The 60,948-nt window shown below is 40.8% G+C and overlaps 2 protein-coding genes across 3 annotated transcripts; one reads left to right on the top strand and one right to left on the bottom strand.

Moving 5' to 3' along the window:
- Positions 1 to 3,375: 3,375 nt before the first annotated feature.
- On the bottom strand, positions 3,376 to 15,569 carry LEPROTL1 (leptin receptor overlapping transcript like 1). Its single transcript, XM_019921485.3, has 4 exons — positions 15,363 to 15,569; positions 9,533 to 9,608; positions 6,544 to 6,730; positions 3,376 to 5,712 (listed from the first exon to the last, which is right to left on the bottom strand). The coding sequence occupies exons 1-4, from the start codon at positions 15,376 to 15,378 to the stop codon at positions 5,596 to 5,598; spliced, it is 396 nt and encodes a 131-aa protein (XP_019777044.1). The 5' UTR covers positions 15,379 to 15,569; the 3' UTR covers positions 3,376 to 5,595.
- A 2,728-nt stretch (positions 15,570 to 18,297) lies between these two features.
- On the top strand, positions 18,298 to 36,249 carry SARAF (store-operated calcium entry associated regulatory factor). Of its 2 annotated transcripts, XM_019921484.3 has the most exons (7): positions 18,298 to 18,626; positions 18,982 to 19,100; positions 26,811 to 26,989; positions 30,163 to 30,580; positions 33,119 to 33,248; positions 33,880 to 34,025; positions 35,411 to 36,249. In XM_019921484.3, exons 2-7 carry the CDS (start codon positions 19,046 to 19,048, stop codon positions 35,434 to 35,436), a joined length of 954 nt encoding a protein of 317 aa, XP_019777043.1. In that variant the 5' UTR covers positions 18,298 to 18,626; positions 18,982 to 19,045; the 3' UTR covers positions 35,437 to 36,249. The 2 variants fall into 2 exon arrangements, with proteins under 2 accessions (XP_019777043.1, XP_019777042.1); XM_019921483.3 differs by lacking the exon at positions 18,982 to 19,100 and having other exon boundaries at positions 18,300 to 18,626.
- Positions 36,250 to 60,948: the final 24,699 nt, after the last annotated feature.

Below are 60,948 nucleotides of genomic sequence, written 5' to 3'. Positions count from 1 at the left end.
ACTGCGGCTGGGAACAAAGAACTTTTCTAGGTACGGAGTATGGCTCAAACCCAGCTTTTCTTTTCTTTTCTTTTGGCTGTGCCATGTGGCTGTGGCTGTGGCACAGCTCCCCGACCAGGGACTGAACTTGAACCTGGGCCTTCGGCAGTGAAACCACTGGACCGCTGGGGAATTCCCAAACCCAGCTTTCCTTAATCCTTGGGAGACTATCACCCTCTTCTTCACTACTATACTCATAACTAGGTTTTAGAGCTGATTCTCACCTATGTTTTGAAGCATGACGAAAATAAATAAAAATCCATCCATCTTAGTCCTATCCTAAGAAATTGTTCAATTGTGAACACTTTTAGAAACAATTTTCAAATGTTCTATGTTAAGTATACCTAGCTTTCAGGAAAACATCTGTCCTATTTTGGAGCGGTTCACAAATCTACACAAGTTCACTGACACTTATTTCACACTATATTTACATAATATTAAACAATAACTGATCTGATAAGAGAAAAAGACACTTCTGATATGAAATGCCAAACTATAAATCAGGATAACTAAATTATAAAGTAGTAATGCTCTTAATGCTCTTATTATAACACATATGGAAATACTCATGTTTGTTCTATAGTATTTTATTCTATTTGATGGTTCCTATGGTTGTAAACTGCAACAAAGTTTCTCTTTCATAGTATTAGCCGTTCTACTGGCTCCTGAAATAAGATTCCTGACTCCCCCTTTTAGTGCTGCCTCTAAATACACAAAAGAAAGCAACTATAATTGAAAAAGGAATGTTTTATGGTCTTAATTTCTTAGCTGTGGAAACACTTTTTGACTCTCTCTGTTTTATTCCTTCCAGCTGGAATTTACAAGATTAAGAGTTAATATCTGAACTGCTGTGACTACAGCATATAGTCCTACAGTCCTAAACCCAGGGGTGAATTCAAATTATCTTCAAGAGACTGGAAGCAAAATATACAGTACGAAGTTTCCTATAAAAATAAACAGCAAAACTGTCTCTATCTAGACTTTCTGCAACTGAAAACAGACGGTGAAGAGAGATGTAAGATCTCAGAAGTCAGACAAAGGTCTGTGAGGAACTTAAGCTCGGAATAACTCCTACATGAAAGCGTGGAAAACTGAACTCTAACGCTTCTGCTCAGCACTGTGCCATCTCCCTATCTGGCGCTCCTCCCACCCCCCTTATCTGTATACAGTTAACAGTGACAGTTTTTTAAAGAGCCATTTCCATCACAAAGCATTTCATTTGTGTAAGAGGTGGGAGACACCCTAGTTAACTCCAGTGATGCTGTATTGTGTACAGAAATGTTATATACTTGATTCAGTAAGCTTGGTTACCTCATTTTTTCCCCCTGACCACATTCCATTCTTACTAACATATTACTGACTAGAAAATTAGAAATAAAAGAAGTTAAGGAGTGTTAGAACACTCAGTTGTAAGAAAAGCTGGCAAAGACACAATTCCAGAAAAATACAAGTCAGGGGCCATTTAAAATAGGGGGAAATAGCACAGGGAATTCTGCTCAATATTATATAACAACCTAAATGGGAAAAGAACTTGAAAAAGAATAGATACATGTATACGTATAACTAAAATCACTTTGCTGTACACCTAAAACTATCACAACATCGTTAATCAAGTATAATCCAATATAAAATAAAAAGTTTAGGGTTTCCCTGGTGGCGCAGTGGTTGAGAGTCCGCCTGCCGATGCAGGGGACACGGGTTCGTGCCCCAGTCCGGGAAGATCCCACATGCCGCAGAGCAGCTGGACCCGTGAGCCATGGCCGCTGAGCCTGTGCGTCCGGAGCCTGTGCTCCGCAACGGGAGAGGCCACAGCAGTGAGAGGCCCACATACCGCCAAAACAAATAAATAAATAAATAAAATAAAATAAATAAAAAGTTAAAAAAAAAGCTACAAGGATATACTGTACAAACAGGGAGTACAGCCGATATTTTATAATAACTATAAATGTATAACCTTTAAAAATTGTGAATCACTATATTGTACGCCTGAAACTTATATGATATTGTACATCAACTATCAATAAACAATTATAAAAATAAAAAACGGGAAAAATAATTTATGATAACTCTAAATTACCAAGGAAAAATCAAAATGTTTTAATATATCCTAAGAAAGTATAAAAGTATATGATCAATTTAATACTTAGGTCAAAATAGTTAAAACAAACATAGTTCTTTTTGAGTTAAGCTTTAGTTGTCTGGAATATTTATTTTACAGGATATGTTCTCTTCCCTGGGACTGCATGAAAATTAGGAGTCCTGCAATAAAACAAGAGCTCCCTAATCTTTTCTGACAGAAAAGATAATACAGGCTTATACAGAAGAAATATGAATTTGAAATTCCCACCAATTTATGCATCAAAAAGCCTCCTGAGATCTAAAATGTACATACCACTTAATAGTAATGTTGCATGGCTGCTTGTTAAATTTGATGTGATTTAAAGTTACCTGACACTTATAAAACTAGTCACATTCAATATAAACATTCTAGAGTTTACTTTTAAAAGTCTGGATTATTTTCACAATGCCCCCAAAATCATATTAAAGCAGACACTAAGAACCTATGATTTGAATTTTTTTTTAAGTATACAATGAGATTATAATTAGGACAACTTGGGACAAGATTCGTGTTTGATAAGAGAACAGTACTTTTCTCTGTTCACATTGTACCACACAGATGAATTTTTTTTTTTTTTTTTTTGCTGTACGTGGGCCTCTCACTGTTGTGGCCTCTCCTGTTTCGGAGCACAGGCTCCGGACGTGCAGGCTCAGCGGCCATGGCTCACGGGCCCAGCCGCTCTGCGGCATGTGGGATCTTCCTGGACCGGTGCACGAACCCGTGTCCCCTGCATCGGCAGGCGGACTCTCAACCACTGCGCCACCAGGGAAGCCCCAGATGAATTTTTTTTACCTTTAACTGTTTGAAATGTCTGCAAAAAGCAAAATGCTCTAATGATGAATAATAATAAATATATAATAAAACGTGCAGTCATAAAAAAAAAGTTCTGAAAATTTAAGAACAAGTACAACCTTGACTTTTGACAGTCAGTAGTCTTTTTATGTCAACAAAACCTTCTATGGCTATTTTTCTAAAAGGTCAGTAAAAATTCTGCTCCCCCAGATTACCAATCCTTTTACTACAGCTCAAAATCATACAGCTTCAGTGTAGTATTTATTACTATGTTTTCACTTTTATTTTGGAAGTGAAACTTCTGCAAGACTAACCTTATAACTAACGTCATCCTTGCTTTATATCACATCGTTAAAATGGATAATGCACTTCAGCAACTGAAGTGTGTTGTATATTTTCATTTCAAAAACACCCACAAACTAAAATAGATATTTAAAATCTTTATTGTTTCATCATCAAAAGTTCTCTTTCCATAGAAGAATGGCAATGCAGGATCAGTGCACATTCTATGGAAAATTCAGACCTCAAGTAACTAGCCTGGAAATCAGAGACAGCACTATGTCAAGCCAGTGTGCAAGGTCAAAGACACAATGCTGCCAGTGCGATTAGTATACAGAAGAAATACGCAGCTCTCAGAAAAAGAGTCTATGGCCAAGTAAATGAAACAGTAGCAGTGCACTGCACTGACATTCTACAACAGAAAATGGATGGGGGAAGACCAGAGAATGTACTTTTGGCAAAAAAAAAAAAAAGAAAAAGAAAAAAAATTGAGTAGATCACAGGCACTGAGTTCCCAACTGTATCACCAGCTGCCTAATCCACGTGTGGCTGCCCCTCCTCCGTCTTTACGCCTACCACATCCTAACACTGCAAGCTGCTTTCAGCCTGTGTGTAAATGCGACAGCCACACGCGCGCATTTTTATTCTGCTTCCCATCTCACGGCTCAAAGTAACAACTTGAGTTGGGCGATAAAGCCCGTGGCCTTGAGGCATCTTTAGTAAAAAGTTGAACAAACCCATAATTTGTTCCCATTTTTTGGAGAAATCAACTTTATAAAACAAGACAGTTGTCATGATTACTCCATTTTTGTCTGAAGGCAGAACAGGTTTTATGTAAGTATACTGAATAAACATATAAACAAATGTCCTTAACAAAATACTGTCAGACCAACTTGAACATTTTCAAAACTAGCTCCTGAAAAAAAGTACTGATAATCGTGAGATGGAATGACCACTACAATTTGATCACGCCTGGTTACTGGGAACGTTTTGGTCAGCTTTGTGTCTGAAGCTGCGATACAGCTGGATTTGGCTACTTCGCATTAATTCACACAATCAAGGCCATTTTTAAAAGGTAACAGCAAATCTATTACGGTGAAATAAAAATCAAAACAGTTGAGAGGTATACAGGAAACTTGCCTTAAATATTTAAAAATTACATATGATATAACCTTAGGGAATAAGAACTACAATTACCGTGGTCTAAATCTTGAGTTGTTAATACATGAATTACCAGCATAACTAACAAGTCACTTGTTAATCACGTCAAGGCCTTGCGGGGCTGGGGCACTCTGAATGTATGGTGGAGCAATCACTCTCCAGGTGTGTTAAAACCTCTAGTTTAACGTGTTATTAAACCATATTGGAAAAGTGATTTTACTTAATATATACAATGTATAAAATAAGTTATAAGGAGGAGGCAGGAAAAGGTTTTCTAGTATGTAGGATGCAAACATACACTTTCCCGTATCAGTAGTAGTTCTGTGTGTGTCCCTTTACCCATGTGAAACATGAAAGTCTGAAAGAAGATTAAAAATTTCACTTATAAATAGAAACAGGATTCAAAAAAATGGAATTTCAATATCGTTTCTTCCCACAATGCAACTCACTCTAATTGTAACATAAATAAAAACCATATCTCAAAAATCTGCTTTTACACTCTTACCTTTAACAATAAGTTCTTCTAACAATTGAGAATAAAAGCACTCCTTTGTAGCAATTCCATAAAATAATTTGCAGTTCACAAAACACCTGCTTTCCAGCAAAACCAGCAATCCTTATGGAGGGCGTGGCATTAATACTTGGCCCCTCTGAGGTATAAATGCAGCTATATTTGCACTGAGTATATCGTCTATAAGGTATGCTAATAGTCTGCATGTTTGCATAAAATTGGGAGTGATGTCATCCTGACTGATTGAAAAACTTATCTTTATAACTTTGTGTAGTAATGGAGGTTAAATAATTTTAAGGAAAAAAAAGTACTTTAGCCCAGTAATAGCCAGCAGAACTCTAGTTCCTAACCAATGCAAATGGTTATTAGATTTAAAAAATATTTAACATTGCATACTGGTTAAAAAAAAAACTGAACAGGGAAAACACATAAATATTTAAATTCAGCAGGACACCACAAAAAGCATACTAGAGATAAGTGTGAAATCAGTCAAGCTTTTCCAAAGGAGAAAATCCTTTTAATCCTTCAGCAAGTCTCTGTGAAAATAGTATGCTTACAATACAAGAGAGAAGGAGCGCCTAGAACACCCCCAAGAGGCTCGCTCCACTGCTCGGCATCACTGCCCCACCTCCTGTGTGCACGGACGGCTGAGAAATGACAAGAAGTCCATCTGACAAGAGTTCAGTAATCCCTTTCACCACTGCTGCCAGCTGAAGTCATCATTGCTGCCAAAGACCAAGAAAAAGCCCAGGATAGTTGCAAAGATGACAGTGTTTCCGGTGAGGACAAGTGCACAAGCTCCCCACTCGATCTACAGAAGAAGACAGAAACGCTCAGTTAACAGACATGAAAAACAATAATGAAACGAAAAGTGAATCAAGGCTCTAGCTGTAGCCAATCACGATCCAAAACAAATACAACTTGTAATAATAACTTTGACGCTGCTGAACATGTAATGCTGTTCTTATGTATCGCTGGTTCCTTTAAAGAGACAGAAAGTCATGGAAGATGATAATTATTCAAAAGCAAGCCTAACTTCCAGGCTATGAGGAGGCAGCACAGAATTCTACAATTTTCTGTTTACAAAGAAGTTTGCTCCAACTCTTCATTTGTGAACCTAAAAATTTTATCTAGAGAGCAGATTAAATTTAAAATATCAGAGATGCAAACAAACTCGTGCACATTCTTTTCAAGAGGTGGGGAGTCATCGCCCTCTCCATGTGGAAGGGCTGCCAGTCCGTCTTCTCTGCCATCTCCACCCGCCCAGAGATGCAGGAGTGAATCTGACTGGTGAGTCTGGGAAGCCTCTTCTACTCTTTGGTACTTTCCCACCTGCAGAGAACACGGATCTCCCCGGGTCTTCCATGTTTAAGCTATACAGGGCAGGCCTGTGGTTGTTCAGCACTGGCCGAGTCCATGTGCCCAATTCTGACAGTGAAGTACTGGCAAGCCAACTGTCGCCGCCAATGCTCTCCAGTATTTCCACCAGTTAACATCGACAAAAGTAAGATTTTTATCTCTTATCCTCTAGGCTCCTATGTCTCTCATCTCTTTTTCATGTCATTTAACAAAAACTTTTTTCCTGAGAAAAACTGAACACAATCTAATGTAAAACCATTAGTAGAAGAATGCTTTCACTTACCAGGTGTGCTCTGGCAAATACAATAGGGAGTCCAAAAGCTGAGACCACGATGCCTGTTGTAAGAAATATGGCCAGTTCCTTACAGGCGTTACTCATAGCATCCGTATCATCCACTAATCTTCTTGCTATGCAGTATGGAATAGGTGAAAGGATGTAAAAAAACAGAACAAAGAGAGGCCAGTATTGGCTAGAAAAAGAAAAATAAGTTAATGTAGTTTTTGCTATTTTTGTCATTTTCCTCACACAAGATCCACTCTTTTTAAAAATAAGGACTGAAACATATTGGAAGGTACAAAATATAACACAGTTTAAAAATAAGCTATAACCTGAACACTGAAAAGAGGGACATTTAGAATCACAGTATTCCTAAAGTTATGATACAATGATTAAATATTTCTCAAATTAAAAGAAAACACTTTATGAATTTTAACAGTTGGAATCAAAGCCCAAAATTAAAAATATATATTTTTTCATTTTAGGTTATAAATAAAAAGGGATTATTGAAAAATGGAATTATTAACAGTAATTTTAAAAATTCAAGATTCATGCCCTTGACTTCTAACATCCTGCCTTAGCATGAAGCTGGAACACTCCCAAACTTTCCACAGGTCACTAGGAACTCCCAAAATACTGAAATGAAAATACAGAAAATGAACTGACAGTAATATTGAAGACTTTCAGTCAGAATATGAACTTTATCACAATAAAAATAGATGGCTTTTAGTCTACAGTCTAGCTATTGTATTGTGCCAATGTCATTTCCTGTTTGTGATCATATAAAACAGTTGTGTAAGTTATTAACACTGGGAGAAGATGTGTGAAGGGTATAAGGGACTTCTCTGTACTACTTTTGCAACTTCTTGAGAGCCCATCGTCATTTCAAAATAAAAAGTTAAAAAGAAATAGATGGCTTTTAAAACTGCCATAAAATAAAACATACATCATAATGGAGATTTGCTTGTACTTAGACACTCATGATAAGCAAAGATTTATCTATATGTTTTTCCTAAAAGATCTTTTCCTAAATATTTTGAGAAAAAAAATTACAAATGGACATAAGTTTAAGGGAAAAAACGTGCAAAAATTATAAAAGCACAAAAAGTGAAAAACCAAGGCTGTCTGTGTCTTCCCCACTCCTACTGATCTGGGTCCTTCCATATTCCCATATAGATAAACTTTAAAGATATGAATGAATCACTGCACTTTTAAATTTAACAATATATCTTTTTTGTTTGTTTGCTTTTTTTTTTTTTGCGGTACACGGGCCTCTCACTGCTGTGGCCTCTCCCGTTGCGGAGCACAGGCTCCGGACGCGCAGGCTCAGCAGCCATGGCTCACGGGCCCAGCTGCTCCGCGGCATGTGGGATCCTCCCGGACCGGGGCACGAACCCGTGTCCCCTGCATTGGCAGGCGGACTCTCAACCACTGCGCCACCAGGGAAGCCCTTAACAATATATGTTATTTTACATATTAGCAATCCAGCTCTTATTCTTTTTAAGACTGCCTAGTATTTTCATTGATGGATGTACTGTAATTTATCATTTGTCTTTTGACAGACCTTTAGGATGCTTCCAGTTTTTTTTTTGTTGCTGTTGTTATTATAAACAAGTCTGCCATGAACATCCATACTCTCCCCCGACTACACATATCTTTGCAAACATCTGTAAGTGGATTTCTATGAGTAATTCTAAGAAGTGGAAAGGCTAGTTCAGAGAATATATACATTTTGAGAGCTACTGGCAAGCTGGCCTCCCAGAGGACTTGGACCTATTTAAACTTCCACCCAGAGTACATAACAATGCTTGTTTGCCATATCTTTTATCTTTGCCAATGGATTTCATTTAATTTTGAGTGAGGTTGAGTATATTTTCATGTTCTTAGTAGCAATCTGCAGTTCTTTTTTCATATTTGTAGTTCATTTTTCTATGGCATTGTCTGTATTTTTTTTTTGATTAAAAAAATTTTATTTATTTTGTTTATTTATTTATTTTTTTCCCTTTTTTTTTTTTGGCGGTACACGAGCCTCTCACTGCTGTGGCCTCTCCCGTTGTGGAGCACAGGCTCCGGACGCGCAGGCTCAGCGGCCATGGCTCATGGGCCCAGCCGCTCCGCGGCATGTGGGATCTTCCCGGACCGGGGCACAAACCCATGTCCCCTGCATCGGCAGGCGGACTCTCAACTACTGCGCCACCAGGGAAGCCCTTGTTTGTTTATTTTTGGCTGTGTTGGGTCTTCGTTGCTGCGTGCGGGCTTTCTGTAGTTATGGTGAGCGGGGGCTACTCTTCATTGAGGTGCGCAGGCTTCTCACTGCGGTGCCTTCTCTTGTTGCGGAGCACGGGCTCTAGGTGTGCAGGCTTCAGTAGTTGTGGTACGCAGGTACAGCATTTGTGGCTCGCAGGCTCTAGAGCGCAGGCTCAGTAGTTGTGGTGCATGGGCTTAGTTGCCCGCAGCATGTGGGATCTTCCCGAACCAGGGCTCGAATCTGTGGCCCCGGCATTGGCAGGCGGATTCTTAACCACTGCACCACCAGGGAAGCCCTGTATTTTTCTTACTAATTTATCCTATTAATTAAAAAAAATTCTCTCTGTCCTAAGGAAAGTAATTGTCAAAAGTCATTTACATGAATTCTTTTGTCAGTTGCTCTTGACTCTGCTTACAGGTTTTTGTTTGTTTTTGCTCAAAAGACATTTTACATTTTCTTGCATTTAATTTAATCAATTGGTTCTCAAAATTAAGCAGTAGTGCTGGGCTACTGTGTTGCTATCCTGCCATTAAAGACTTAGCAGTAGTCAAGGACAGCCAAAGTCTTTTTTGCACGCTGCTGTCCTAAAATCTTTTCAAACACCTTTTAAGTGAAGACTTAAAGTTTGTCCTTGGTAAACGACCATTTCTCAGGATTACTTCTATTGTAGTAAAAAAAATTTTTTTTAATTTTAAAAGTAGAAAAATTTTACACTTAAACACTCAAAAAGACAAAAATTTTACATACTTGTATATTGGAAGGGCACATCCAAGCATCAAAAACATCAGCCCAATTGCTCCTCCAAAGGACAAACTAATCAAAGCTGCAAAGTAAATAATAAAAAAAAAATAGAAATAGTAATTAAATTAAATTAACACTATTTGTATTAATATTACTATTAGCAGTCTGAACATTACCTGTGATCCCAGAGGCAAAAAGCAAACAAAACACACCAAAAAAAGCAAATGTATTAGTGAATCATCTTCAAAAGCTGAAGTTACCTGGTTTCAGAATAAGTCTTTTGTGGCATCTTCAAAGCAAAATACAGTGATACTGATATTCAAAGCCCTGACCTATCGCCAGCACGTCACCACATTCCCAAATTACTGGTTCCATGTCAAATGAGCATCCCAGTCTGCGAGATCAATGCTCCTCCAGGCATTAGTATGATACTCACTCCTCAGATCATTACCATTTTGAAAAGTAGTATGTGAAGAAACTCCGCAGTAACTTTACTGGACTTCAGAAGCCTCATCTATGGGAAACCCTCTCCTGAGCAGTTCCTACTTCCTGCACACACACCCCCAACAGGCACAGGTGAAAAGTGTCCCTGGATATCTGTAGTCAGTAATCTCAGTCAGTTAATTCTGCTACAGATATTTAAATCGTTTGCAAAACAATAGCTGGGTTTCTTTCCCTAAGTTCCTACACATTAGAAAATCTGCAGGATAACAGGTACAATCCTTCGGTGGTATCACTGTTTTAAGACATTATCACAAGCAATAGATGCATTCTATAGCTGAAATATAGTTTCTGAAGTCACACACACACAGTTATACAAAGCATTATGTTTTATAAAGTGTTTTCACATAGATAAGTGAGTAGAAACAACTTCCTTGAATATACATAGTTAACCAATGGCCTAGAATTAAGCAAAGAAACAAATGATCAATTTATTTTGAATTCTATACAACCTATATTTCTGCAACTACAGTGGCTAAGAGAATAACTTACTTTTTTTTTTTAATGATGCAGTCCACTAACCTTAACAAAAACATTAAAATTCAAAAGAGCTGTCGAAGGTCTACAAATTACCAAGACAAAATCCAACATATACAAACCAAAATTAACACAAAGGGTTAAATGCTGCTAAGAACTACTGATATACTTCTCTGAATTAAGATGGTCATAATCAAGGACACCCAATGACATGGGAGCCGGGCAGATTTAGTTTTCATTCAGATCAGTGATGTAGGTCATGTCAACCGTGAACACATTTACTTAGTCCTTAATGCCATTACATTTTCAGTTGCACAAAGAAAAAGACACATTTGCACTTTAATCTGCAGCAAAAGAGGAACTTCACGTTTATAAGGGAATGCCATGTAAGCAGTGAGGAAAATACCAAGTTCACCGTTTGTTTTGTTCAGTTCAAGACAGGTCCTCATAAGCTGACCCCATTTCCTTGCTCGGACACACATCACCCCAGGCTAGCACCCCTTGGTCTTGGCACTGCAGCTGTACCAGCCCCCTTTCCTCTCCTGGAAATCAGCCGGCTCCCTCACCCACAGGGCCTTTGCACATGCTATCCCTTCTACCTCAGATGCTTTTTCATTCACTTATTTCATTCAAGAAATGTCTACATAGAACCAAATACCTAACAGGTGCTGGGGACATGTTAATGAACAGGCAAGGCCATGTCACTCACGGAGCTTGAATTCTTGTCCCAGTCCTTGCCTCTTTCTGCCAAGCGAACTCCTACATTTCCTTCAGGTCACAGCCCAGTTATCTCTTCCTCAGTGAAGTTTTTGCAAAGCCCCTGACTAGACCGATTCCCATTATGTTTATTTATTCACTTATTCCACAAATATCTACTGAGGGCCTACTGTGTGTCACACACTGTTCTTGACACTGGAGACAGCACAATGTAAAGAAATCGAAGCTCTTGCTTTCATGCTTACATTCTGGTGGGAGAATAAAGCAATTTTTTTAAAAAGTAAGCAAATAAATGTCAAATGCTATGGAAAAAAAAATCAAGTAAGGGGGTGGGAGTGCTATTCTAGATGCATCAGCTGGGAAAGCGTCTCTGGTGAGGAGACACTAAGCAGAGATCTATATGAAATGAAGAAGTGAATCAATCTCGTGGCTATCTGGGGGGAACATTCCAGGCTGAGGGACGTGCACGTGCAGAGGTCCTCTTTGCTCTGGATGCCTCCCCTGTGCTCATCTATCACAGCTGCAATGTTATACTGATTTGTATTTGTCTTCCCTTGTAAGCTGTTCACACCACAAGAGCAGGGAAAGAGTTCTTCTGTTGCTGATGCTCAGGCCTCAGCTCTTAACACTCAATAATAAACATGTGTAGAATGAACGAAAAGGAGCAAAGGGGAGAGAGGGAGGGAGATGAAAAAAGAGGAGAGAGCCCAATGCAGCAGAGCAGAAACAGCCGTAACTGAGAGTCAGGAGGCACTGGGTCCCAGCTCCTACCAGCCACTTACTAGCTGACTAAGTCATCTAAATATCAGTTCTTTCTTCTATAAAATAAGGGTTGGACTAGATCTAAAATGCAAATACTTCTCTGAACACTAAAGATAATTGTTATAAGACATGCTGAAGAAGTAAAACACCATCTCTGCTTTGTGAAATATAACTGTCAAACAGCTAAGTTCATCACTATAATAACACCTTATTTATTCGAAAGCCATTTATGCAGCATAGACCTTAGACTCCTAAAGGAAACAGAGACATAACATAGATACCACAAAGCCCATACACTAAAGCTAACATTCTTTTTTTTTTTTTTTTTTTGCGGTATGCGGGCCTCTCACTGCTGTGGCCTCTCCCGTTGCTGAGCACAGGCTCCGGACGTGCAAGCTCAGAGGCCATGGCTCACGGGTCCAGCCGCTCCGCGGCATGTGTGAGCCTCCCAGACCGGGGCACGAACCCGCGTCCCCTGCATGGGCAGGCGGACTCTCAACCACTGCGCCACCAGGGAAGCCCAAAGCTAACATTCTTTATAAGCAGACACTTAGGCACTTATTCAGAAGTTATTTGTTCATTTTTTGTGACAACTGTGTGTGAATTCCAGCGGAATAAAACCTTTTTATTTTAAAGGATCACCTATGCTCACTTATACATATATATTTCAATAGGCAACTCAGGTACCCAGAAAAAAGTTAAGTGAAAAGTAACTTTTCTTTCCTGGATTACTGTTATCTGTATCTTGTGAAGACAAAATTTTGTAAGCTTATTTTGCTTCTTATATTTAAAGAGATGAGAAATAGGAGGGAGAGCTGCATACAAGCAAGAACTGCCCTCTGATTGGGGGGAAGAGACTAAAAAAAAAAAAAAGGTTAAATCAGGCATAAAAATCTCAAAGAGCATACCAGATTTGCGATAGATAATCTTGGCCAAGAGATAAGTAGCCTTAGGACTTGGTTGCTGAAGTTAACCCTGTTCTATGACAGAGAAAAATTACTTAAGTTCCTTTTTTTTTTTTTTTTAAATTTTATTTATTTTTGGCTGCGTTGGGTCTTCGTTGCTGCGCAGGCTTTCTCTAGTTGCGGCGAGTGGGGGCTACTCTCATTGCAGTGCGCGGGCTTCTCATTGCAGTGGCTTCTCTTGTTGCGGAGCACAGGCTCTAGGCGTGTGGGCTTCAGCAGTTGTGGCACATGGGCTCAGTAGTTGTGGCTCGTGGGCTCTAGAGCGCAGGCTCAGTAGTTGTGGCACACGGGCTTAGTTGCTCCGCGGCATGTGGGATCTTCCCAGACCAGGGCTCAAACCCGTGTTCCGTGCATTGGCAGGCAGATTCTTAACCACTGTGCCACCAGGGAAGTCCCTACTTATGTTCTTATCCTCAAAAAAGAGTCTAAAGTCTTTGGGTACACTCTTAAAAAGTTAATGAAGATGATTTCTTAAAAAAAAAAACAACCCAAGGAACTGAAATAAGATTCAGGTATCAAAAAATAATTTTATGTGACATCTCACCTCCCAGTCACGATGGATAAGATAAATGCCAATGGGGTTAAATAAACTGTTCAAAAGTGTTCTCAAAAGTTGTAAAGTTTCTCCAGTCTTATGAAATCAGCAATTAGGCTGATTTATATACAAAACTCCTCATTTGTGTATAAATGGTTATCCTAGATGACACATCAATGAGGCAAAAATTTTATGCTGTAATTGAGTGATTTGACATCCAGAAGGCAAAACTTAGATGAGTCTGGTTTCTACTCCCAAAGTCTCCAGGCTGGGGATGGAACAGCCCGATTTATCTAAACTCTCAAAAGACTGGGTGCTAGTTCGTGATTACGAAGAGACTGCAGTAGGAGAAGGGACCAGTTCCCTAACCTGGGAGTTACCAGAAAAATCCAGTATATAACAAAGTAATAGGCAAATGGCTTAAGAAATTAAATCATAGCAACATAAAGATAGGCCAACAGGAAGAAAACATCCTGAAACAATCATAGCAATCAGAAAATCTTACTGAAACCAAAAGTGTAAGTACAATCCCATCTGAGACACTTTCTGCTGATTAATATTCACCTAAGTCCACAATCACAAAGTTATTTTCTTGAGAGAGAGACTCCTGCATTTATTGACAGTAAAGAAATGGAGAAGAACTGAGAAACTGGCAAAGAACTGAGAAACTGGCAACATCCTAAAAAAAAACAGCATTCTACCATAACTGCCTTTCACACAGGGATTTTAAAAGGTCTGTTAGAGTTCAAAAGGAGACTGGAAAGTAACTCAGCTGGTCAATTGACAAAGTTTTCTATAGGAAATGAAATGTCTTCAGACGTTACAAACAAATAAGAAACAGTAAAAATGTGACTCTGGGGAAGCAGCTCAGCAAAAGCTGCCCTTAAAGCAAATAAGAAACACTGTTATTGAAGTTCTTCACTTCCTGCTTGCCTGCCCCTTCTACAAAGCCTCAGGTCAGGAAATCAATGTAATTCGTTGTCAAGAATTAAGTTGAAAACGTTCGTAATGGTATTTGCTTCTAACCACGCTAACAAAACTACCAAACAGTTGGAAAGCATGCGACATCCCTTATTTCTAAAGGAAACTGACTAATAAACGAGTACTTTTCCATTGAGTTTTAATGAAAAACTCTTTTGCCTTAAAAAAAAACTCAACTAAATAAAAACTTTGAAATGTGAAAAAGCCTCAACGTGCAACTGTGGAGAGGGCAGGGGGAAGGAGCCCTTTGGGGTCGCTCACAGGGTCTATCCTGTCAGACCAACACCGCAAATCAAAATGCATCCGTTTCAGGAGCGTAAAGCTCTGAGTACGGGTCCTGAGCGTGGATGTGATCACCGAGGTTTGGGAAAGAACCATCCCTAAGGCCTTCCAGGGCGTTCCTGGGGGACTCGGTTGGGCTCAGCGCCCGAAGACCGCACTCTTGCCTTTAAATGGGAAATGACACTGATTTACCGTAACTGGCATCTCTAGCGACCCCCTCAAAACCACCCTCTGCCCGCCTGGCTCTCGGACGCAAACTCCTGCAAAACATGTGTGATGGCCCGAGCGGCTGCGGGACTCCGAACACCCCGCGGGCCACTTCGTTCTCCGTACGGGGCGCGACGAGTGGGAGCGAGGCTGCCGAGCTCAGCAGAAAGTGGGGGCTGGCGGACAAGCCGCCGACCCCGCCGTCCTTTCCCCGAGGCCGCCGCGCCCACCTCAGCTCCGAGGGCGCAGGCCGGGGGTTGGGGTCGGGGGTCAGGGCTCTGCCGCCAGCGCAGCGGCCCCGCGGCGCGCGCCCGGCCCCGGGAAGCGGCGTGCGGGGCCTGCGTGGAACCCCTCCCCCTCTCTCGGGGCGGCCGCGCAGCCCTCTTGCCGCCCAGCGCCCCAAGCCCACCTTTGATGCCGGCCATGGCGGTGACGTCGCTCCTGCCTCCGGGACCCGAGGCGACGGCAGCGGCGGCCGGGAGACCGGAGACGCGCGGCGGCGGCGGCGGCGGCCAGACAACACCCGGAAGTGCGCGACGCAGCACTTCCGCCGGCGGCTCGCGCTCGCGCTGGGGCGCTGGGGGCGCGCCGGGCTGGGGGCCTTCGGGCTGACCCCTTCCTCGCCGGCTCTGCTCCCGTGGGATCGCCGACCTGCGAGGCTTCCCGGCCCCGCCCCGGTTCCCGGGCCGTGGAGACTCCAGCTCCCGTGTTCCCTGCAGTGTCCGGGAAACTCCATCCCGCAGACCCCAACGCGCATCCTGCAACCTCCCCATCCTTCGGGAAGGGAGCGCGAGTCGACGCGGTCCTTTGGGAGGACTGGTGTGAAGCCTTTGGGGGATCCTTTTGCGTCCTTCAAAGCGCACCCATTTCTTTCTCCTCCCTATCTTGTAATAAAGGAGCAGTAAGGCCAGTTGGGTGGTCTGCACTAGGCTTCTCGCTTTCCGACACAGAACTAGGGTCTGGTGAGACCCACCTTCAGAGGGAGGAGCGGCGGGACTCAGTAACAAGTGGATTTAATACAAATCCGAGCTCTTGGGAGTCTGTGAGTTTTTTGGTTTTTTTTTTTAGTAACAGGGCTAGGAAAAAAGTAAGCAGAGGTACAAATACATTTAGTTAAGTAATCCTACAAATTGATTGAACATTTATTGATATTATGTGTGGGGAACACTGAGGTGAGCAAAACCAGGTACGGTTTCTGTCCTCAAGGAACTTACTGTTTAGTGAGAGAGACAGACACGAAAAAGCGTAACATTGCAACAATGATAATTGCAAAGAAAGTGGATAGATACTCCTGTGACAGTCTTTGATTTAGATCAGTCAGGTGAGATTTCCTCGAGGGAGGGACAACAGCAGGATGAACAGGTGTGTAACTAGGAGAGAAAAGGGAAAATCCATCATGGGGAAGGGACAGTGTTTACAGGGGTGGGGGAGGTGAAGATCACATTTAGGAAGCCTTTTGGGGCACAAGCCCTGGTGGCTGAGGGAAGTGCTAGTCCCCTAATTTCCTTTCTTTTTTTAAATTAATTTATTTTTGGCTGTGTTGCATCTTCGTTGAAGGCACTTATTATTTATCTGAACTATATTATTTGTTGGCTGTCTCTCCCACTAGAGTGTAAGTTTGTACAACGTTTTATGTTTGTTCACCACTGTCTAGAACTGTACATGGCAACTGATGGGATCTCAAATAACAGAAATTCTCTTTTTAAGGTAATTAGTGAACTCTACCTTTCAAAATCCAAAGGTCACTTTCAGGCTCAGCAGCCATGGCCCACGGGCCCAGCCGCTCTGCGGCATGTGGGATCCTCCCGGACCCGGGCACGAACCCGCGTCCCGTACATCGGCAGGCGGACTCTCAACCACTGCGCCACCAGGGAAGCTCCCCGAAGGTCACTTTTTGATCCAAACTTTCAACAACAATGGACACTGGTGACCATTCTTTCTCTCAACTACCATAACACTGTTCTCCTGTTTGTTTCTTATACCTCATCAGAGATTTCTTTTCAGACTCTTTCTAGGAACTTCTGCTCAGGGTTCAAATGTTAGTGTTCTCTTAATTTGGTCCTGGGCCTCCGTCTTTGCTATATCTAAATTCTCTCCCTATGAATTGTATCTCTTCCTGTGTCATTAAATACTGCCTTCTTTTTGATAGCATAACTACCAAGTTTACCTTGGCTTTGAAATTCAGACTTGTATATCCAAGTGTCTATTTGACATGTCTACCTGGATTCCTAAAAGTCACCTCAAACCTAACATGTGGAGACCAGAATTCTCTATTATCTTTATTCCAGTCCCACTTGGTCCCACTCCAAGCCACCACTGTTATGCCTCCTCTTGTTCCACTCTTCCCCAAACTTACTTTGCTTCAGTTGCCCTGGCTTTGTTTGCCTCTCCCAACCCCTAAGTTTTGTTTTATTCATTGCTGTATCCCCAGTGCCTAGAACAGTGCCTGGCAGGTACCGTTAGGTGCTAAATAGATAAAGGTGTTAATCAAATTAGTGAATGATGTTCCTCAAAACAGAAACTTAGGGCTTTTGCATCTACTGTTCCCCAGGCGGTGAAGGCTCTCCCCCGATCTTTGTATTTTCTCATCATTCAGGTCTCAAAGCTTCAAAATCACTTCCTCAGCAAGGCCTTCCCTGAAGTTGGCTCCTAGTCTCTACTGTATCACCCTGTTTTATTTTCATCAATGCACTTATCACTATTATCTTTGTTTATTAATTTATTATTTAATTTTATCTTAGTTCTCATCAGTGTAAGCTCCATGAGTACAGGGACCTTGTCTGCATACTCCAAGCTGAAAACAGCGCCAGACACATACTAGGCGTTCAACCTATATTTGTTGAATGAATGAATGAAGGAGAGAAATCCAGGACTGTCAGACCTCAAAGATAATGCCTATGCACTCTTAACTGTTTTCCCTGGCTTGTTCTTTATTTAGGTGGTAGTTTCTCCTCCAGATATCTTGTAAATTCCCACGGTCTCCACGTGGAAGGAAATATGTGAATGTTCTGAGCTTCTGAAACCAGACAATATATTTCCGTGCTGCCTCTCTCAAATCCACTCTGTATTTAGCAAACTAATGGAACATAAATCATGCGCCAGACACTATGCTAGTTGCTGAAGACGTGAAGTTGAGTAAGGCACAGTAGCGTCCCTCGGGAAGGTTATTAAGGTTTTGTAAATAACGTGACTACACTTAGATTTTGCGTTGTGATGGTTTCAGTCTTCGCGCTGAATCTTTAGGAGGGTGGCCCTAGGCCCCGCCCACAGCCTCTGCGTCCCGCCCTTGGCTCCGCCCTCAATGGCGGCACCCCGCCCTCGACTCCGCCCGCAGCCGCGCTGGGCTCCGGAGGCGGGGACAGCAGCGACCGCTCCATTCCCCCACGCGCCGCCGCTGTAGTGACGTCAGACTGGCGCACGGACCTTCCCTGCAGCAGGGGTCCTGCGGTAGACCTTCCTTTTTCCGCGGCGGAAGCTGCCGGCGTCGGTGCTTAACGGTGCGCGGCCTTCCGCAGCCAGGGTTCCGACCTGCGAGCTCCCGGCAGCCGCGCGCCATCTTCACCGAGCGCCATGGTTTCGGCCGGCGGGCCGGAAGCGGCTGGACGCTGCGCTCTGTTCAGCCTCCTTTTGCTTCTGTTGATCGCGGGCTCTGCCCGGGGCTGGAACGACCCTGGTGAGTGCTGCCTTCACTCCCCCCTTCCTGCTGCCTTCAAGCAGCGCTAAGAGGCTCCACCATTTCTGTTCGCCGCCCCTTGAGCCCTTCTACCCTAATTCCTCATTTCCATCCTCCTCGCTGTTCATCTGTGCCCTGCCTGGCCTCTTTGCTCTTCCCAGACGTCCTCCTGGACGAGTGTGGACTGTTGGGGAGTGGGCGGGGCGGGACTACTCTAGTGTTGTTAATGTTCCCTTCTCCCTTGCTTGGACTCCCAGAATTTGCCCACCTTCTTCTTTCTCGGGCTACAGCCCTCATCCCCTGGGTCTGGCTGGAAAGCTCGACCCTCACCTGCGCATTTTGCTTTGTTGTCAAGACTGTCTGATGTCATCGTCGCTGACTCTTGTCATGGCTGCCTGTTGCTGTACCTGGCAGTTGCCATGGCACCGGCAGTCCTTGAGTCATACTTCGTGGACAGGGCTGCAAACCTTGGAGGTAGGTTAGCAGAATCGTGGACTGTACTATTTATGTGATCACAACTCACGCTGCTTATTCTGACCATTACAGTGACGTTCATTGCGTTACACCAGCTTTTCCTGTTGAATTAAAAACAATTTTTTTTTGTGATGGTACACGATAAGTGATTTCTAGGAAAAATAGTTCTTTCATATCACTATGTTATTAGAATTGTCTAACGAATTTTTATGGGATCGAGAATATTCCATGTAATTAATACATATGTGTGTGTATATATATGTATACATGCATACATACAGTTTTCCATTTAATAAATGATGCATGCTGTTAAGTTGGAGTGATGTAAAAAATGACTTTCAAACAATGAAAACATCATTTTTGTTTTGGGGAGTAAAGATGTTAAAAGCATGGAAAGTGTACCCATATTGCAGTCGTGATTTGGTGATAGGAAATGCCTGTGTTTTTGAACTTAAGAAACAGATTTATTTCTGAAGCTTCTTATTTTTTATTCTTAAATGCTAAAATGAGAGAGAAGGTGCTATTTGTAAGTACTTGATTTTGAGTACTCCTTTGTTGTGGATGTTTTATTACTAATTAATAAAAAGCCAAGTTGGATTTAAATGTCTGTACATTTTCCTTATGTATTTCTAGAAAGTTTTATATAGATAGAAGACTTTGATCAGAATTACAATTTAAAAACTGGATTAAAACATTAGTTGAACCCTCAATCAATTCTTGAATAAAAAGAGGAGGTTTTAAAAAAAAATGGTTTACAGATGAAGAGTCAGGGGAATAAAAAAACAGAGCCAAATTTAAACTAATGATGAACCTTTTCCTGGTAGCTCTTTGTCTACCTACTCTATAAAACTATTGTTCTGGAACAAAAGGCACAAAAATATTTTGCAGAGTAAACACAATCAAACTACTTGGACTTAAATTTCTTTTGAGGAACTATTTTATGAAGCCATTTTATTGAGTTAGTTTTTTCAAGTAGTTTTATCAAGCAGTAGTCAGTCCCTCGTTTGTCTTTTGTTTGACTTTGGTTGTACTCACTTTGTCTTTAGCTAACATAAAGCAAAAATTTGTCCAGAAAAAAAAAATTGTACCAGTTCTAAAGAAATTACCTAAAAATTTTCACAATTCTTTATTGAGCTACTTTGTATTTGTCACTCTTCTGGGTGTTGGGAATATTGCAGTGAACAAAACAGCGTTTTGCCCTGGAGTTTACACCTATTGAGGAGAAATAGAAAATGAACAAATCAGGTAAATAGCGTGTCATATTGTGAATAGTGGTTTGGACATTGATAAAAACAGGGTAAGGAGGACAGGTGTGCAGGCAGAAGCAGGGATTTTCAAAATATACGTTAGTCAGGGAAGAAGTCACTGTTAAGGTGACATTTGATGAGAACCCTGAAGGGATGGGTCTGCTATGACCTGTATTCTATCCCATTCTATTCTGTTCTATATTTTTTTAATATGATCTGTTTTTTTTTTTTCTTTTTTTTTGCGGTACATGGGCTCCTCACTGTTGTGGCCTCTCCGGTTGCGGAGCACAGGCTCCGGACGCGCAGGCTAAGCGGCCATGGCTCACGGGCTTAGCTGCTCCGCATCATGTGGGATCTTCCCGGACTGGGGCACGAACCCGTGTCCCCTGCATCGGCAGGCGGACTCTCAACCACTGCGCCACCAGGGAAGCCCTAATATGATCTGTATTTTAAAGGCACATTCTGTCTGCTCTGTGGAAAACAGACTGTGGGAGCGAGAGTGGGTGGGGGGAAGCTGGGAGGCCGGTGAAGGGACTGCTTGTACAGTAAGTCCCGAGAGTGGTGATGGTTGGCGGTGGGGGGGGGGGGGGGGGAAGCAGTGCAGTTGGTGAGAGTGGTGGGCTTCTCAGCTGTTCTGAAGGTGGAGATGACATGATACTCTGAGGGATTAGATATAGGGGTTAGAGGAGGAGAGAAGACAAAGATAACTCCAAGGTTTTGGATCTTGAGTGACTAGAAGGATGGAATTACCCTTTTCTGAGATGTGGGATTGTGGGAGAATCAGGCTTGGGGGAGTTTGGTTTTGTTCATCTTAAGTTTGAGACCTGCAAGTGGATTTTGATTTGTGAGTCTGGACTTCAGGGAACTGTGTGTCACCCTTGACTGATGTACTAGTGGAGTAAGGTTGTGAGCATTTTGTTCTTAGACCTTGTCTTAGTTTGAGCTGCTATCACAAAATACCACAGACTGGGTGGTAAGCAGCATTTATTCCTTGCATTCTGAGGCTGGGAAGTCTGAGATCAAGGTGCGAGCATGTTTGGTGTCTGGAGAGGGCCCTCTTCCTGCTCTGCAGATGACTGTCTTCTTGTTATGTTCTCACATAACAAGAGTTGGGGTGGGGCGGGGTGGGGGTAGGTGGGAGTGAGTGGGTGGATGGGGGCCCTGGTCTCTTCCTCTTCCTACAGGGCACTAATCCCATCACTGGCGCTCCATCCTCATGAGCTCATCTAAAACTAATCACTTCCTGAAGGCCCTGCCTCCAAATGCCACCACATTGGGGATTAAGGCTTCAACATATGTATTCTGGTTACAAAACATAGTAACCTTTAGGATCTCTAGGGAGGAAAGATGCTGTAGAGTCATGGTAATGATAACACATAGGTATATGGCTCCTTAAACATTATCAATAATATTTATCATACTTGATCACCTATTATGTGTCGAGTACTCTGCCAGATAATTTTAGTAAATCATATCTAAACTTCACAATTTTAAGGTTGATATCGTTTTAACTTTACAGGTCATTTCTATACAGATAAATTGACTTGGCCAAAGTCATACAGCAAGTTGGTGGTGGGGATTTAGTTCAGTGTTCTTTGCATTATCTCAGCCCTGCTACAACAAATTCAAGTTGTTATTATTCCCATTATTTAGTTTAATAATATTCTGATTTTTTTAAACCATTGAACATTTTCATTGTTATAATTTTTTATTTATTAGGAGGTAGTTTGAGTTTAATATAGCATATTTTATTTTAGTATAGTTCTTGGAAATTTAGATATTTGGATCATGTGGAATTAAATTTTTATGTAGCTTTAGGTGGATTTTATTCTAGCTGTGTAGTCAGTTATGACAAAACCATTTATTAAAGAAGACATCCTTTTTCCACTAAATTGAAAAGCCTGCTTTTGCTGGTTGGAGAAGAGTTTCCTTTCATTTAAGGAGTAGTCTCAGAATCACTATTCTGTACAGTATTACCGAGATCCCACTTGAGGCTACTGCAACTCATTGTAACTCAGACCCAATTTACTCTACTTCTTAAATTACTTGTGGGTTTGAGATGCATCATTTGTCTTTCCTCACACAGGCTAAGCAGGGCAGAAAGAGTTGTGCAGAATATTGAGTTTTGTCAACGGTAAAGGATGCCATTGTGCTTTGTTTTATAAATAAAATATGGTGATGCTTGATAAAAAAATACACCTAGAACACAAAAAACCCACTTTATCTTGTATTGAATTTCCACATATATCTGGATTTATTTCTAGACTTTCTTTTGTTTCACAGTTCACTTGTCTGTTTCTGTTACTATCCCATACTATTTTGATTATTTTAATTTTATAGTAAGCTTTATTATTTGGTAAAACAATGCTTTTTTTTTTTTTTTTTTTTTTTGCGTTACATGGGCCTCTCACTGCCGCGGCCTCTCCCGTTGCGGAGCACAGGCCCTGGACGCGCAGGCCCAGTGGCCATGGCCCACGGGCCCAGCTGCTCCGTGGCACGCAGGATCCTCCCAGACCGAGGCACAAACCCGCGCCCCCTGCATCGGCAGGCGGACTCCCAACCACCGCGCCACCAGGGAAGCCCCATTTTTTTAAAATTGACATATTATTGACTTATAATATTAGTGTCATGTTTACAACATATTAGTTTAATATTTTTATAGATTATACTCCATTTAAAGTTATTACAAAACAATGGCTCTATTTCCTTGTGCTGTACAATATATCCTTTTTGCTTATTTAAGCAATGTATTCTTTTTTTTTTTTCGGTATGCGGGGCTCTCACTGTTGTGGCCTCTCCCGTTGTGGAGCACAGGCTCCGGACGCGCAGGCTCAGTGGCCATGGCTCATGGGCTCAGCCGCTCCGCGGCATGTGGGATCCTCCCGGACCGGGGCACGAACCCGTGTCCCCTGCATTGGCAGGCGGACTCTCAACCACTGCGCCCCCAGGGAAGCCCTTAAATGTTGATATATTTTAATGTAAGTTACAGGCATCATGATAGGCCATAACTAAATCCTTCAGTATAAGCCTTTTTTTAATGAACTTTTCCCCACCTAGTAAAAATAACATTACATCTAACAAAATTGACCCTAATTTCTTAATATCAACTAATTACTCATTCCATAGCCAGATATCACAGTTGTCCCTAAAATGTCTAAACTAGTTTGTTCAAACCAGGGCCCAGTCCGGGACCAGTCATTGCATCTGACTGAATTATCCCTTAAGTCTTTTGAAAATGTAGAATGGTCTCTTTTTTCATGCTCCTGCTTTGCTGAAGGGATTGGGCCAGTTATCCTTTAGAATATCCTACGTTCTGGATTCTGTTTTCTCATGACATTGTTTTAGCATTTTTTTTTCTTCCTTGTATTTCTAGTAAGCTGAATGCTAGGTCCAAAGGATTGATTAGATTCATATTAAATACTTCTGAGGATTACATCATAGGAGATGGTGTAATATCGATCTTTATACCGTTAGCAGTGCTAAGTTTGACTAGTGGATTACAGTGGCTTATTTCTCCCCCGTGAAGTTACATTTTTCCCCTTTTGTGACTAGAGAGCACTCCGTGTAATGTTACTTGGCAGCATACCAATATCCATTCACTTAATGATTTTAAAACTAATTAATCCTTTTCTGAATCTGTTTATTTAGGGGTTGTAAGATGGTGATTTTTCTAATTCTATCACTTCTTCTGCATTTATTGATTGATACTCTTTAGTAAAGTTGAGATTTTCCTTATCAACTGAGGCTATTTCAGATTATGGTTCTGGCTGGAAAGTCAGGATAAACATTTAATTTAAAATCTTTAATTGCTAGTTTTCAAAGTGAGGTAATTGGTAGCCACTTTAAGTATAGACAAGTGAGTTTTTGGTTTTCCCTTTAAGTATTATTATGGATTCTTGGGTTTTCATAGATTGAACATGATTTGCCAAGTATAGTCACTATCTTGCTGGTCAGTCTTGCTTTTGGTGTCTTAAGATCTTTCCCATCCCAGGATCATAAACATATTCTTTCTTTTTGTGTTTTCTTCTAGTACTTTTAATTTGTTGTTCATTTTGTGGTAAGTGTTTAACCATCAGGGATTAAGTTTTATACATTGTGCACATGATCAGTTTTCCTAATCCTGTGTTACTGTTTACATTATTATAGATTTAATTACAGATATGTTTTGATTGCTGTAACCCAATTTTCCTTTCTTTGTTGTTACTGGTTTTCAGCTGTCTTTTTACCATTTTATATGTTATTATATTACTTTATATTATTATATTTCTAGTTTCATTGTATTTTGGTGAGAGAAGGGTGACCAATAAGTCTCAGCTTAGTCAAATTTATTAAACTCTTTTTTTGGTAAATAAATATAAATAAGATCTGTATTTGCTGACGTGAGGGAATATCCTTGATGTCTGATTAAGTGCAAAAGCATTTGAAGAGTAATGTGTACTGTATGATTCAATTTTATAAAAATAAACTAACAAAAATCAAAACAACCCCTGTATATGTATCTGTTTGTGTGAGCAAGAAGAAGGTGCTGACCAGGCTGCTAGTTTTGGTTATCACAGAAATGTGAAATTGGAGGAGGAATGGATTTCTCTTTTTAAAAGGAAAAAGTGTTACTTTTAGATTTAAAAAAATTGTGAAATATGTATATGTATGTATGTGTGTATGTATATATGTGTGTGTATGTATGTGTGTATATATATGTATATGAATGAAAAGAGCTTGGGAGACCATCTAGGGATGTAGCTTCTTCTCAAGCAGCTTTCACCTTGTAGTGCTTACTTTAGTCAGCTCCAATTCAAGAGCTGCCGTTTCCTGTTGCTTTTAGGGATTCTATTATGTGTGTCAGGTTGGTTCTCAGTTTTCCCACTTGCTGGTCTGGCACTTCACTTATATTTAGGACTCTAGTCACCTAACTATTGGTCCATCTGCTTTCACCTTCCAAAATTCTGTTACCATCTCCTTTTCTGTTTTGCCTGACCTTGTTTGTTCACATCGGCAAAACAATTCATTTATTGTACTTTCAGTGGAATTTGAGAGGCAGCAAATTTTGCTAATTTAATAGGGAATTGGGTGCTAACAAAATGGTGGAAAGTGATGTCTGCTACATCTGCAGCAGTGAACACTGGATGGCTCACATCAAGCCTTTTTGCATCCACGACGCTAATTACGGAGCACTGGACAGTGTCAGGAAAACCCTGAGCCCCCATGACTGACTGCTAGCCTGGGCACAGTCTGAGTTTAAGCTCTGATCTCCGGATCTCGCTTAAGTCCCTCCGGTTGACAGAACCGAAATCACTTTTGGGATTTGTAGCTGCAAGAGGTTTTAGGAGTCTTTTAGCTTTGCAAGAAGTCATACCAGTTTGAGGGCAAAATGGGTGTTGAGTGAACCAATCCGCAGTATCTTCCATCATAATCTGAGGATGATAAGTAGGAAGACTATTCATTTTCCAATAACACTTCAAAATTCACTTATGTATTGATACATCAGTGCCGGCCATAATTTCCTTGTTTTGACTTCTTTTTAAACTGCTTTGTCAATATGATTTTTAATTTGTGAAATAGTTTAACTTTTTAATTTTTAAAATTGTGAAATATTTAAAATATTTAAACCCACAGAAGTACACAATGAAAACCCACGTACTCATCACCCAGTTTTATTGAATCTTTACATTGTACTATATTTGCAAGCAAACCTCCCCCCTGCAAAGTAATAAAACATTAGGGATAGAGAGCGAAAGTCTCTGCTCTCCCTCTGTCCTCAGTGGTGCTCTGAATTTGATGCTTAGTTATTCCAATGCATGTTTTCATACTACTGGTATGTACACGTATAGACCTTAACAATATGTAGTACTGTTTTGCTAGTTTTCGCGGTTTATGTAAAGCCATCCTACTAAACATTCTACAACTTGCATTTTGCTTAAAATGTTTTTACTATTTCTATTCTGATACATGAATTCTAGTTCACTCATTTTAACTGCTGTAGAATATTCCACTTTGTGAATAGGCCAAAATTTTATTAAACCGTTCATCTGTTGACAGACGTTTAAGTCATTAAGTGTGCTTCAGGAACATTCATGTGTATGTTTTGCTATTTTAATTAACCATTGATATTATTGTCAATTGTCATACAGTAGTACAACGTTTCAGGTTAATGAACTTTTGGTTCTGATTTTGCAAAAATTATGTGGAACTCACGATATAGAAGCAGTTTAGGGGACATCAATCCTGAAATGAAGGGAGACCTTAAAGGAGTGACTTTCTGACTTTTGTGCAAAAGGCGTGAAGCTTGTTGCGATGGCTTTGGGATTTGGGAAACTGTCCCATCTTCTCTTCCTTAGTCATCCTCAAAAGGCAAGAAAGAGCCTTACTTTTGAAAGTATTTTCGATGACAAGAGTTTTACTAGAATGAATCTTTCTATATGACAAGATATTTACCATCTGTTTATCTGTGTTCTTACTGTTTCAGACAGAGTATTGTTGCGGGATATAAAAGCTCTTACCCTCCACTATGACCGCTATACTACTTCCCGTAGGTTGGATCCGATCCCACAGTTGAAATGTGTTGGAGGCACAGCTGGATGTGATTCTTATACCCCCAAAGTCATACAGTGTCAGAACAAAGGCTGGGATGGTTATGATGTACAGGTAATACTCTTTATGTTGATGGAAGTCTAAATGGAATCCTTTTCAGTGAAGTGTTTATTAAGACATTATTCAGTATTTTGGGGAAGTACATATAGAAAATCTCCGGTTACCTAAAATATATAAATATAAATCAGTCATTCGGTCTCTGAAAGGAACATCCTCTGAAAGAAATGAACTGATTTTAAAGCCTGGAAATATTCATTGTAATCTTTATACCAAAACTTTCTCATAAAACATTAGTAAATTTTCAAAACTTTTCATATACTTGGGGGTGGGGGGTAGAGGATTTCTTTTGATTGTCATTTCTCTGTCATTCCTCAAAGAATACCAACCTATCCTTAAAAAATAAAGTTAAGATGATAAGGAATTGTAGATTGTAAGTGGGGGTGGGGTTCCTGTGTCCCTATTGTGCTTCAAATGCTTGATTTTAAAAAGTTGTTTTAGAGCTGAGGGTGGTTACTTACGAGTGAAAGCATTTCAGTGGACTTTATTGTCTTCAGGTCTTTGGCATTTTGTACTTAGGATAGACCACCTCCTTGAAGTTCCAAAATTTGTTATCCTTTAGAAATGGAGTAGATTTTAAGTGAATTCAGTTTAAATCAATACGAATAGATTTCGACTTCGTATTCTGCCTGCTTTCAGAAAGGATTTAAGATGGTTGGTCATTCGGCCAGAAACTTGCTTTGACAGTTTTCCCTTCCATCAGAGTGATACTCTTGTTTGATACAACCTTTGTGCCTAGTGTATGCAGTTCAGGGAGAGAGTTCATATTTGCTTGGTGATATGTATTTCACAACATTTTTTCCTAGTCTTGCTAACCAAATCATAGAATCTTCAGGTTAAAGCTGAAATTACTTTTACTTTTATATTACTTTTTAGTCTTGATGGAAAAAAGTCATTCATTAAACATACATTAAACAGTATTATACAAAAATGAATGATGGAGTCACAACCCTCAAGAAACTCTCTTCCTAGGAGAATAGATAAGACAAGCACTCACATTACATCTAGGTGCCAACAAAGTATTGTAAAGTCACGTCCAGCCTGGGGGATTGGGAAAGACTTGAAGAAGAAAGTATTATATGTACTGTGTTAGTAAGGAAGGATAACATTTTTAGAGCTGAAGAGATAGAGAAGGGAGTGAATGGCATGAGCAAAGAAGTATAGAGGATGTCATACATTGACTTATGTTTAGTAGCAGGAGAGAGCCTCTTCTAATTCCAAGAGTATAAATATAATAATTAGAAGCCACTTTTAGTATATGCTATTAAGGAAATGACAATTAACATGAAATACCGATAGACATTGAGTTTATTTACCTAAATCAACAAGCTTATAAATCTTCCTCCAAATAAAATTATTTAAAAAATGGAATAGTGTAGAACAACAAAATAGAAAAATTGTATATTATCCAAATTAAAAACTTTTAGGCTTCAACAGACACCATCAAGAAAGTGAAAAGGACACACACAATAGGAGAAAGCTTTTGCAGTCATATATCTGATTGGGGACTTGTGTCCAGAGTATATGAAGAACTATTACAACTCAGTAAGAAGACATATAACCAAATTTAACAGTGGGTAAGGCATCTGACTAGACATTTCTCCAAAGAAGATATGCAGATGGCCAATAAACATGTGAAAAAATGTTCAGCATCATTAGCTGAAAAAGTGTGCAGCATCAGGGAAATACAAATCAAAACCACAGTAAGACACCAGTTCCTACAACAGGATGCCTGTGATCAGAAAGGCTAGTAGCAGGTGTTGGTGCGGATGTGGAGAGACCCTCATACACTGCCATTAGGGATGTGAAACGGCGCAGCCACCTTGGAAAACGCGCAGTTTCTCAAAGGTTTAAACATAGAGTTACTGAATGCCTAGTCATTCGACTCCTAGGTGTGTACCCAAGAGACTTGAAAATGTGTGTCCACACAGAAACATACTAAACGTTGTGGCAGCGTTATTCATAAAAGGCAAAAAGTAGAAACAACCCAAGCGCCCATCGTCGATGAATGAAGAAACAAAATGTGGTATAGCCATACGATGGAATGTTACTTAGCCATAAAAAGGAATGCAGTGCTGATTTATGCTACAACACGTGTGAACCCTGAAAACATTCTGCCAGGTGAAAGAAGCCAGTCACGTAGGACCACGTATTGTATGATTCCGTTTACATGAAATGTCCAGAATAGGGGAATCCTTGTAGATAGATTGGTGGTTGCTTAGAGCTAAGAGACCTGGGGGGAAACAGGAAGTGACTGCTAAAGGAGATGAGATTTCTTTTGGGGGCGATGAAAATATTCTAAAATTGATTGTGATGATGGTTGCACAGCTCTGTGAATACACTAAAAACCATTGAAATGGGTGAGTGTCTAGTATGTGAATTATATCTGAATAAAGCTGATATAGTGTACCTGAAGTTTGAAAGAGGAAGATAATTTGTCCAAAAAAGAGAAAAGCAATAGAACCAATCAGATCTCTTTTGGCTTATATCTTTTTTAATGTTGATAGAGAAGCATATTACCTACTCAGCTCAAAATAGTTATAGAATTCAAACTAGACCTGGGCTTTTTTTTTTATGCTGGAAAATTTTGAGGCTAGCATAGATTCTTTTTGCAGTTTTTCTTAATGTCTTTTTAAAAAAACTTAAGAAAATTACTTAATGGATTGGACCTTGGGGAAGGTAGACCATGGTTTTTATAGAATTTGTGTAGGAAGTTTTTCTCAAAAGGTTGTATCAACAGCTACCAGATATTCATATATGATGCTGATATTTGAGCCTTAATGTTGAAAATTTTTAAAGAAAGCATTTTTAAAGAAAGCATCTTCAACAGTGGTTAAAAAGTTGACATTTAAAAAATTTGCTTAAAATTAATAAATCAGGGAATGCTTAATATGTACAAAAGAATTCTTTACATCTATATGTAAGGAATAAGGAATAGTAATAAAATGAGCACTCATGTACCCACCACCTAGCTTAAGTAGAATGTTAATATCACCAGTATCTTGGAAGCCCCTGGTTTGCCCTCCCCCAGCACAGAAATACTCATCCTGAATTATCATTCCCTCGCTTCATTTTGCTGTTTTATGACAGCTATTTAGCCCAAATAATATATATTAAATGAAAAAAAAAATCTTTTGCTTCTAATAACCTGTTTCTACTTTTCTTCACAGTGGGAATGTAAGACCGATTTAGATATCGCGTACAAATTTGGAAAAACTGTGGTGAGCTGTGAAGGCTATGAATCCTCTGAAGACCAGTATGTACTGAGAGGTTCCTGTGGCTTGGAGTATCACTTAGATTACACGGAACTTGGCCTGAAGAAATCGAGAGAGTCTGGAAAAAACCATGGCTTTAACTCTTTCTCTGATTATTATAATAAGTTGTACTCCCGAGAATCTTGTAGCATCAGTGGAGTGCTTACCATCGTGGTGCTACTTGCTATTGCCTTTGGAGTTTATAAATTCTTCCTTAGTAATGGTCATGATTCTCCTCCACCATATTCTGAGTATCCTCCATATTCCCATCGTTATCAGAGATTCACCAATTCTGAAGGACCCTCTCCTGCAGGCTTTAAGTCTGAGTTCACAGGTATGTTTTCCTAGGCAATGGCAGTAAGTAGGATAGAAGTCAGGTAGTGAATCCTGTGCTGGTTTCTGATATAGAAAATGGTTGCATTGGGAAACCAAAGCAGATTTGTCTTATTTTTTTACTTTCAACTTCTTTTACCTCTTCTGTTCTGTTTCTCTATAAGGTTAATTGTGATTACTATTTTAAGGATGCATGATTAAACTGCAAATCATCTCAATCAAACTTGATCAGATTTGGTAATAAGCATTTACCTTGAACTCTGTCTCGCAACACACATAAAATTTTATTCACTGAGTATTACAGAGGTCAACATAAAAGTAAAACAATTAAATTTCCAGAAGAAAACATAGGAAAGTATTTGTCAGGGTAGGCAAAACTTTCTTAGAATGCAAAAAATACCAGCCAAAAAGAAAAGAGGGATAAATTAGACTTTATTTAAATTAAGAATGTCTAGTCATCAAAGACAACATTAAGAGGGTGAATAGGCGAGCCACAGACTGGGAGAAGGTATTTGTAAAACATATTTTCAACAAAGCACGTGTATTTACAGTACATAAAGAACTCCCACAAATCCGAGAAAAGACAGACAACCTAATTAAAAAAATGGACAGAGGATTTGAACAGCCATTTTATAGTAAAAGAAGATATCCAGATGTCCAATAAAAGTTTGAAAAGGTGTTCAGCATCATTAGTCTTCAGGAAAATGCAGATTAAAATCTGAGTTCTTAATTAACCACCATTTAATCATCTTAATGGCTAACATTAAAAAGACAGAGTACCAAGTAATGGCAAGGATGTAGTTAACTGGAACTTGCTGGAAGGAGTTAAAAGGATAAAACACTTTGGAAAACTGTCAGTATCTACTGAAACTAGACACACGCCATCCAATGACCCAGCAATTTCATTCCTAGATGCATACCTAAGAGAAATGCATGCATGTGTGTGCAAAAAGATCTGCACAAGAATGTTCACAGCAGCTGTATTCACAGCAGCCAAAAACTGGATATAGAATGTCTGTAAACATTAGAATGAGACAGAGTGTTTTTTTTCACACATTGGACTACTTACTATACATAAATTTAGAAAAAAACAAAAACAAAACTGATATATGCAGTGGTGGAGGTCGACTCTCATGGACATAATGATACACCAGAAGAGTACCTCCGTATGATTCTATTTATAAAAAGTTCAAGAATGGGTAAAACCAAAGTGTGGTGAGAAAAGTCAGAGTCGGCTTCTCTCTGACATGGGTGGGTATCTATTGGGAGTTGTCGTGAGGGAGTCTCTGCGTGCTAGAAAGGTTTTACTGATGTGGGTAGTGATTACATGCATGGGTACATACATACAGATTTATTATGCTGTACATGTGGGATTAGCACAGTTCCCTTTATGTATATGATACAGCAATTTAAGAAAAACTTTCTCTGAGCAGAAGATATTTTTTGTTTTTGGTCCCTTGTAAGACCCGACTTCCCAACCAACAAATATCCTCCACTTGGATTCCTCCATTAGACACTCAGGTACAGCTCTCAACCTGGAGCTTCTAGACGTGTCCACACAGTAGAAAGGAAGTAGCTCTGACACGTGGGGTCGTCTTCTAGTAGCTGATCTGGAGCAGGGCAGATGTGACCTTACGGGAAGAAACCACCCTCCCCTGCCTTAAAAACATATCCCTCCTTTTCCTTGTGTTTGGGAAAGGCAGGTGCTCCTTAGTTACAAACCAGTATTTTATTTTATTTTATTTATTTATTTATTTATTTATTTTTTGCGGTACGCGGGCCTCTCACCGTTGTGGCCTCTCCTGTTGCGGAGCACAGGCTCCGGTCGCGCAGGCTCAGCGGCCATGGCTCACGGGCCTAGCCGCTCCGTGGTATTTGGGATCTTCCCGGACCGGGGCACGAACCCGTGTCCCCTGCATCGGCAGGCGGACTCTCAACCACTGCGCCACCAGGGAAGCCCTAAACCAGTATTTTATAAATACACTTTTTGAATACACTTGTTTATAAGTTGAAGTATTATTATTTTTTATTTTTATTCTTTTTAAAAATTTATTTTTTTATTTTTGGCTGCGTTGGGTCTTCGTTGCAGTGCACAGGCTTTCTCTAGTTGCAGGCAGCGGGGGCTACTCTTCGTTGCAGTGCGCAGGCTTCTCATTGTGGTGGCTTCTCTTGTTGTGGAGCACAGGCTCTAGACACGTGGGCTTCAGTAGTTGCAGCATGCAGGCTCAGTAGCTGTGGCTCGCGGGCTCAGTAGTTGTGGCTCATGGGCTCAGTAGTTGTGGCTTGCGGGCTCTAGAACATAGGCTCAGCAGTTGTGGTGCACAGGCTTAGTTGCTCCTTGGCACGTGGGATCTTCCTGGACCAGGGCTCGAACCCTGGTCCCCTGCAGTGGCAGGCGGATTCTTAACCACTGTGCCACCAGGAAAGTCCCCTGAGTATTATTATTAAAGCATACAGATGAAACAATTGAAATGTCATATTATCTTTAGTTCTGTAGACTATGGTTTAAGAGAGAATACATAACCATTTTTATTTTTAGGACCGCATGGTGCAGCTTCTGGTTTTGGCAATGCTTTCACTGGACAACAAGGACATGAAAATTCAGGACCAGGGTTCTGGACTGGCTTGGGAACTGGAGGAATATTAGGATATTTGTTTGGCAGCAATAGGTAAGCTTTGCATTTATCTCACCTGCTCTTTAATTCAGCCTTTCTTTAGAGGCTTCTTTGTTTTACTTACAATTTGACTGGATTTGTTTTGTTAAGGAAAATAAATTATGGTGACATTACCCTATTAAATCAGATTCTCTGGGGATGGGAAAGAATGCCATCTGTGCTTTGATCAATATCATATGTGTTGTTTCTTTCACATGTCATGCTTATAGATCTGAGTTAGAAGCAAGACTGTTGACTCGACATCTGAGAAGGCAGGAAAGAACACAACATCTGGGGCACAGTTGGCATTCTGGTTTGGTTGGAGAATGATAGAAGCAAGGGTGGAAAGAGCTTGTGACCAGATTTTGGAATGTCTTCAGTTTAAATAGTAGTTTAAGTTTAGATTGTATTTGAATGCGAATTCAGAAAGAAAGAACCTTTATTCCCTGTCATTTTCTTTCCTCATAGCAATGACCATAAGAATGGCAGAAATATAAAACAGTGTTTATTTTATGTTAATCCTAATATACCAGAACACTGAGGAAAAAACACTTGATAAAAATTGTTTTCTGATGGTTTAGGAATAGGAGGGTATTTAAAAATCATAGTCACAAGAAAAATGCCTGACACACTTTTGTCTTTATAGAGCAGCAACACCCTTTTCTGACTCGTGGTACTACCCATCCTCATACTCCAGCTCGTGGAATAGGCGTGCTTATTCACCACTTCGTGGAGACCCAGGAAGCTATTCAGCGTGTTCAAGCTCAGAGCCAAAAACCAGAACAGCGTCAGGTGAGAGCAAAAAATCAAGAAGTTCCTATTCAGTAAAGTACAGAAACAATTTGGAACTTAGATGATTAACTATACATTTAGCAGTCATGGTTTTATGTGGTATACTCACCAGAAATATTAGTTGCACAATTAACTGAGATTAAAATATAATTCAGATCTATTCTTTCCTCCCACTTCTGTTCTTTAAAACTCAAACAGAAATTTGGTTTAGATTCATGTCTGTCACTAACCAAGGTTTTAACTTAAACCTTCCTGGACGTTGGTTTCCATGTATGTTTAATTCTGGTTAATCTCTAGGGGTCCTTTAAGCTCTAAAATGGGAATTTTCTAGGTAGAAGGTTGAACTTTTCAGTTTGGTAGAACTCAATAAAAATGTATTGAGCCATTATTTAAATCATTGTCAAAAATATGTTTATTGCAAGTGACTAAGAGGAAATTTTGTAAAGAAGCAGAGATAAAATTGAGTTAATATTCATACAGTGGAATACTGTGCAGCAGTAAGAATAAGTAAATAGTTGTATGCGATAATGTGGATAAATTTATCAGATGTAAAGAAAGAAGCCAGACACACAAGAATATGTACAGTATGATTGCAACATTCATGTTTTATAAATATACATGTTTAAAAACAAGCAAAACTAATCTGTGGTGTTACATGTTAAGATAGTGGTTGCTTTGGGGGAGAAAAAGAGGTGGTAATAATTGAGAAGATATATAAAGATATAACTACGTAGGACATAATGTGACAAAAGGAACCACATTCTCAGTGGAAACAAGAATTGTAAGAAACTGTATATATCAACTAGAAATGTATGGGACTTAGGTGAAGAAAATCATAAGACATTACCAAATAACCTACAGGAAGATCTGAGAAAAATTGAGTTTCCAGATGGGAACACTGTGGTCTTGTAACCTGTCTGTTAGCATGTTTGCATCTTGGGGGAGCTGGGGGTGCCTAGGTAACCTTTACCATCAAAAGTCCGTGACCCTCCCCCATGTTACTTCTATTTACCGCTGGAGTCGTGAGAGGTAGCAGGGCCTGGCTTAGGCTCCACTGGCCTCTCTGCTGTTTGGCTCAGACTTCGGGTCTTGCCTGTACCACGCTGGCCCCAGCACAGAACACATCTTTGGTTTCCTGACTAAAAGTTATTGCCAGCAAGCGTGTGTGTGTTTAGCAGACTTGATGCTGATTGGATGGCTGGAAGGGCTCTTGTGGGGAGTTGATGCACTGAGTCCTGCAGCCCTGGTCCACAAGCTCATTCTCTCCTTCTTCCCTCGTGTCTCGTATCATTTGCTAACAATAAACGTGTATTACTGTTGTAATTTTATAAGCAATTCTAATGCATTTTAAAAAACTAATATAAAATTTACTCTTCTCATTCTAGGATATGGTGGTACCAGAAGACGATAAGAAAGTAAAAAGTTGGGATCAAACACTGGATGCAAAACTTCTGATTTTTCATCACTTTCTCTTATAAAACGTGCCCCTTGCTAACAGCTGGGGAAAGGGAATATGCAAAAGTTCTGTGGTGTTTTGTCCTGTATAGCTTTTTGTGTTCTGTTATTTGAGGCTAGGGGTTGACATGACAAAATGCTTATCTAGAGAATCATGTTTGTGTAACATGCAGATGTATATTATAGTTCTTGAAAGTGATGACTACTGTAGAATGCTGAGAATGTATTGTGTGATTTCTGACACCTGTGATGCCATAAGAAGCATTAAGAATGAAGGCTTTATACCAATAGACACTGAGTACAGCAATTTTCAGTCTTAGGTGGTTTTAGTTGTTGATTCATTACATCATAGAAGCGATAATAATCTATTTGGTATGTGTTATTGGGTATTTGCTGTTCTTCAAACATTTAAACCAAACTTTGGACTACTAATTATACTTCCTTGTGTGTTTTGATCACTTCTGAGCTCAGGAGCTTTGAACCTGTCAGTGGTGTGTGGGGTTCTGGTAAGTGAGAACTACCTTTTTAGGAAAAGGTAGAAAATAAGTATCTAGAAGGTTATTGTGAATGGCAGTGTGCTGACAAAAATGCTTGAAGCCTCCGTATTCATTTTTTTAAGAAGTAAAGTTCAAGTGCTTCAGCAAAGGTTTTCTAATAACAGAAGCATGTAGTTCTCTGTGGAATCTCAGATGTTGTAGCAGTCTGTGTCAGTCTTACATTAAAATGACAGAAAAAATAAAAACAAACAAAGGGTTTTATTCTTTCTTTCTACCAGCCTTGACACAAATTGGTGTTACTTTTTTACCTTTTTTTTTCCCAAAGGAAAGGGGGTTCATGCAGAAGTTCTCTCTCCCTAAACAGTAATTTCCTGTGGTAGTCTTGCCTTAGCTCCTGGTCACACAAAAAACCTAAATTCAGGAATTCCCAGTTATACTCATTAAACTTCATTATTCTGCTAGGAAAGACAAGAACAGATTTGTGTTGTTATTATCACTACATATACTACTAATTCTTTTTATTTATTTATTTATTTTCTTTTACTGAAGTATAGTTGCTGTAAAATATATGTTACAGATGTACAATATAGTGATTCACAATTTTTTTTTTTTTTTTGCGGTGCGCGGGCCTCTCACTGTTGTGGCCTCTCCCATCGCAGAGCACAGGCTCCGGACGCACAGGCTCAGCGGCCATGGCTCATGGGCCCAGCCGCTCCATGGCATGTGGGATCTTCCCGGACCGGGGCACGAACCCGCGTCCCCTGCATCGGCAGGCGGACTCTCAACCACTGTGCCACCAGGGAAGCCCAATGATTCACAATTTTTATATGTTTTAGTCCACTTATAGGTATTATAAAATATTGGTTTTATTCCCTGTGTTGTACAATATATCCTTGTAGCTTATTTTGTACCTAATAGTTTGTACCTCTTAATTCCCTACCCCTATATTACCCCTCTATCTCTCCTCTCTCCACTAGTAACCACTATTTTGTTCTCTATATCTGTGTAGATACTAATTCTTATACCTACAGTAGTCATTGTACCTTAACCAATGGGTTTCAGGATTCTTGCTTGCTTTTCTTTTTGTTTTGGCTGCACTGCCCACTGGACTGCCAGGGAATTCCCCCAGGATTCTTGCTTTCTTGAAAATTAAGGGTAATTTTGGAGAGCAATGCCAGCTTGTATTTTCCCTGACATAGAACTGCTCATGGTGGCATGCACAAGTATCTGGCTTGGTGACCTTTTGACATCAGAGGGCTGAAAACTCCACCTTCAGATCCTGTTAAGTGCCTGCATTTTTGAAACTAGAGGCCTGTAGCTTAGTTACACCTATGCAGAATGGGATAAATTGCCCAGCAAAGAAAAACCCAAGATACCAGTCAGATTTTTACCACAGTTATCTATGCTGTGTGGCTGACAGGGTCTTGGTGCTCTGGCCGGGTGTCAGGCCTGAGCCTCTGAGGTGTGAGAGCCGGGTTCAGGATATTGGACCACCAGAGACCTCCTGGCCCCATGTAATATTGGTGAGAGCTATCCCAGAGATCTCTGTCTCAATGCTAAGACCCAGCTCCACTCAATGACCAGCAAGCTCCAGTGCTGGACACCCCATGCCAAACAACTGGCAAGACAGGAACACAACCCCACCCATTAGCAGAGAGGCTGCCTAAAATGATAATGATTTCACAGACACCCCAGAACACACCATCGGACACGGTCCTGCCCACCAGAAAGACAAGATCCAGCCTTACCCACCAGAACACAGGCACCAGTCCCATCCACCAGGAAGCCTACACAACCCACTGAACCAACCTTACCCACTGGGGGCAGACACCAAAAACGATGGGAACTACAAACCTGCAGCCAGAGAAAAGGAGACCCCAAACACAGTAAGTGAAGCAAAATGGGAAGACAGAAATATGCAGCAGATGAAGGAACAAGGTAAAAACCCACCAGACCAAACAAATGAAGAGGAAATAGGCAGTCTACCTGAAAAAAAATTCAGAGTAATGATAATAAAGATGATCCAAAGTCTTGGAAACAGAATGGAGAAAATACAAGGGAATGGAGAAAATACAAGAAATGTTTAACAAAGACCTAGAAGAACTAAAGGGCAAACAAATGATGAACAACACAATAAATGAAATTAAAAATTCTCTAGAAGGAATCAATAGCAGAATAACTGAGGCAGAAAGACAGATAAGTGACCTGGAAGATAAAACAGTGGAAATAACTACTGCAGAGCAGAATAAAGAAAAAAGAATGAAAAGAATTGACACTCTCAGAGACCTCTGGAACAACATTAAACACACCAACATTCAAATTATAGGGGTCCCAGAAGAAGAGAAAAAGAAAGGGACTGAGAAAATATTTGAAGACATTATAGTTGAAAACTTCCCTAATATGGGAAAGGAAATAATCAAGTCCAGGAAGCACAGAGAGTCCCATGCAGGATAAATCCAAGGAGAAGCACACCAACACATATTAATCAAACTATCAAAAATTAAATACAAAGAAAAAAATATTAAAAGCAAGGGAAAACCAACAAATAACGTACAAGGGAATCCCCATAAGGTTAACAGCTGATCTTTCAGCAGGAACTCTGCAAGCCAAGGGTTTGGCAGGACATATTTAAAGTGATGAAAGGGAAAAACCAAGATGATCAGCAAGGATCTCATTCAGATTCGACAGAGAAATTAAAACCTTTACAGACAAGCAAAAGCTAAGAGAATTCAGCGCCACCAAACCAGATCTACAAAAAATGCTAAAGGAACTTCTCTACGCAGGAAACACAAGAGAAGGAAAGACCTAAAATAACAAACCCAAAACAATTAAGAAAATGGTAATAGGAACATATCGATAATTACCTTAAATGTAAATGGGTTAAATGCTCCCACCAAAAGACATAAACGGGCTGAAAGTATACAAAACAAGACCCGTATATATATTGCCTACAAGAGACCCACTTCAGACCTAGGGACACATACAGACTGAAAGTGAGGGGATGGAAAAAGATATTCGATGCAAATGGAAATCAAAAGAAAGCTGGAGTGACAATTCTTGTATCAGATGAAATAGACTGTAAAATAAAGGCTATTACAAGAGACAAAGAAGGACACTACATATTGATCAAGGCATCAATCCAAGAAGAAGATATAACAATTGTAAATATTTATGCACGCAACATAGGAGCACCTCAATACATAAGGCAAATGCTAACAGCCATAAAAGGGGAAATCGACAGTAACACAATCATAGTAGGGAACGTTAACACCCCAGTTTCACCAATGGACAGCTCATCCAAAATGAAAATAAGTAAGGAAACACAAGCTTTTAAAGGATACATTAAACAAGATGGACTTAATTGATATTTATAGGATGTTCCATCCCCAAACAATAATACACTTTCTTCTCAAGTGCTCATGGAACATTCTCCAGGATAGATCATACCTTGGGTCACAAATCAAGCCTTGGTAAATTTAAGAAAATTGAAATTGTATCAAGTATCTTTTCCGACCACAATGCTATGAGACTAGATATCATTACAGGAAAAAAATCTGTAAAAAATACAAACACATGGAGGCTAAACAATACACTACTTAGTAACCAAGAGATCACTGAAGAAATCTAAAAATACCTAGAAACAAATGACAATGAAAACACGACGACCCAAAACCTATGGGATGCCTCAAAAGCAGTTCTAAGAGGGAAGCTTATAGCAATACAATCTTACCTGAAGAAACAAGAAACATCTCAAATAAACAACCTAACCTTACACCTAAAGCAATTAGAGAAAGAAGAACAAAAAAACCCCCAAAGTTAGCAGAAGGAAAGAAATCATAAAGATCAGATCAGAAATAAATGAAAAAGAAATGAAGGAAATGATAGCAAAGATCAATAAAATTAAAGCTGGTTCTTTGAGAAGATAAACAAAATTGATAAACCATTAGCCAGACTCATCAAGAAAAAAAAGGGAGAAGACTCAAATCAATAGAATTAGAAAGGAAAAAGGAGAAGTAACAACTGACACTGCAGAAATACAGAGGATCATGAGAGATTACTACAAGCAACTCTATGCCAATAAAATGGACAACCTGGAAGAAATGGACAAATTCTTAGAAAAGCACAACCTTCCAAGACTGAACCAGGAAGAAATAGAAAATATAAATAGACCAATCACAAGCACTGACATTGAAACTGTGATTAAAACTCTTCCAACAAACAAAAGCCCAGGACCAGAGGGATTCACAGGCGAATTGTATCAAAAATTTGGAGAAGAGCTAACACCTATCCTTCTCAAACTCTTCCAAACTATAGCAGAGGGAGGAACACTCCTAAACTCATTCTATGAGGCCACCATCACCCTGATACCAAAACCAGACAAAGATGTTACAAAAAAGGAAAACTACAGGCCAATATCACTGATGAACGTAGATGTAAAAATCCTCAACAGAATACTAGCAAACAGAATCCAGCAGCACATTAAAAGAATCATACACCATGATCAAGTGGGGTTTATCCCAGGAATGCAAGTTATCTTCAATATATGTAAATCAATCAATGTGATACACCATATTAACAAATTGAAGGATAATAACCATATGATCATCTCAACAGATGAAGAAAAAGCTTTCGACAGAAATCAACACCCATTTATGATAAAAACTCTCCAGAAAGTGGGCATAGAGGGAACATACCTCAACATAATAAAGGCCATATATGACAAACCCACAGCCAATATTCTCAATGGTGAAAAATTGAAACCATTTCCACTAAGATCAGGAACAAGGCAAGGTTGCCCACTCTCACCACTATTATTCAACATAGTTTTGGAGATTTTAGCCACAGCAGTCAGAGAAGAAAAAGAAATAAAAGGAATCTAAATCGGAAAAGAAGAAGTAAAACTGACACTTTGCAGATGACATGACACTATACATAGAGAATTCTAAAGATGCTACCAGAAAACCGCTAGAGCTAATCAATGAATTTGGTAAAGTAGCAGGATACAAAATTAATGCACAGAAATCTCTTGCATTCCTATACACTAATGACGAAAAATCTGAAAGAGAAATTAAGGAAACACTCCCACTTACCATTGCAACAAAAAGAATAAAATACCAAGGAATAAACCTAACTAAGGAGATGAAATACCTTTATGGCAGAAAACTATAAGACACTGCTGAAAGAAATTAAAGATGATACAAACAGATAGAGAGATATACCATGTCTTGGATTGGAAGAATCAACATTGTGAAAAATGACTGTACTACCCAAAGCAATCTACAGGTTCAGTGCAATCCCTATCAAACTACCAATGGCAGTTTTCACAGAACTAGAACAAAAAATTTCACAATTTGTATGGAAACACAAAAGACCCCGAGTAGCCAAAGCAATCTTAAGAAAGAAAACCGGAGCTGGAGGAATCAGGCTCCCTGACTTCAGACCATACTATAAAGCTACAGTAATCAAGACAGTATGGTACTGGCACAAAAACAGAAATATAGATCAATGGAACAGGATAGAAGGCCCAGAGATAAACCCATGCACATATGGTCACCTTATCTTTGATAAAGGAGGCAAGAACATACAATGGAGAAAAGACAGCCTCTTCAATAAGTGGTGCTGAGAAAACTGGACAGCTGCATGTAAAAGAATGATATTAGAACACTCCTAACACCATACACAAAAATAAACTCAAAATGGATTAAAGACCTAACTGTAAGGCCAGACACTATAAAACTCTTAGAGGAAGACATAGGCAGAACACTCTATGGCATAAATCACAGCAAGATCCCTTTTGACCCACCTCCTAGAGAAATGGAAATAAAACCAAAAATAAACAAATGGGACCTAATGAAACTTAAAACCTTTTGCACAGCAAAGGAAACCATAAAGAAGACAAAAAGACAACACTCAGAATGGGAGAAAATATTTGCAAATAAAGCAACTGACAAAGGATTAATATCCAAAATATACAAGCAGCTCATGCAGCTCAATACCAAAAAAACAAACAACTGAATCCAAAAATGGGCAGAAGACCTAAACAGACATTTCTCCCAAGAATATATACAGATTGCCAACAAACACATGAAAGGATGCTCAACATCACTATTTATTAGAGAAATGCAAATCAAAACTACAATGAGGTATCACCTCACACCAGTCAGAATGGCCATCATCAAAAAATCTACAAACAATAAATGCTGGAGAGGGTGTGGAGAAAAGGGAACCCTCTTGTACTGTTGGTGGGAATGTAAATTGATACAGCCATATGGAGAACAGTATGGAGGTTCCTTAAAAAACTAAAAATAGAAGTGTCATGCGATGCAGCAATCCCACTATTGGGCATATACCATGAGAAAACCATAATTGAAAAAGAGTCATGTACCACAATGTTTATTTCAACTCTATTTACAATAGCCAGGACACGGAAGCAACCTAAGTGTCCATCGACAGATGAATGGAAAAAGAAGATGTGGCACATATATACAATGGAATATTACTCAGCCATAGAAACAGACGAGATTGAGTTATTTGTAATGAGGTGGATGAACCTAGAGTCTGTCATACAGAGTGAAGTAAGTCAGAAAGAGAAAAACAAATACCGTATGCTAACACATATATATGGAATCTAAAAAAAAAAAAAGGCTCTGAAGATCCTAGGGGCAGCACAGGAATAAAGATGCAGATATAGAGAATGGACTTGAGGATGCGGGGAGGGGGAAGGGTAACCTGAGATGAAGTGAGAGAGTGGCATGGACATATATACACTACCAAATATAAAATCGATAGCTAGTGGGAAGCAGCCACAGAGCACAGGGAGATCAGCTCGGTGCTTTGTGACCACCTAGAGAGGTGGAATAGGGAGGGTGGGAGGGAGGTAGACGCAAGAGGGAGGGGATATGGTGATATATGTATACGTGCAGCTGATTCACTTTGTTACATAGCAGCAACTAACACAACAATGTAAAGCAATTATACTCCAATGAGGATGTTAAGGAAAAAAAAAAGAATTGCTCATGGTATCTCCTAATCAAAAATTCTTATGAAGTAACCTGTCATGGCACAAGGAGAACCGAAAATTTCAAAATGTATGTTTCTTAGCAACATTGGTGGCCACTGTCTAGCTTTTTCTAAACCTTTTTTTCTTTCATCACTAGAGGGCAGTAACGTTCCAGTATACAAAGTTAGTGGGCAGTGAAGTCTCTACTTTGAATATTTTGTGGTTTGTTGATGCTGTTGTAGACCTACTAGATAATCTTCCCCCCAGACTGCTACTGGAATGAGGGTTGCTTATATTACAGTTGTTTTTCACATGAGATGTTTCTGACATACTAGTAGAACCAGTGTCACTGGTTCCCCATTTTCTGTCACATAGGACTTAATTCTTTTCTATACATAAAAACAAACCCAGATTCTGATGACACCTCATCTTTTTCACTGTTGCCATCATCTGTCACGTCACCATCATCTGTCACTCAGTGAGGTCTACTCCGACTACTTGCATCCATTAGGATAGACCAGTAACAAATAATCCCCTATTCCCACTGGGTTAAATCAAATGAGTAGGGCCTTCTGCTCATCAGAGTTACTCGGGGATTCTGGTGCACAAGAGCTTCCTTTCAGCATGTTCTTCTGCTGTGGCTGCAGCAGAGGGAAGGGCATGTGGAGAATCACGCGCTATTCTTAAAGCTTCTGTCCAGAAATGACATGTCATTTCTGCTCTTCGTTGGCCTAACCAGGTCACATGGCCATGCCAACTTTAATATGGTAGGGAAGTACCATCCTAACATGGGCCTGGAAATGGAAAATCAAATATGTTTACTAATCAACAGTAACGAAACCGAACTACTCTGTTTTACAATTTTAAATAATTTCCAACTCCCCATTTCTGCCCTAGGACTTTGCATCTTCCTTACTCTCTTGCCTGTTTTCCGCATAGCACTTATTATCTTCTAACTTATTATATGCTTTATTATTATTTTTTCTACCTCTTCTCACTAGAGTAGAAGTCCCACAAAGGCAGGGATTCTGTCTATATTGTTCTATACTATATTTGCATTGCTCAGCACAGTGTCTATCTTATAGCAGGCCTTCAAAGAGCACATACTGGATGAATGAATAAGCAATTGATCATATACAAGTTTTGTTCTCATACAATAGCCCACTATATACGCTCTGGCTAGCAAGAGAGGGACAGTGGCATGACTTAGAGAAATTACTTCCTACAGTTACTCGAAACCGTATTCATCAGGAAAGTCTTTGCAAGTAGGAAATCTTACTGGGAGAATGAATTCTTTTGAACTTGGGAGCTCCAAAAGCATCATGACAATAAACAGATTGATAATATTATTTACTGTAGTATGCTGACAGCTGGATTCACATATAGTGGCAAACACATAATCAATCATTTTAAATACATGCTGTTATGGTCCCTGCAGAGGCACATGGACGTCCACCCAAAGTGTGGATTGGATTTTGAGACTGATGATGTCTCACATACACAAGAGGGTATAAAAAAGTTTATTACTGACATAATTGAGGTGTCATGGGAGAATAGGGTCGGCCTCTCAAGCAGGTTTGAAAGGAGTTTGAATCATGATTAGGGTGTGAAGCTGGGGTGAGAGCTCCTATGCAGGGCCAGGGACACAAGGGGGAGAGGGAGGGGTGAAACTTAAAAGCTGTTAGCAGTCAGACATCAAAAATGGAGTCAGGGCTTCCCTGGTGGCGCAGTGGTTGAAAAGTCTGCCTGCCGATGCAGGGGACATGGGTTCGTGCCCCGGTCCGGGAAGATCCCACATGCTGTGGAGCGGCTGGGCCCATGAGCCATGGCCGCTGAGCCTGCGCGTCCGGAGCCTGTGCTCCGCAGCAGGAGAGGCCACGGTAGTGAGAGGCCCGCGTACCGCAAAAAAAAAACCCAAAAAAAATGGAGTCAGAATCTTCATTACATAGACCTTCTTAGTATTAGTTCAGTATTGCTTAACTTCATATTTGTAAAGTGACTCACAATTTGTTAGTTAATGGGTTTCATGGAAATGAAAGGATCTACTGTCATTTTCTGTAGGGCAAATGCAGCACTGGTGGGAAATAGACAAAGACACACTCGTGGCTGGCTTCCATCTTTAAGTGTTCTGATGGTTAGATTTATGTCTCAACTGGGCCATGGGTACCCAGATATTTGGACGAACGTTATTCTGTGAGGGTGTTTTGGGGTGAGATTAACATTTAAATCAGTAGGCTTAGTAAAGCAGATGGCGCTCCCTAGCGCAGGTGGGCCTCACTCACATAATCAGTTGAAGGTCTGACTAGAACAAGAGGGCTGACCTTTCCCCAAATAAGAGAGAATTCCTTCTCCCTGACTGCCTTTGAACCAAAACATCAGCTTCTTCCTGGGTCTCGAGCCCGCCAGTCTTTGGATTGGAACCATACCACTGGTTCTCATGGGTGTCCAGCTTGCCAACCCACCCTGTAGATCTCGGGACTTGTCAGCCTCCATTCCAATACTACCTTCTAGAAATAGTGATGTGAAACTTGAAATTGTTTTGTCTCTTGCTTTCCTCTCCTGCTTCACCCTGGAAGCTTGGACATAGGAGGGAAAAATAGTGAAGGAATGGAGAGGTTTCATGGTTACCTTGATTTCAAAGAAGCCACAGAAAACATTTTTAAAAAAAATTTTTTAGGCAGACAGAATATGGGGTATGTGTGGGATCGAATTAAGACCAGGGCCCACTGGAACAAGTGTTAGGATCTTTTTTTTTTTTTTTCTCCGCACCACGCAGCATGTGGGATATTAGTTCCCTGACCGGGGATCGAACCTGCTCCCCCTGCATTGGAAGCACGGAGTCTTAGCCACTGGACCACCAGGGAAGTCCCATAGTATTAGGATCTTAAACGGCCAGATTTCCTCAAATTACTGACCGCCTGTTCAAGAACAGCAGAAACACCTACTAACTAAAATTTTGAGTTCCAATAAGACAAACTTTAAAAAAATAAGACTCTTTTGCCTTCACTTAAAAATATGTGAGCATATAACGCATACAGATGGAATCTCAAAAAATGGTACTGAGGAACCTATTGGCAGGTCAGGAATAAATATGCAGACGTAGAGAACAGACTTGAGGACACGGGGTTGGGGGAAGGGTAAGCTGGGACGAAGTGAGAGAGTGGCATGCACATATATACACTACCAAATGTAAAACAGATAGCTAATGCATAGCACAGGGAGATCAACTTGATGCTTTGTGATGACCTAGAGGGGTGGGATAGGGAGGGTGGGAGGGAGGCTCAAGAGGGAGAGGATATGGGGCTATACGTATACTATAGCTGATTCACTTTGTTATAAAGCAGAAACTAACACACCATTGTAAAGCAATTATACTCCAATAAAGATGTTAAAAAAAGAAAAAAATATATAAGCATCATGTAAAGTATGAATTCCAATCTCCACTTTTTTTTTTTTGGCTGCATCACAGGGCATGCAGGATCCCAGTTCCCCGACCAGGGATTGAGCCCGTGCCCCCTGCAGTGGAAGCAGGGAGTGTCCTAACCACTGGACCACCAGGGAATTCCTCCCAATCTCCATTTTTAAAAATTGAAGTATAGTTGATTTATAATGTTGTGTTAGTTTCAGGTGTACAGCAAACTGATTCAGTTATATATATACATATATAGATATATATTCTTTTTCAGATTATTTTCCACTGTAGGTTATTACAAGATATTTAATATGGTTCCCTGGGCTATACAGTAAATCCTTGTTGCTTATCTAATCTCCTTTTTTAAAAGTAGCTTTCATTAGTGTTTTGGAAAAATTGCCCTGTATATTCCCTATCCTCTACTAGTTCTGGCCCATCTGATAATCCCCTACCTACACCGACCCAGCTCACTGGGTCAACGGTCCAGTCATGGGACCTCCTCTCCTGTCTCTACTGCCTTCCATTCTGTTCCCCTCACTTCTCTTCTTTCTGCCTGCGGCCACTCCTCTTTTCTTTTCTTTTCACACTATTAGAGGGTAGGCTCTGGGGGAGTGTAGATGACTAGGGTTGGTAGAATAGCACAAGAGGTAGTGAGAGGGAGAGGAAAGATGGAAACATCAGCTCTCCTGGCTGCACCTCTCCCTACCCCACTTCCAACCACCATTGTCAACCACTGGCTCCAGCACTGGGAGTGGCATCCTCTTTCAATCCCTCAGTCTTTTCTCAGTGTCCCTAATATGTCCCACTCCCAGGCCTCCCTTTGGGGTGATGACTGGCTCTCAGAGCAGCTGTGGGAGGGAAAGAGAGAGGAAACAGTCAGGAAGCTGCAGAGGCTGTCCAGAAGGCGTCACCAGCCCTCCCAAACCACGCCCCAGGTCAGGCATAGGACTGGTTCTCGGTCTAGTCTGGTTAGGAGGTCAGATGCCTAAAGTCAATGCCTTATTTTTTTCAAACCTTAGGTCAAGGTTTTGTTCCCTCTGATATGAGGAAGAGAAACACGTAGACTTCTGGCTGACAAATCAACAGATTATGCTGCTGCTCACAGCCCACAGCTAATCTTAGCTATTTAAAAATATCTGGGTTACTCTTGTGGAAGTGCTTCTCAAATGGGACTTTTCTTCCTCAGATATGGTGTAGAGGAAACAGTATTGAGGATCTCTGCCCTAATATATACTATCCATCTTCCTTAGGTACATCTTAAGTCTGATTTCCTCCCCATCCCAGGTGCTAGGCTGTTTTCTTACTAGTGACATCACTTATGATAGGAATTTTGTGAGGAGAACAGGTGGGGAACATCTGGACACCTAGTTTTCTCTCCTGTGTCAGATGTTGGCAGAGACCAAACCAGTGAATTCATCCTCAGTGATCAGTTTTACATTTTCTTGTGAATAGTTATTAATTTAAAAATGTATTACAAAACTATCAAATATGAGAAAAGTATGGAGAAAAGTATATCAAATATTCTTGTATCTACTACCCAGGTTTATCAGATCTTAAAATTATATCTATTTCAGATCTATCAATCTATCCACCTAATAAATATTATAATCCATTATATATGTATACAATCTATATGTATATAATATCTATTATATATACAAACTATTATATAAGATATTATGTTGTTGATGGTTTTCTTTGCTGTGTGAAAGCTTTTAAGTTTGATTAGGTCCAATGATTTATTTTTGTTTTTGTTTCCCTTACCTGAGGAGACAGATCTAAAAAAATATTGCTAAGACCGATGTCAAAGAGACTTACTGCCTATGTCTTCTTCTAGGAGTTTTATGGTTTCCCGGGTCTTACATTAAGATCTTTAATTTATTTTGAGTTTCCTTTGTATCAATATATGGTGTGAGAAAATGTGCTAATTTCATTCTTTTACATGTAGTTGTCCAGTTTCCCCATTACTACTTATTGAAGAGACGGTCTTTTCCTCATTGTATATTCTTGCTTCCTTTGTTGTAGATCAATTGACCATATATGCATGGGTTTACTTATGGGCTCTCTACTTTGTTCCTATGATTATTTATTTATTTTATTTATTTATTTATTTATTTTTATTTTTTGATTATTTATTTTTATGCCTGAAAAACTCAGTCCCCTTCAAAAACCCTCCAAAGGCCTGTGCGTTAGGTTGAACTGTATGAAATTGCCACGATCGTAAGTCAAAAGACATCAAAAATTGGCAGTTTCATAAGGTTCGATCTAATACTTGCTTCAGAGTATAAATTCTATTTTTGAAGTTATGAGAGGAAGAAACATCAGAAGGATGAAATTTTGATAACAGAATACAGATGAAGGCTCCCTCTCTGGGGACAGACAGTAAAGTCCCCAGGTGTTGAATTTGTGCCCATTTGAATCCTTCAATTCTGGGCATTTCTTCAATTTTATTGTAATTTAGTGACTCAATTTTAACTTGGCCTAGTTTAGATAAAGTTTTATCAGGAAGTTGCCGAAAAGTTATACATTTCCGTGTGTTGGATTGGCCTATGTATTTGAAATGTAAAAAATCCCATTTTGGAAGTCATCATTGGGAACAGGAGCTGCCCAGCTTGCTAGTTAGTTGGCCAGCACCTCGTTAGTGAGTTGGTAAGGTGGCCTGCTGAGTGACTTGGACAAAGAATCGAGAGTGAATTTACGTACTTCTAGATCTGATCTTCTTGTTAACACCGGAGAGCTGATTAATAACTGTGGAGAAAATAAAGGTCCTGCCGGGTGGCCCACGGGGAGCAGTACTAATTAGAAGCAACATCCTTGCCAAACAGACAGCTCCTGCTGTAGGGGTGATGAATAACCTTCCGACACCGGGAGCTGGAATCTAGCCGAATTCTTGTCACTTGCTCCTATAATTTGACTGTGTGATTCACTGACAAGAAAAGTGGCTCCCCGGAGGTAAACCCTCCCACACCCAAGCCCCTCAAATGCTGTCAGATGCCTTTTGAATTCACTCCTCTTTCAGAGACTGGCGATTAGGTAACCTGTCTGACTCAGTTTTTATGAGTAAGGTAAATTAGAAAATTAGTGCCAATTATATCTGCTATGGAAGAGGCTTGAGCCTGTCAAGATGTAGTTACTATATTCAGTAGCACTTAATATGATCTCCTCAAGACTTGGGCCCATCTAGTCCCGTGGCTGGTGGAATTTAGTATCTATTCCTGCCCCCAAAGGGAATGGGGGCTGAATGTTGACTCAAATGACAGTGGTCGGGGCAGGGTCGGGGGGGGGGGAGGTATTACCATATCACCAAGCCTGTCAGAACTTTTAGAAGACAATGGATCATACCTTTCTCTTAAATTCTTCTGTTAAAAAAGTATATAAGTAATCAGTGATAACTTCCATAATAAAGATAAACAAAAGGAAAAACCAGAGTCAGTTGTCCCATGATCACTCAGACCTGGCTTATAAACACCTTGGGTGGACAGTCAGACCCTGAGTGGAGAGAAAATTCAGTCCAGAGCAGATATGGAGAAAAATGAGTTTCATGAAGGGAAAGGCACTTCCTCTGCATAACAGAAAGAGAAAGAAGATAGTAGTTGCAAATGGAGGTTTGGTGGCTGAAATACGAGGGACTTGGCTTGGAGGGCTCTGTACTCTTCATGAAGTGTGAAGAATGAGCATCAGCTGAGTGTATAAGGGAAGGAGGAAGTCGGAATTTTAGTGGAGGGGAGGGGTATGAAATCATGAAAAATGGGAGAGGTCCTCAGCAGAGAAAGGAAGATTTGCAGCATGGTTGAGTGTAAGTTGGAGGTTGGTCACTATGATTTGACCTTTTACCATTCTGCTTAGTTGGGTTTTTTTCTCCAGCAATAACTAGTGTTTCAGGTTGAGGCACAGAGGAGTTAGGTGGTATTGGATCCATGCATAGTTAGGGTTTTGGTTTGGAAGCAGGAGATCAAGGAGTTGCAGGTATTTGCAAATGCAGTGTTAGATCCTGGAATTGCAGCTGGATGAGGAAGGACACGCTGGATAAAATGTTTGGAAGTGTCGCGGTGTGTTGCGGACATTGATGAGGTCAAAGAACTCTTGTCTTGGGACTGGAGGAACTTGAGAAAGTGATGTGAAAGCAAAGGTTATGGTAGGAGATTGGGAGTTTTGAATTAGTGCCTTTTCTTTATTTTTCCTCCCTCCCTCCTTCTGTCCCTCTTTCCCTCCCTTCCTTCCTTCTTTCCTTCCTTTTTCTGAGAAGCTCAATGGAAGATGAAGTATCTTCTGCTGGGGTGATTAGAAAGGCTCAATCGAGGTGAGATTTGAGCCGGCCTTGGAAAGATTTGCATGGGCAAAGAGGCTGCAAGTTATGTGGAGCTGTAATTTTGGTGAATGCATTGCACAAAGTGGAAATTCACAACATTTGCTTTCCCTTGCAACGAACAGCTTTCCTCAGTCATTGCTGATGCTGTTTTAGAAAGGAACTAATATGCTATGTCAGACAGGCTCTCAGGGGTGTGTGTGTGTGTGCGCGCACGTGTGCGTGCGTATGAACAGGATCTTGACATTTTAATTCAATGACTTCAGTTTGTCATTTTATCAAGTACTTTGCCTTAAGGGGGCTGAGTCATTCCAGGCAAATCTAAAAGAGAATGATAAATTACAAAATTCCTACCAGTAAAGTTTCAAGACAAGAAAGTTCCTGTGGGCTGATTAGCACATTCTTCGCAGTAGGAGTCTGTTTTCTTTCTTCTCTCTTTCTCTCTCTCTCTCTGTATAGCTATCTATTTTCTGTGCATTCAGTTATGTTTTGCACTATTTACTGAGTGCTTACTATGTTCTAGTCCCATGGTATGTTCTTTACTTTCATTAGCTCATTTAATCCTCATAACAATGCTATGAGCAAGGTATGATTATTATTCCCATTTTTTACACAGGAAACTGAGACTTAGAGAGGTTAAGTGTTTTGCTTTCATTCACCTACCTGGTAGAGCTGGGTGTCAAATACAGCCTATGGACTTACCACAGTTTGAGTAACTTAATCCTATGCTATGTGTGTGCACGTGCACACACACACATTTAAAAAATTGAGATGAAATTCACATAACATAAATTCATTTTAATGTGTACTATTCAGTGGCTTTTAGTACATCACAAGGCTTTGTGACCATCATCACCATCTAACTCTGACCATTTTCATCCCTCCAAAAACACACTCCATGCCCATTAGAGTCACTTCCTGTCTTCCCTTCCCACCAGCTTCCTGCATCCACTCGGCTTTCTGTCTCTGTGGATTTCCCTATTCTGGACGTTTTACATAAATGTCAATATGTGGCCTTTTGTGTCTGGCTTCTTTCATTAGTTTTCAAAGCTCATCATGTAGCACAGCTCAGCACTTCATGCCTTTTAATGGCAGAATAATATTCCGTTATATGGATATGCAACGTTTTGTTTATTCATTCTTTAGTTAATGATATTTGAGTTGTTTCCACCTTTTGGTGGAAACTTTTGGTTATTATGAATAGTGCTGCTCTAAACACTTGTGTACAGTTTTTATTTCAACATACATTTTTCAGTTCTCTTAGGTAATACCTAGGAGTAGAATTGCTGGGTTGTATGGTAGCTCTGTTTAACTTTCTGAAGAGCCACCAAACTGTTTTCCACAGTGGCTGCACCATCTTACATTTCCACTGACAATGTATAAGGGTTCCGATTATTTTATTTTATTCTATCCTATTGTATTCTGCACTGCGTGGCTTGTGGGATCTTAGTTCCCCGACCATGGACTGAACCCAGGCTCTCAACAGTGAGAGCGCAGAGTCCTAACCACTGGACCACCAGGGAATTCCCCAGTTTCAAAAAATTACTAGCCATCCTAGTGGGTGTGAAGTGGCATCTCATTGTGGTTTTTTTTTTTTTCTCAATGTGGTTTTGAGTTGCATAATGACTGATAATACTGAATTTTTAATTTCATTATTGTACTTTATTTTTACCTCCAGAATATCTGTTTTGTTCCTTTCTATAATTTTTAGGCATTTACTGATATTCTCTGTCTGGCGAGATACCATTCTGTTTCCTTTATTTCTTTGTGTATAATTTCTTTCGCCGCTTGAGCGTATCTAAAATAGTTAATATAATGTTTTTGTCTAGTAAGTCCAGAACTCGGGCTTCCTCAGGGGAAATTTCTATTAATTTCCTTATTTCCTGTTTATTGGTTTTCTTCTCTCTTTTCACACCTTGTAAGTTTTAATTGAAAACTGAACATTTTGGATATTAGCACATGGTAACTCTGCTAATCTGATTCTCCCCCACTACCTAGGGTATTTTGTTACTGCTTGTTGGAGCTGTTGCTTGTTTAGTGACTTTTATGGACTAATTTTATAAAGTCTACATTCTTCGTCATTGTAGCCAATGAAATCTCTGCTGTTAGTTTAATGATCAACCAGTGATTCTACAGAGATGTCTTTCACGTCTGGAACCATAACAAACATCTCCTATTCTTTGGAGATGGTCTGGGTATGTTGGGTAATGTCTTCAGCGCTCCGCCAGGGCATTTACAGCCCTGCTTTATCCTTCAGTTCCTGCTTGTGCAGAGCCCGAACACCAGCCAGAAGTGAGAGATCAGAGCTTTCTCAGGTCTTTTCCGAATGCATGTCCCAGCCCTGGACATGTGTGTAGCCTCCTAGGTTCCTAGGAATACGTGGGAGCTTTTCAAAGCCCTTATTCTACAAAGCATTTCATACCCCAGCCTTTCCTCCTAAGCTTTTCAGTTTGTCTATTGTTTATTCCAGTGTTTATTCCTTGCCCCAGGTGGCATCAGCTAATATATTTTCTTTTAAATGTTTTTAACAAATGAGTCCCTCACCCACTCTCCCGGTGCCAGGTAGCAGTCTCAGCCTTGGGAAAGTTGTAAATTTCTTGAAATAAAGGCAAGCCCTTTGAGCTATTCTTTCAGGGAACTACCCGAAAGTTTGAAACAAACAACCACAATCTTTAAGAATAAAGCTGCTCTTCCCCCCTCCAGTACTAGGTACCTGTACTGGGAATGTGGGCTGTTGCCTTCAAGGCCATTGCCAAGCTGGGCCACTCAAGGATGGGGCCAGGGTAAGTTAAAAGTGCCACAGAGCTCTTTTTCCCAAGGGTGAGCTGTTTTTTTCTTGATTAATGGTTACTGTAAGCTGATTAGATTGCGGCATTCTGAAAAACTTGATTCTGACAAATTTTGCCAGTTTATTCATTGCTTTTATGGAGAGATGGACTTTTAGATTTCCCTACTCTACCATTTACACTGATGTTACTCAGTAATGGAATCCTATGGTATATTGCCTCTTTCAGGAAACTAAATTAATACCAGATGTTACTTGATCTGCAGAGTCAGAATGTGGATTTGGATAATCTGGGGGATTCTGCCACGGAACCGTGAAGGCTTGGTCATTCCTATTTTATACAGACCCACAGTCTAGGAAGGAAGTTCTGTTCCTTGTAAGTAAGATGAAGTTCTGTTCCTTGTAAGTAAGATGGACCCATTCGTCTTCCACCCTTTTTCTAGATGTTTTGTAGACTACAACTCAACCAATGATAAATGCACATCATTAGTATGTGATGGTTACTTCAGTTATCTTTATATGATGACCTTCCATGGGCTGAGATAGAAATAGAATTGCAATCTATAAGACTGGGGTATTTCAGTTAATAACTAATATCACCCATCTTATGTTAACGTTTGTTAGCTTAATTTTCAGAATATGATGTTTTCTGATTTAAAAGAAACTGTGTGCTGGTAGCTTTCAAAGCAGCTATAAAAATCCATCTTCTATTGTTATAGGAAAGAAGGGAGTAGGCAAGATAACTTTTTGGTTGATTTTTTTTTTTTTTTTTGTGGTTAATTCCTTTGATTTAGGGAAATATTTTTACCAACCAGTGCATTCCAGAGAATTTCACCCAAGGAACACATGACTGGCTGAAAGGTGAGACTTGTTTCCCATTAGGGTACAGTTAGAGGTGAATGGTTGGTTCACCAGTGGCTAGTTGGATTTTTCTCATGTCATAAAGGTCTTAGCCTGAAAGTCCAACTTTTATCTACTCCGAAAGTCAAACAGATGTGCACATGGTGGAGGACAGTGAATGAGCCCATTGAGAGTTCATTTTGTGAGGGCAGACATACGTCTTGGCAAAGAACTCATCCTTAGGGATGAAAAAGTCATGTGTACATGCTTCCTTCAAAAACAATGGGCAAAGTGACAGAGAAGAAGGGATTCTGAGCACAATTTGAGGTCTGTTCTTGGGTTTGCTCCCGCCCCCCGCCAGCCTCATAGTCTCATGACTGAATTCTGTGGAGAAAGAGCTGCAATGGAAGAGCAAAAACGAACAAAAGAGTGATTGTTTCCATCAGTGATCTCGGCAACCTTGGGTCTCATTTGTTAAATGAAGGTGTGAAATTAAAGCCCCCTTCTAACTCTAGGGGTCAGTCTGTGATTCTATAATATTATCTGTGAATATGTGATTCTATAATGCTATCCATGAATATGCACATTCTGTGATTCTACAATGCTATCCATGAATACACTCCCCTCCGTTTCTTGGGTTTCTCTGTTAAGTTTCAGAGAGATCACCTGCTCCCTCTGCTCCTGGACTCTCCACACACACCCTTACTGGGTGGAGAGTCTTCTGTTCCAGCGGAAGCAGGAGGCAGGAAGAGTGGTCAACTACGGGTTCTGTTTCAGAGTCTCGAGGGCTAACCATTCCTCTATGGAACCCCACTATGGGTTCTGTTTCAATCAAAAGTTCTTGCAATCCTTCAGTGACAACGAGTCTCTGCTTTGTGAGAAGCTCTTGCAGTCAGGCTATTGTTACTGATTCATGCAAGAAAGGCTTCAACATTGACATTCTTTGAAAAAGTGTGGCAGAGATTTCTAGTGCTAAGTGATCTCCAGTTTTCTTCCCCCTTCTGGACACTTGGGAGGAATACTCTCCCTTTTCCCTTGCATCTGACTAGTTCTGGCTAATGGTATGTGAATAAAAGCAATACTTGTCACTTCTGGGCTGCAGCATTTATCTGTTGGTGTGAGGCACTCCATTGCTAAGATATATGTCTAGAAGCAGACTTGCTGGGTTGTGTTGTCATGTACAACTTCAACATTATTATATAATGTCCGGTTTTGCTCTCCATAATGGTTGTAATAATTTACATTTTGGCCAAGGTGATGAGAAATGTGATTCTCCACATCAGCACCCAATTTGTGAAAAATTTAGAACATTTTGCAATCTATTGGCTATGCAATACTCTATTTTTGGTATAAATCTGTATTTCCATGATTAGTAGTAAAATTGACAATCCTTTCACATATTTACTGGCCATTGAGGTTTCATTTTCTGTGAACCATTTGTTCCTTTCTGTAGGGATCATGCTTCATTTATCACTGCTCTAAGTATTTTCTCTACATCTTGATAACTGTCCACATGCAGAATCCTGCTTTCACAAGAATGATGTCAGAAAACCTGCATCCCCAGGCTTTCTTGCAGTGAGGGTTCAGTTTAACCTAGGTTTTTCCCATAGAAGACAATTTAGAAGTGAGCAATGTGAGTGGTATCCTTAGGGTCACAGTAGCTGCTGTATCAGATAAATCTTTTCCTCAGGACTGAAACACAATATACACGTGCTTCTCACTCATAACAAAGTCTGATATCGGAGCTCTTGGCGCAGCAGACTTCCACGTGGGCTCTCAGAAACTCTGGCAGTTGAAGAAGCCAGAGAGAACCATTTGTTGGAGGTTTTTACAGGCTCTTCCCAGAAGTGGTATGCTTCTTTTCTTCCTACAAACTATTGGCCAGAACTCAGGTATATACCACACCGAACAGCAACAGAAATATAGTCTAGTCATGGGTTTGGTGAGTGCATAGGGGTTCTGCAACATGGTGGAATTGCTCTTTTGACTAGCGTGGTGAGAGATGGCTGGTTTCTTGGGAAAGTGATAGTGAGCTTTTGAACGTTCAGCCTTGAGAGCCATAGGAATGAGCCGTGTGGCAAAGGTGGTTCACCAGAAGTCTCTGCAGTGTGGTTGGGTGTTGTTCCTGCCCGCATAGTTTCAGTGCCTGGCCTTCTACCCCTCCCAGGAATTCTCTTGGCTGTCTAATATACTTCAGCAAGTTCCTTTTCTGCTTAAGTAGCCTGAGTGGACTTCACAGGTTGTAGCTAAAAATTCTGAGTGTTATAGCTTTCCTTTTTCTTTTGGTTACTTGTATCTTTCCTTAAGATAGGGCCTCAGAGACTATCTCTACTGAAATAAGTAATGGTGTTTTATTCCTGTCTGCATAGTAGCTTCCATGCTCTACTTGTGTTAAAACAAGCCTGTGCTCACATGTGTACAAAAGCATGTCTCCAGTGGATCCATTCTGCAAGTTTCAGGCCCAAAGGCAGCTCTGTAAATCCGAACAAGGTACATTTTCATAATTCTTCTGCAGTTGAGGTAGGATAGGCTCATCTAATCATCGAGAGAAGTTTATTTGGAATCTTATTATTGCCACAAATGATAAGAGGTGGTGTGGAGAAAGCAATCTTCATTCCAGCAAGGAAGCTGCTGCCTCTGCTTCCCTCCCTGTTGGGAGTCCTTCAGGCTGGGCAGTGAAGTTGTGACAAATAGCCGTGAATCCGGCGTGTGATCTCGGAGATCAACCAGGTAAAGAATCAAGACTGACTAAGAGATCATGATTGATCTTTTATAGATTCCTGGGTTTAAGGGAGAGACAAGAGTTGAAAAGTATTAGGGTGGATTACAACCCCCCCCCCCGATAACTGAGGTTCTTCAAAACCAGTGTCTCGGGCTTCCCTGGTGGCGCAGTGGTTAAGAATCCACCTGCCAACGCAGGGGACATGGGTTCGAGCCCTGGTCCAGGAAGATCCCACATGCCACAGAGCAACAAAGCCCGTGTGCCACAACTACTAAGCCTGTGCTCTAGAGTCCACGAGCCACAACTATTGAGCCCACGTGTCACAACTACTGAAGCCCACGTGCTCTAGGGCCTGCATGCCGCAACTCCTGAGCCCGCGTGCTGCAACTACTGGAGCCCATGCACCTAGAGCCCCTGCTCCGCAACAAGAGAAGCCACTGCAATGAGAAGCCCGCGCACCGCAACAAAGAGTAGCTCCCGCTCGCTGTAACTAGAGAAAGCCTGCACGCAGCAAGGAAGACCCAATGTAGCCAAAAATAAATAAATAAAATAAATAAATTTATAAAAAACAAAACAAAACAGTATCTCCACTTTTTGGTTCATATTGGATTTAAATCATATCAAAGTGTGACCCATTTAATAATGCCATTACTTGATTCTTTCAGCTTAGGCAAATCACTTAAATTCCCTGGGTCTCAATTTCATCACATATGAAAATAAATGGTCTCTTATAGTCACCACTTCTGGGATTTGATTTCACTAGCAGATTTTCCACTGATTCTTATTATTCTTGGTTGTTTTCAATATTCTCCACCAGGTGGCTCTATTCTCTCAATGTAAACCCCTGCCCACAGCCGGCTTTTGAGCCAGGCTTACTTTTGTGGGTTATTCCCCTCTGCACAATTTCTACTCTTCTCCAAGTCTTTAAACAAAACCACTTCATAGGTTAGGTTTGAAGGCATCTTCTTCTTCCTGTCTTCCATAGCACACTACTCTCCTTGCTTAAACCATACATCAACTCAAATAATAATCCAATAATTTATTATTATTATTATTTTGATGATACCAAGCTATTTTCTACCATAATTTCTATGGTGGGTTATGACCAAGCCTAGTCTGCCACACGTGAAGCTGGCCCACTGGTGCTATTAGAAATAGAGGACAGACATATATCCCTCTGTGCGGCAGGAATTTCCCATATGGCTTAGGAAGTTCCTATGAAAGTCAACAAACTGAGATTCTGGGCTCTTCCATCTCGGTGGATTCCTTACGCTACTTGACCTGATGAAACCACTCAGTTCTGGGGGCTCCCTGTGAGGAATTAGGAGGCAACAGGAGTATTCTACTCAACAGTAGCTTATTTTCATGCATATTCACTTCACTGCTTATTGGGTAGCTAGGTAGCAAACAAAAGCAAAAATAACCTTAAACTAAGTCCAAATCACCATTCTGAAAATCAGATCAGTTTTGTGATGTGGTCAGGCTCAGACCCTAATCCACTATTCCCTTAAGATAATCCTGACATGAAAGATGTATCTGTATATATATGTGTGTGTGATAAGCAATTGAAAAATTAACTTTTCTTCTGCTGTGGACTCAGCTTGAAAGCATGAAAAACACTTTCCCATTTTCCACCCCTGAGTTATGCTGTTTTTGAAGACGTAGGTCCATTAGGGGTGGGGGTCTGTTGGCAGAAGAACGGTGGATAGTATAAGGAAAGGAGGAGATTGGAGACCTGGCATACTCAGTTATTCATTCAACAGATATTTATCACTGGCGTGTGCCAGGCACTTTTCTAGGCATTGGATATATATCAGCAAATAGGATTGGCAAAAATTGGGCTGTCATGGAATTTATGTTCTTCTGAAGAACCCAGAAAACCATAACAAAGTGGTTATGGAAAAAAAGTCCATAAATCAAATCGTTTCTGATACCGATCTGTGCTATGAAGAAGCTATGACAGGGCTGCAGGATACAGAGTGCCAGGAGGAGCTGTTTGAGCTGAGGTCTGGAAGGACGGGGAGGCAGTGGCTACGTCCCCCAGGGCTGGAAAGAGGCTTGTGAGTTTCATAAACAGGGAAGAGCTGAGCTCACTTGAATTCAACATCTCAGAGGTGGAAAGACCTACAAAGGCAGCGGCTGTGTGCGGTCTCTCCCTCATGGTTGAACTTGGCATAAAGGAGGGATTAAAACTGCCTGTCACTGAATACACCTAGCATACAGCCTGGACGAGAAGCAAGGCTGTATATAGCACCCTGGGGTGATGGTCAGGATCCTCTTTTTTTTTAAATCATATAAGCTCCATGGTTTCTTATGCTCAAGGGAGGGAAAAGAACCTTCTGAAATGACGGACGCTAGACTTTTCATCACTTTTGGAAAGGAGGGTCTTATTAGATTTAATTTGACTAAAAAATAAATAGGCATTTTTTATGCCTCTTGTGTCATGGAGCTGTGTGAATCAGCTACACATATATTACCTATAGTTGCCCACCTGAGTTTTCTTATGAGAACATAGGCGCCTTGAGGTCAGGTACTGGATTTCATGCACAGAAATTTCCAGTGATTTGAAATTTAAAAGCTAAAACTCAATAGCCATTTCAATAGGAAAAAAAAACCTTTTTTTTTTTTTTAAAAAAATCCAAACCGTTGCGAGTGTGGGGAGAGCTCTGTGAAAATTGGGCGTCATTTGGCTGGTCCAGGATGGGACAAGTAAGTGGTTTGATTTGGAGACCTGTATTCCAGAGGGTCCCAGAATTCTCCTTTTGCTATTGTCGTTGCCCTGCCCAGGGACGATGATTTTCCTCCTCGAGGCCTCCATGATCTGGGTCTCTCCTGTACCTGGCTGTCTCTGTGACCCGTCAGGAGCTGCAGGCAATGAGGTGTAGGCAGAGGTTTCCATGACCTAGAAAACGCAGTGCCCAGTTCCTGTGGGGTGAGTGCCAGACCCTGGACAGTTACGCTGAAGGGGCTGGATCTCGCCCCAGGAAGCAGGCTCCTGTGAGCCGCTGGCTCAGAAAGGGCCGGAATATGCCAAGAAACCTGCAAGGAGAGTGACGCTGCATCTGCCGTGGCCGCTCAGCGCATCCGCCAGGGGCCGCGCTTGCCACCTGTTTCTGTGCGCCCCACTGACGGGGCCCGAGGGGAGGGGGGCCGAGGCAGCCGATGCAAATGTGAGCGCCTGAGGCGGCCACGTGGCCGGGGGCCAGTCCACTGGGCTGTGCTCTTTCTCTCCAGCATCTTGGCATCGCGGGAAGGTGCGGTGTCAAAATAGTAGATTCTGTGCCGGTCCCTTGACGGCGTGCCAGGTTTTTGAGTAAGTAGGTGCTGTTAGCTGCCGGAGCTAGTTGCTAAGGTTTGAACCCAGACCGGGAAAAGGGTGGGAGTGGAGGAGGGCAGGGTGGGGAGGGAGAGCAGCTGCAGGGGGGGAGGTGAGTCAGCCGGAAAGAGCCTCCCCCTTCCTCGCCTGCCCACCCCGCTGGCACTGGAACCCGGAGGCCAGCCCAGCCTCCCTTCCTGGCCCTGCCAGCCCTCGACCGCCCAGACCCCCAGACCGGCTCTAGGCTACACTGGACGCTGAGACTCTTCTGTGCGCTTAGGCGAACCCAGCCCTGCTAGTCCTTTGGGGTGTTGATGGAGCTCTCCCCAACCCCCCTCTTTCTTTTTTTCCCCCTCTTTCTTGCAGGCTCCTAACACCCGGAGAGAGGAAGCCTGCAACCAAAGCTTAACCTGATCCCTTGCTTGTGTGGGTGCTTTCCCTGTTTCCTTTAGCTCCGGGCTCTGTGTAGGGAGATGGTGGCCCCACGAATGCACGTTTCCTTCCTGGCGTCCTGTCTCCCTGGGGAGTCATTTCACTCACTGTAAGTCATTTAGCCCTATCCCCACTAGTGAGCAAGTTTTACTGGGCCC

Source organism: Tursiops truncatus, chromosome 21 (genome assembly GCF_011762595.2).
Source record: "Tursiops truncatus isolate mTurTru1 chromosome 21, mTurTru1.mat.Y, whole genome shotgun sequence".
Taxonomy (NCBI): Eukaryota; Metazoa; Chordata; class Mammalia; order Artiodactyla; family Delphinidae; genus Tursiops; species Tursiops truncatus.
Note: the sequence above shows the minus strand (reverse complement) of the source record. Positions and strands in the feature narration are given on the sequence as shown.

Bases quoted from the DNA above. Each gene is read 5' to 3' on its own strand.
- LEPROTL1 (XM_019921485.3), bottom strand. The intron at 6,731-9,532 runs GTATGTAAAATT...TTCTTTTTCTAG, and splicing joins TGTGCCCTTCCAATATACAA to CCAATACTGGCCTCTCTTTG. The intron at 5,713-6,543 runs GTAAGTGAAAGC...CTTCTTCTGTAG, and splicing joins TATTTGCCAGAGCACACCTG to ATCGAGTGGGGAGCTTGTGC.
- SARAF (XM_019921483.3), top strand. From the start codon at position 18,524: ATGGTTTCGGCCGGCGGGCCGGAAGCGGCTGGACGCTGCGCTCTGTTC. The intron at 26,990-30,162 runs GTAATACTCTTT...TTTTCTTCACAG, and splicing joins GGGATGGTTATGATGTACAG to TGGGAATGTAAGACCGATTT. The intron at 34,026-35,410 runs GTGAGAGCAAAA...TTCTCATTCTAG, and splicing joins AAAAACCAGAACAGCGTCAG to GATATGGTGGTACCAGAAGA.